This window comes from Helianthus annuus, chromosome 9 (assembly GCF_002127325.2).
Source record: "Helianthus annuus cultivar XRQ/B chromosome 9, HanXRQr2.0-SUNRISE, whole genome shotgun sequence".
Lineage (NCBI taxonomy): Eukaryota > Viridiplantae > Streptophyta > Magnoliopsida > Asterales > Asteraceae > Helianthus > Helianthus annuus.
The window spans coordinates 111,287,161-111,359,249 of NC_035441.2; the positions used below are offsets into that span (position 1 = coordinate 111,287,161).

General features: G+C 39.4%; 5 protein-coding genes across 5 annotated transcripts; 2 read left to right on the forward strand and 3 right to left on the reverse strand.

Moving 5' to 3' along the window:
• Positions 1-16,663: 16,663 nt before the first annotated feature.
• On the reverse strand, positions 16,664-17,966 carry LOC118482052 (putative septum site-determining protein minD homolog, chloroplastic). The gene has a single exon (XM_035977503.1). It carries the CDS (start codon positions 17,889-17,891, stop codon positions 16,923-16,925), a length of 969 nt encoding a protein of 322 aa, XP_035833396.1. The 5' UTR covers positions 17,892-17,966; the 3' UTR covers positions 16,664-16,922.
• Positions 17,967-18,151: 185 nt separating this feature from the next.
• Positions 18,152-20,295, forward strand: LOC118482053. The gene is made up of 2 exons (XM_035977504.1): positions 18,152-18,295; positions 19,175-20,295. The coding sequence occupies exon 2, from the start codon at positions 19,541-19,543 to the stop codon at positions 20,066-20,068; it is 528 nt and encodes a 175-aa protein (XP_035833397.1). The 5' UTR covers positions 18,152-18,295; positions 19,175-19,540; the 3' UTR covers positions 20,069-20,295.
• A 1,646-nt stretch (positions 20,296-21,941) lies between these two features.
• LOC110878123 (ferric reduction oxidase 2) lies at positions 21,942-26,306 on the forward strand. The gene is made up of 8 exons (XM_022126382.2): positions 21,942-22,098; positions 22,485-22,590; positions 23,249-23,440; positions 23,545-23,779; positions 24,385-24,712; positions 25,038-25,278; positions 25,355-26,082; positions 26,158-26,306. The coding sequence occupies exons 1-8, from the start codon at positions 21,942-21,944 to the stop codon at positions 26,295-26,297; spliced, it is 2,127 nt and encodes a 708-aa protein (XP_021982074.2). The 3' UTR covers positions 26,298-26,306.
• Positions 26,307-26,379: 73 nt separating this feature from the next.
• On the reverse strand, positions 26,380-30,318 carry LOC110878122. Its single transcript, XM_022126381.2, has 4 exons — positions 29,879-30,318; positions 28,864-29,021; positions 27,574-28,778; positions 26,380-27,499 (listed from the first exon to the last, which is right to left on the reverse strand). Exons 2-4 carry the CDS (start codon positions 29,005-29,007, stop codon positions 26,578-26,580), a joined length of 2,271 nt encoding a protein of 756 aa, XP_021982073.1. The 5' UTR covers positions 29,008-29,021; positions 29,879-30,318; the 3' UTR covers positions 26,380-26,577.
• A 10,808-nt stretch (positions 30,319-41,126) lies between these two features.
• LOC110876062 lies at positions 41,127-41,531 on the reverse strand. The gene has a single exon (XM_022124241.1). The coding sequence runs from the start codon at positions 41,529-41,531 to the stop codon at positions 41,127-41,129; it is 405 nt and encodes a 134-aa protein (XP_021979933.1).
• Positions 41,532-72,089: the final 30,558 nt, after the last annotated feature.

Here is a 72,089-nt window from a genome sequence, read left to right on the forward strand (position 1 = left end):
GGCCGTTAGAACAAGCCGGAATTGATGGAATTTCAGTTGTTCAAAACGTCACAGCAAAACGTCTCGACCAAAACCACTAGAAACACGTAAAATTTCCAAAATCAGCTGGACGGGCCAGCCGATCGAACAGCCCAACCGATCGGACAGGCTGGCCGATCGGGCGGCCCAACTGATCGGACAGGCTAGCCGATCGGATAGGCTGGCCGATCGGACAGCCCAACCGATCGGGCTGCCCATCCGATCGAACAGTCTATTCGATCGGGCAGCCCATCCGAACGGGCCAACTTTCGATCTGATTTTCGTCCAATTTCGTGTATTCCGATACCATTTAACGCGTAATCCAATACTCATGTAATCAGTCTGTAATCAGGGCATTCTCAGGCATTATCCCATCAATCCAACCAAATACGCACTGTGAGTATACTTGACCCCTTTTTATTGAATTTTGGGTGTAACATACGTTCCTTATAAATCGAACCTATCAAACGAATGATTCAATTAGTAAACTTTTCATTTGCGAATAACTGTTTGCATAGATATACGTGATGCTAGTTGCATGTATGCTAGGACTTATACTCGTGACGTCCCACCACGACTAGTATAGTACTATTTCGCCCGACGGGGTCTAGTTATGCCACCGAAGAATCGAGCATCGAGGACTTAGCTGGTAGTATCAGTTTTGTGAGTATATATGTCATGTATTACGTTTATGCATGTGGAAATTCGCAGCACTTTTAAATCTAATACGCTATTACATATCAAACCTGTATACTCGCCAATACTTTTGTATTGACAATGTTTTAACGTATGTTGCAGGTTTAGTCGAAGTCTACATCAAATCAAGTTAGGAAGTCTAGAAACTCACCTAAAATCTAGGTTGTCGGATTTGAATTGTTCGAGAGGACAAGAAATCTGTGATAACTTATGTGATTGTATTGTTTGTTAGTATGGGATAACAAATGTAATGAATATTATCGCAATATAGTCGTTATGGATTCTCTTGAGCAATCTGATTCTGTTGATGCATGGAATGTCTGTTGATGCATGGAATGTCTGTTGACTACGTCTACATGAAGTCTTAGGTCAAGATTGGTCAACATAGGATCTAGAAAGTCAAAATTAGTTTAGTTGTTGTAGTTTCGCTTATGAGTACATAGGTTGTTAAAGGTTCCGCTTATGTGTCAAGAGGTTTCGCTTATAAATCATCTTGAAGGTTCCGCTTATGTGTCATGCACTACAAGCGAAACCACTGTGACTATATATAGCATTCTTAAGCGAAACCATATGAGTAGTTGTTGTTGAACATTGAAGCGAAACTGTTGAAGAGCTTTAGGTGTGAAACTTTGTCAAATCATTATCAGAAAGCAATAAAAGGAAAGGAATTGAATAGGAAAGCTGTTGTTACTTCATTTACGTTGATTCCGCCTTCGTACGTGAAGATGAATGTTCTCTACTGACTATTCAGGGTCGGAACTCGGTCCAACAAGTGGTATCAGAGCTCAGGACGAGGAGTTCATACTACTACAGCTTGAATCTGCAGAAATCTCTCACTTCTACTCACTTTTTTTCATACTTTTTCAATTTGAATTGGTTCCTATGGTTGAAATGATCTGATTTTTTACTATAGTGTGTGAAATACAGTAATAACAAACCCTAGAAAGTTTCAAGTTAAAATTCGGACTAAAACATGGTGAAAACTGGTTAGAACTAGGTTCCGCTTATCCGGACATTGAGGTTCCGCTTGAAATAACCTAGTAGTTCCGCTTATAAGGACATTTCGCTTATAAGTTTCGCTTGAAACGACATAGGTTCCGCTTGAAATATCCACTTCCGTTTATTGGTTCGCTTGAAAGAACAAGTATTTTCGCTTTATTGGTTTCGCTTGAACAGACAAGTGTAGTTTCGCTTGAATAAACACTTACCTGGTTCGCTTATTTGGACGGTTCGCTTGAAGGTTTCGCTTAGTTGGTTTCGCTTATAAGGACAACTTGATAGTTTCGCTTATAAGATCACTGATATTTCGCTTGTTTGTCACATTTGTCAAAAACTTTAAAAATTTTTCTAAGTGTTGATTGATTTTGCAGGTACATTCACAATGGATGATATTTTCTTGAACCCATTCAGCGACATGTACGCATTCACGGGAAATTCCGGAAACGATGATACTTCATCAAGCAAAGAAAATGAGAATCCGCCGAAAGAGAAGAAAAAGGAAGCTTGGGAATCGGAAAGTGCCTTCAGAACATTCAATAGACCCCCAAAGCTTATGGCTATCGAGGAGTACAGTCGGTGGTCTAGGAAGTTTGAAGATTGGTTGATGGCATTCGCATTTCCCAGCTGGAAAAGTTTGAAGAACGGTTATGCCAATGGAAACAAAAATGGTGAAGCGTTAAGATCGGCTGAAGAGATTGATGCATTTGTTGCCGAGCAAAAGTGTGTGGCTTTGTTATTTCAATCGGTTCGGAAGGACATCATTTCTTTGATTGATTATTCAAACGCAAAAGATCTGTGGCAAAAGCTTGAAAAGAAATGTCTAGGAAGTACTGAAATTGTAAAAAGTAAAAAGAAACTTCTTAGGAAAGAGTTTGATATGTTTGGTTGTCTCAAGAATGAGTCAGTTTGTAAAACGATAGAAAGGTTCGGTCATCTGAAGCTAGAATTAGCAAGACATGAGATCAAGTATTCTGATGAAGAACTTGTTGACAAACTGTTCGATTCATTACCAGACGAGGTGGATTGGAGATACTATGCGCTTATGCTGAAAAACACTATTGAGCCTGAAAAGTTGACTCCAGATTTGGTGATTGAGAGACTTGAAAGTCACGAGTTAGAGCTGAAGAAGACGTACAAAGTCAATCACTCATCTTATCAGCAAAATTTGGATCTTTATTATCCGAAAAGCATGATGCCAAAAGCAACTTCTCCAAAAACTGCATTTTCTGCTGAGAATGTGTCGACGGCAAGTAAAGAAAGTCAAAGCAGTCAAAGCAGTGGAAGTCACAGTGGTTATCACAGTGGATCTTCATCATCTGCAAGTCATTCTGATGCAAAGTTTCAGTGCAACATCGCAATAGAATTGAAGAATGCTCAGAATTTTGACGAGGAGTCGGCTAAGCAACAAATGGTTTTCTTGGCGTCGGTGTTGGAATCATATGAAGGGTTGGTGGCTGGGAAGATCGGCAACACAAACTTAACGAAAAAGGACTATGACCAAATAGATCCTGAAGAAATGGAGCTAATCGATATTCGTTGGGCTATGGCAAGTGCTGTTCGTAGAGCACAACGTTTTATGAAAATTACTGGTAGGAAAACGATTGGTGGTCCATCTACTAAGCTGGGGTTCGACAAATCCAAGGTGACATGTTTCAAGTGTAAGCAGAAGGGTCACTTTAAACGAGAATGCAGAAATGCTTATGCTGATGAGTCGGAGAACCCTTTCAGAGATGATTACTACAAGAAGGCGATTTATCACCAGAATAAATCTGAGCCGCCTAGATTGAAGCAGTCTGAAGATAACAGAGAGAAATCTAGAGCTCTTGCGGTGATCTACGATGATGAGGGGTATGATTGGAGCAAAGAGGTTTTACCGGAAGAAGATGCGGTTGGTTACGCATTCATGGCGAAAAACGATGAACCTATTCCGTGGAAAGATGATCGTACTGAAGAGCAGAAGTATAGCTATCGGAAAATGATTGCTGAAAACAGAATCATCAGAATTTCTCGTATCTATCTGGAAGCTAGAAGAGCGAGAAGATGGGATCCGGACATGGAGTGTTATCTTGATGAGTATGGGAATATTGCGATTGATGACAAGACGTTTGATCTGGAAGCCATCATCAAGGAGATAAAAGAAGATGATGAGTATTGACAACACAAATGGTGGGGAACTCCAACCGAGAATGAAAGAAGAAGAGAAAGAGAAAGAAGAGATCGAGAAAGCAAAGCAGATTGATACCGGCATTATCGATACAACGCAGGAGTTGACGGCAAAGAACCTAGGAAAAATGGCTGACAAAGTGCTAGCTGCTAAAGCACTTGAGGTAGACTCTAACTCCGTGTCTGAGTCAAAAGGCCAGGTCAGTCCAAACTCGTCAACAAATGCGTCAGGTAAAAAGATCGAAGGAAATGCTGATTGCAAAAATTGCAACAAAGAATGCAAATTTAGTAACACTGTCACGTATCTTAACGGTGAGAAAGTTAAAGATCTGACAGCAAAGGTTAGAAGCGTTGAGAATCAGATTCTTGCGCGTGACAAAACAGTTAAAGCTTCAACTGAACGGATTAAAGAATTAACTGATCAAATTGAAACTGATAAAATTGAACATGAAAAAGTTACACAAGAAAATGAAAAGTTAATTCTTGAAAACCGTCAGATTTCTGAAAAATTTGAAAAACTCAAAAGCATAGTGAAAGATAGTGATGATCGAAATGGTAAAACTTTTAAAGAAAACGAACATCTAAAAGCTGTGCTGAGAGTAAAAGAAGAATCAATCAACAAACAACTGGATGAAATCGCTAAATTGAAATTAAAATTTCAAGAGGCTGAAATTGAAAACGAGCGAATCCAGTTGAAGCTTAACAGTTATAGCTCCGCAAGCTTTGTTTTGCAACATATTGTTCCAAAACCCATTGGCAAAAACAAAGCTGGCGAAGACGTGTATTCTGATGGAACCGGGGTGGGTTTTCACAAAGTTCCACCGCCGATTTTGGACAACTACACGAAAAAGCAACCTGTTTTGGGTGAACTTGAGGAAGGAAGTGAAATTAAACTTCCAGAAAACATTGATGTCACGTTCACATCTTCCAATGACGATAGTGTTCAAAATGGTATTGTAAAAGGTGTTGTTGAAAACGTGTTAAAACCAGATGGTGACACTACTGAGGAAGATGGGTGTTTCTTGGACAAATACATTCCGAAACGAAAGTCCAAGAACAACTTAAGTGAAGAATCAAATCTTGTCATGTACAAGATGTTGGGTTCAGATAAGTTGTTTTCGGATTCAGAGTTTCCGATCGAGAATGTAAACATGAACAAATTGACAAATGTTTTCAAACTGGTCGAAGTTGAGTTGTCAGCAGTGAACAATCTGAGTCAAAAGAAAAGTAAAATGAAGTTTGAGAAAGAAAAGGTTTACAACAAGAAATCTGTTAATCCACCGCGTTTTCACAATAACAACAGAAACAACTGGTCGGGTGGTTATCAGTGGGGTAAGTCTTATCAGAAAAGAAATGTTCCAAACAAGAGGTTTGTCGAGAAGAAACAGTTTGTGAATAGCTCGAGTTCACTTGCTGATAAAGAAAAAGAATTTTTTTCAAAATCAAACAAAGAGTTCTTTGAGAAAAGAGCTTCTCAGTCTCAGTCTGAAGGCACGAGTCGAGGTGTTGATACTCGAACTTGCTTTAGATGTAATCAAGTTGGTCACATTGCACGAAAGTGTACCAATGTGAAGCCTAAGACTGAAACTGTGAAGACTCAACAGAAGAAAGGTGATGTGAAGGGTAAAACACCAATCATTGTTGAGAAAAAGAGTGTGAAAAATGAACCCGTAAAGAAATTGGTAACTAAAAACGATAAATTTTACAATCTCAACAAGTTTGGAAGCCAAAAATTGAGAAGAAAATGTCAATTTCTGAGGTGAAAAAGGCTGAAGAATCAATTACGGTTGATTATGATGCAAATTTTCCACCTCTCAAGGCTGAAAATTTCAAAATTCAAATTGCGAGAGTCAAGGTTACACCTAAGGCTGATGAGGCCTGGGTGGACTCGATGTTTGACTAAGTAGTTTGAATTGCCGGAGCTTCCTGGATCGCGAAGCATGAATCGGCATCTTTCTTGAAGTTGTTTAAGTGATAATTTGTTATGTGCAGGATCTTCCAAAACTTGTATCCAGATGGATCATGGATAGTGGAGCTTCGAGACATATGACAGGGAAGACCGCATTGCTGTATGATGTGAGAAACATTAATGGTGGTTACGTAGGTTTTGCGGGTAATCAAGGAGGAAAGATTATAGGTGAAGGAACGTTATCCAACGGGATCGTAACGTTTGAGAGAGTTAATTACATCGCTGAGCTTGAGAATAATCTGCTGAGTATCTCGCAAATCTGTGACAGGCTGTATACTACTCATTTCACTGACAAAGAATGTTTGATCTTGAAACCGGGATTTGTGATACCTGAGGAATGGATCATCATGAGGGCACCAAGAGTCAATGATCTGTACGTGTTGGACATGAGGGTAGCTACTACAACCACGGGTCAAGCTCATTGTTTCGTGTCCAGAGCAACTGAAAAAGAATCAAGATTGTGGCACCGAAAGATGGGGCATATTCACCTAAGGAAGATGAATCACTTGGTGCATAATGATTTGGTGACAGGAGTGCATATCAAAGGTTTTCATCTGGAAGGGGAGTGCATAAGCTGTGTCAAAGGTAAACAGAAGAAAAAGTCACACCCTACAAAGCAAGTCAATTCAGTTTCAAGACCATTGGAAAGACTTCACATGGATTTGTTTGGTCCAGTGAACGTTAAGAGTATTACAGGAGATTACTACTGTTTGGTCGTGACTGATGATTATTCCATATTTTCGTGGGTTTCATTCTTGAAATCAAAAGACGAAACATTTGACAGTTTGATGGCGTTGTTTAAGAAAATTGAGAATCTGTACCAGAGGCCTATCAGTAGAATTAGAAGTGATAATGGTACTGAATTCAAAAACAGTAAGATGGAAGAATTTTGTGATGAACGAGGTATACTGCATGAGTTTAGTGCTCCGTACACTCTGCAGCAGAATGGAGTAGCAGAACGCAAAAACCGGACGCTAATCGAGACGGCTAGAACTATGCTCGCAGACTCTAAATTACCAATTAATTTCTGGGCTGAAGCTGTTTCTGCCGCATGCTATACGCTCAACAGGGTTCTTACTGTCAAGAAGTTCAACAAGACATGTTTTGAGCTAATCAATAATTGCAAACCGAATTTGAAGTATCTAGAATCGTTCGGGTCACCCTGTACAGTTATAGAGCCTCATGGAAAGTTTGGTCCGAAGAGCATCGAGGGAATATTTGTTGGTTATGCCAATCCATTGCGACGTGTCTTCGTTCCAAGTGAGAAGCGGATTATTGAAGCAGCGAATGTTGAATGTCAAGGTTATACCATGCCGCCACAGAATCTTGGTGATTCATGGCGTTATCATTATGACAAACTTTGGGATTTGTTTGACATGAGAGAAGAATCAGAGGAAGATGAAGATTTCTTTGATGAGCTGGATATTTTGCGAAAGTATGAGTCGCAGCTCAGATTCCCAGCGGAGTATTCTAGAAGACCTCGGGAAACTTCAAATGATGATGAAGCAGGTCCTAGCAATGCTGGTGAACATGATGATGAAGTTGCTCCTGGAAATCAATCGGAGGTGAATGATAATCAAGAAGTTGAAAACATGCCAGTTTTTTATCATGGTGATTCAGACTCTAAGGGGGAGCAGATCCAGTTATCAAGTCAAACAAACCAAGTTGGTGAACAAGATGCAGAACAGAATGTTACTAATCTGGAGGGAAATGTTGATGTTCCAAGCGAAGTGATGCCGCGAACTCTTTCTTATCATCCAGAGGAGTTGATCATAGGGGAATTGCATTCAGGCGTTCGTACAAGACGTCAAATAGACCAAGGCTTAACATGTTTTTATTCTACAGTAGCACCTTTACAAACTGAATTTTCATTAAGTTGTTTTATCTCGCAGGTCGAACCGAGAACTTACAAAGAGGCGCTTACTGAAGACTCTTGGGTCATAGCGATGCAAGAAGAGCTAAGTCAGTTTGAAAAGTTAGGAGTGTGGAAGTTAGTGGATTTGCCGGATGGTCAAAGGAAAATCAATACGAAATGGGTATTCAAGTGTAAGAGAGACGATAGAGGAGTGGTTATAAGGAACAAAGCTCGACTCGTTGTTCAGGGCTTTAGTCAACAGGAGGGGATTGATTTTACAGAAGTCTATGCTCCTGTAGCACGACTAGAGGCTATCAGAATTTTCCTAGCATTTGCGTCTTGGAAGAACTTTAAAGTTTATCAGTTGGATGTTAAATCGGCGTTTCTTTATGGGAAGGTCAAAGAGGAGGTTTATGTCGGTCAGCCGCCGGGCTTTACTGACCCAATCCACAAGAACAAAGTTTATCTGCTGGACAAAGCGTTGTATGGTCTACATCAGGCACCGAGAGCCTAGTACGAGACTTTGTCTCAACACCAACTCGCTAACAAGTTCATACGTGGAAAAGTTGATGCCACTCTCTTCACTAAAGAGGTCGACGGACATCTTCTGATCGTTCAGATTTATGTAGACGATATAATTTTTGGGTCAACGAATGAGAAATTGTGCAAAGATTTCGAACAGGTGATGAAGCAAAAATTCGAAATGTCATCAATGGGGGAGATGAAATTCTTTCTGGGACTACAAGTTGAACAACTACCTGAGGGAATTTTCATTCATCAGACGAAGTACGTGCAAGGTATTCTAGAGAAATTTGGAATGTCAAGTTCTACTCCAGCTGCTACCCCACTTGCGACTAATCATGGGATTCACCCAGATCTCACTGGAGACAGGGCTGATGAAACGTTCTACCGTTCCATGATAGGTTTTTGATGTATCTAACTGCTTCACGTCCTGATATCATGTACCCAACGTGCCTCGCAGCAAGATATCAATCTAACCCGAGAGCTTCGCACATGATCATTGTCAAGAGGATATTTCGTTACTTGAAAGGTACACCCACATTGGGGTTGTGGTATCCTAGAAAAGGCGATTTTACGCTCGAAGGGTATTCCGATTCGGATTTCGGATGCTGCAAAGTCAATACCAAATCAACAACTGCAGGATGCCAGTTCTTTGGACCTAGATTGGTTACCTGGCAGTGTAAGAAACAAACGTCTGTGGAGTTATCTACATGTGAGGCGGAGTACGTTTCTGCTAGCAGTTGCTGCTCTCAGATCCTGTGGATACAGCAACAGATGCGCGACTACGGTTTGCAGTTTCTTAACACACCTCTGTTTGTTGATAATGAGGCCGCAATAAATATAACTAAAATCCAGTACATCACACTAAAACTAAACATATAGAGATCCGTCATCACTTTATTCGCGATTTCTTCGAGAAAAAGTTGATACGAATTGAGAAAATCCACACTGACGAACAAAAAGCTGATTTACATACCAAAGCTTTTGATAAAAATCGGTTTCAATATTTGTTAAAACTTAACGGTAGGTAATTGCTTTCGGTGTTGGATGGAATTGTGAGCGTTGATGAGAGTACTGTTGCGGATGAAGACGAGAAACAATCTGCAATGGTTTGTCGATTTTTTACGTGTTTTGGTATTTAGGGGGAGTATATAGATATAGATAGTTGTAAATAGTATATTTTCAGAAAATACAAAAACAGTAAAAAATGCAAAAATACAAAAACATGATAAAATTGAAAAAGAGCTTGTGTATATAGGGAAAATGATAGTACATCGGCTAGACAATTACAGTATGCTAAAGATTTGTAAAGTCTAAATGAGTTAAACAATCTCACTGATGATGTGTCGATAGGTTTTCACACATTTAGTAGATTTATTCGGGATATAAACCTAAAATTTCAAACTTGTGAAATTTGTGGGGAACACTACTTGGATATATAGGTAACCCCTGAAATCTCGTTTGAAAGGTCTCGTATTCTGATATACTAGGTTTTTATACTCAATGATGTCTGGGGTATTATTCCGGGACTTCTGCTGAACGGAAGTTCTGACCTAGTCCTTGGATAATACTTTCACCCAATGCTTGAAAAATAGCATAAACCCTCAGCATGCAGATGAAACAATAAAATTGATAGTCGCTGCTGTTGTAATTACAAGATCCTCTAAAGGGGACATACTGAAAAGTCGAAGCTGATATCTCTCTGCGTATACGGAAGTATCGACCTGAGATCCCTCGGCCCTCGCATACCTAATTTATGAACAGATATCATTGTAGTATACTCACCTGTAAGACTGAATATTGGGATTCTGGATACGGGAGTATATTCAAGAGGTGGGACACATGAATAGAGCTAAGTTCATAAAACATATAAATCGTATCCTGAATAGATTGAAATCTGTGTGAGAATTTAAGATGGATCAGTATATCGACAATCGAGGTGAATTGTTTAAGTCTGAGCATGTAATTAAGCTTAACGGTACTAGTAATTTGTCTGAAAAGCTGATATGATTCCCTGACACGCTCGCCAAAAATAAGTTTGTATATAGCTCAATTTCTTTATTTTTCTGCAATTTAAGTTTTCTGTTATTTCATTTCTAAGTTTAGATCACTTTAAAAATCCAAAAAGATTTTTCAATTCTGCTTTAGTTTAGACAAACCAGAGTGGAAAGTTGATTGTCTAATTCTTGGAGATTGAAGCAGATGCAGGAGATTCTGAGCTGAAGAATGAGGAGAGCTTACTTTGTTGGAGTTTGAAAATGTTTTCAAAGTTGAAACAAGTTCATTAAATTGATGCTTGTTACATTATCTTAGAAAAAGTGAAAATGTTTTTTATAAAATCAGTTTGATTCGTCAAATGATCAACCAGGGTCATTAAGTTGAACTTGGTAGATTAATTGAGTATCAGGGTCATTAACTTGGACCTGAATACTTGAGTGGATTTCTGAAGCTGATTGAGTTTGTGATTTATTGTTAAAAAGATAGAATTGTAATGTTATTGGTTGAGTAACAGGTTTGGACTTCATTATTCCCAATGGAAGCTAATTGTCAAAGCTTGAACCAGAAACCTCAGATTCTAGCATATCGAGAGGGGGAGTCTGTGAAAGTGGGAGTCTGGATCAACAGCTAAAGGGGAGTCTGAAGATGGAGTCAGGTTGTGATTCGAAACCTGTGAAGAATGCTTTTGATGAGAAAACAGAGAGTTGGAGAAAAGACCAAGACTGAAGACTCGGGAGCTGAAGACTACGTCAACATCCAAGGGGGAGTTTGTTGATGCTTGGAATGTCTGTTGACTACGTCTACATGAAGTCTTTGGTCAAGATTGGTCAACATAGGATCTAGAAAGTCAAAATTAGTTTAGTTGTTGTAGTTTCGCTTATGAGTACATAGGCTGTTAAAGGTTCCGCTTATGTGTCAAGAGGTTTCGCTTATAAATCATCTTGAAGGTTCCGCTTATGTGTCATGCACTACAAGCGAAACCACTGTGACTATATATAGCATTCATAAGCGAAACCATATGAGTAGTTGTTGTTGAACATTGAAGCGAAACTGTTGAAGAGCTTTAGGTGTGAAACTTTGTCAAATCATTATCAGAAAGCAATAAAAGGAAAGGAATTGAATAGGAAAGCTGTTGTTACTTCATTTACGTTGATTCCGCCTTCGTACGTGAAGACGAACGTTCTCTACTGACTATTCAGGGTCGGAACTCGGTCCAACAGATTCGCCTAGTGCCGCGCCCCGATGATTCCGCCATCGGTTGGGGTGTGACAGTAAACTTAACTAGTACCCAGACATACCCGGTTCCAAACAGTACCCGTAACCGGTTACATCGGTTACACTTTTTTGACTTATACCTGGGTTCAACCCGGACCCGGTTCTTCAGTGTACCCAGTTCCGCTCACTAGTATCAGTACCCGAGTACGGGTAATACCTGATTCCAGGTATTAAAAATACCCGATTATGCCCATCTTTAGTTACTAATATAATTCATATAATTAAGCCCAATGTCCAAATGTTAACTCATAAGCCTAATGACCAACATATTAATGTTAAGCTTTTATGGACTTAAATCTTAGGCCCAATGTCTAAATGTCAACTCGTAGGCCCATGACCAACATCTCAATGTTAAGCTTTTATCATGGTGTAAAAGTCCCGACTAGACACTGATTAATCCCCGATTAATTACAATTAATCTTGGTTATATCCCATTAATCCCCGATTAACCGCTAGTGCCCACCCCACCGGCCGACTAGCGACTAGCGATTTCTACAACCATGGCTTTGATAAAATTAAATCTTAGGCCCAATGTCCAAATGTTAAGTCGTTAAGCCTTAGCCCATGATTTTAAACCTTAGAAAAACGAATAGAAAGAAACGACACACACAGAACAGAAGCAAAACCAAATTTGAGATTTTTTGCAATCGCCCCCTTAAATTTTGGAAACCGACTCCTAAGAAAAACCAAATTAGAAAATTTTGAGTTTTAAAATATAGATCATAATTCTCGATATAACACTAATTATATTATATTTACATACATACATTTTCAAGATGGGGGAATAGTGCCAGGCAGCTGCCTGGCACTCCCCCATTGGACCAACTGTTTATTTTTTTTTTTCATTTGAAAATTATCGTTTTGCCCCCAGCTCAAAATAAAATTACGTTTTTGTCCCCATATCAGAATTACGTTTACTACTTATACATTTAGAAGATGGGGGAATAGTGCCAGACACCTGCCTGACACTCCCCCATTGGACCAACCATTTACTATTGGACCAACCATTTTTTTATTTAATTTTATTCTCAGTTTAAAATTACGCTTTCGTCCTTCGTTTAAAAATATGTTTTTGCCTCAGCTCAAAATAAAATTATAATTTTGCCCCGAGCTCAAAATTACGCTTTTACCTTCGGTTCAAAAAGTCATTTTTAATTTTGTTCTCAGTTTAAAATTACAGTTTCGCCCTTCGTTTAAAATTAAGGTTTTGCCCCCAGTTCAAAATAAAATTTTGGTTTTCCCTCTACCTTGAAATTACGATCCCCCCCTCTCCCAAGCTCAAAATTATGATTTCGCCTCCAGCTCAAAATATAATTACGATTTTGCCCTCTATACAGACATACATGTTATGAGAGAAATATTCGGTTTATTGCCCCGCACTCCCCCATTGGACCAACACGTTTTTTATTTTATATCCATTTTAAAATTATGTTTTTGCCCTCAACTCAAAATAAAATTTACATTTTTGTCCCCATCTCAAAATTACGATCTTGCCTTCAATTCAAAATTACGACTTTGCCTGGCACTCTCCCATTGGACCAACCAGTTTATTATTTTATATCCATTCTAAAATAACGTTTTTGCCCCTCTTTAAAATTACGGTTTTGCCCCCAGCGCAAAACAAAATTCCGATTTTGTCCCCAACTCAAAATTACGATTTTTCCCTCCATTCAAAATAAAATTGTGGTTTTGCCCTCAACTCAAAATTACTTTTTTGCCCTCAGTTCAAAATAAAATTCTGTTTTTTTAGTTGGTTGACTTGATTTAATTGTTTTTTGTGTCAATGAGCTGCCTAACACTCGCTCATTATTCGGCCATCGCCCCGCAACGCGGGCGGGGTTATAACTAGTTTACCTACATTTACAAAGTGGATGTAAAGTAGAATTTTTTATTGGTCAATTTGCATACTTAGGATATTGTTGATTGTTCATATTCATCATTTTTTTAAAGAGAAAGAACCATATTTCTACATTTACTAAATTTCTTATAATTTTACTCACAGATAAAAACTTACAAAGCCAAAGTTTCACGAAGTAAAACTAAAACTACTTTTTATTCTTTATTTACTTATTGTATATTTCTTTATTGTATAGTTATTTATTTACATTTTAGATTATAACTATTTTTAGCTTAGTCTGTGTCTCTTATAACTTTTAAAATATGATATTTTATATTATTTGGAATGTGTTATCACGATGTGCTTATTTTTATTTACGTTTGTTATGAATTTACTCAAAACTGAGTTGTAAATAGTAATATATAAGTTATCGAAGCACAAACGTACATTTCATTAACCCTTTCCGTTATTTTAACAATTTAATATTAATCCTTTATTAAAATTCGAATACATATGTTTTGATAAATGTTTATTTTTTTCTTTACCTTGACGAACCGAGCCGACACTGTCCGAGGTTGTGCCGAATGGAAACAAATCTAACTGAATGACATTGGTACCAGTATTGGTATTATCTGAACCAGTACCAGTATTCTTTCCTATGGTTTTCGAACATTACAAAACACATGTCGCTATCCTCTTGGTCATATATCTTTCGATTGCTATACCGAATGACGGTACCGTACGGGTACTATAACGAACCAAACTGATACCAAGTTACCAACTGAATGCCCCGTCTCAACGCACGGAAATTCCCCTAGTTACTAATATAATTCATATAATTAAGCCCAATGTCGAAATGTTAACTCATAAGCCTAATGACCAACATCTTAATATTAAGCTTTTATGGACTTAAATATTAGGCCCAATGTCTAAATGTCAACTCATAGGCCCATGACCAACATCTCAATGTTATGCTTTTATCATGGTTGTAAAAGTCCCGACTAGACACTGATTAATCCCCGATTAATTACAATTAATCCCGATTATATCCAATTAATCCCGATTAATCACTAGTCCCCACCTAGCGACTAGCGATTTCTACAACCATGGCTTTGATAGAATTAAATCTTAGGCCCAATGTCCAAATGTTAAGGTGTTAAGCCTTGGCCCATGACTTTAAACCTTGGACAAACGAATAGAAAGAAACGACACACACAGAACAGAAGCAACGTTGTAGAAGACCGACCAGACGCCCTCCCATCACCGATCAACCCAAATCCGGCCAATATTTCGACTTGCGACCCCTAGTTAGATGATGTTATATATAAGAGTTTTACTTGTCTCGCTAGATGATGTCATGGCTAGATTTCAAAAAATGAAAATATGTAGAGAACAACTTTAAATATGTTAGTTTTTCATTATACATTTGTAATAATGTTTGACTAATTTTTATTGATTATATGTAATTTACTTTAAACGGCCCCTAAAAATTGGTTATGAAAGTGAACATAGAAAGTTGGTGACGATGTAGAAAGCTGAGTAGGATAGATGCATTATTTAGAAAAAAGCTAGTGGAGATTTTGGTGGGATGTAACATGTACCAGACATGTCCACTAGGCATATTTATATGCGTTTGGAGGTTTATGCATTGTAGATGCTATTGATTAGATCTACCAAGAATCTACTTCGTGTACAGAAGAATTGCACGTTTATATAATGCTTTGATAGGAGGCTGTATAAAGAAGATGAATTTAAGGCTAGGTTGTACCTTGTGATGATGCAAATGTTCACGCCGAATATAATGAATGATGTACAAAGAGTTCAATCTTCGGTCTATTCTCGTTACATGGGGATTAAAACCAAGTACATAACCAGATTTCGGATTCAATCATTTCATGAAATCGCAGCCATGTGTTACAAACACACACACAATGTTAACGGTATAGCAAATGAGATGTTTAGGTTGGCAACAATGCGTCTTATTCAAACATATAAACGACTAAGTTCAGATTAAATAATCAGCCTTGGATTATTGCGCTATGAAGCGGAACTTGAAATAAGAATCACTAAATAACCAACCAATTGTGCATCACATATTGATGAGAGCATCTGTGCAGGTGAATAAAAGCAAGACCAAACATATGATCACAATAAATAATAAATCCATTACAGAACCAAAGATATACAACTGATCACAAAAAGGTGCCTAGAACTCTAATTTTCTCCCTGAAAACTGAATTAAACTATCAGTCACACATAGAAATGCGAATTGAAGAAAAACAAACCTTTTACGACCTCAAGCGCACATCCAAGATTGGTTCCAAGCTCGGTGTTTGGATTTTCATGGTGCGTATTTGACACCTCTCTATTTGTTAACTGTAGAGAATATGTGACACGTTACATTCTGGTCTCTATGGATGGTATTATCATCATCTAGAGTTTCTCAGTAGTTGTTGCAGATTTGAATGGGTGGTTTCACTCTCAGTCAGTTTGCACTCAAAGACTCAAAAGTACTTTGAATTATTTCTTAGGCATTTAGGGCAATGTTTACTGGTTATATTATTCATCTATCACATCAAGGATATTTGTTTGATCTCTAAAGAAGTACTGACCTTAGTCAATGTCTACCTTTGTCTACTAAAGTATCAAGGAGATGTTAGCTATCACACTATTCTGGATGATCCCTTGTTATACTACAACATTGTTGGTGCACTTAAGCGTAGCCTTGACTCGTCTAAAGATTGCATATGACGATCGTAAGGTTTCTAAGTTTTTACATAAACCTACTAACTGACGCTTATAGTTGGATGTATTCTTCGGTATCTTTACAAGACCACTTCACATGGCTCTACTATTCAACAATCTTCTCTCCATGCTTATGTCGATGCTGACTAGGTAAGTTGATCGGCGCTCTACCACTGTACTCAATCTTATTAGTTAGAGTTCCAAGTTACAACACACCGTTGTTTAGTATGGTATCGAGCTCTTGCACTTACAACAAAGTTCGCAATGTGACTACAACTGTTCAAATCGTTGGTAATCTAACCGAATGTTTGTCTTTCATTCAGTTTGACACTCTTGGGTCCAAGCTTCACGTTGTTATGCATGTTTCACATAAAGGAACATTTTATTTTGTTACAGTTAGTTTCTTATGGCTAGTTTGCTATAATACAACTGCTGCCTACTTAACTTCTATACACAGATGTTCTATCCTTCAGCTTTCTTACTAAAGATGATATGGATTTTGCAATCAAAGCTAGTATAAAACCATTCAAACATGAACATATTTGTGTCAGACACAGAACAATAAGCTGAATAAAAGCAAGACCAAAACCAGATGAACCTGTCTACTTCTATTCAAACAACAAAACGGTTTTTGAGTAAAAGTTCATTACTGCAACAAAGAAATACATTTGATCACATAAAAAGAGCCTAGAATTCTAATTCTCTTCCTAGAAACCGAATTAAACTATTAATCAATCATAGAACAATTGCGCATCGAAGAAAAACAAACCTTACCAGCTCACTGTACACAAAACACTTCAACTGACATATAGCAGACACAATTCAAACGTCAAAGAACTCAATCATTAACCTCCGAAAAACGAGAAAAACCCCTTCTTTTTCGGCTCTTCCTCCACCATCACCGCCTTCATGCTATCCTGCTCAACCAACCTCCAAGCCGCTTGCTCAAACGCCAACCCTGCTAAAGTCGGAGGCTTATTCAAAACAAGCGGAAACCCTCTATTCGTACTCCTAATCACCTCCGAATCCTCCGGAATCACTCCCAACAACGCCAATCCCAACATCTCTTGAACATCAAGAACCGACATCATATCCTCCCCTCTAATCAAATCCGTCCGAACTCGATTCACAATCATCTTAATATCCCTAATTCCATCACACTCCAACAAACCAGTAACCCTATCCGCATCGCGCAACGCCGTAATATCCGGTGTCGTAACCAAAACCGCCTCGTTAGCCGGCGTAATCGCTGTTATAAATCCGGCATCTATTCCAGCCGGACAATCGATTAATATAAAGTCTGGGCAGCCTTCCTGCCGGTCCTTTAACGCATCCACAAGCCACACTAACGCTTTTCCACCAAACCCTAGGGGTAATTTCGACCTAGGTTTTGAAATACACAACAATTCAAAGTTTGACCAGCGTTTATCACGAACTAGGGCTTGATCTAGACGACAATCACCATTGAGAACCTCTACGACGGTGTAATTGACGCGGTTTTCGAGGCCGAGAAGGAGGTCGAGGTTACGTAAGCCGACGTCAGCGTCGATTGCGACGACGGAGAACCCTAATCTGGCTAGCGAGAGGCCTACGTTGGCGGTTGTGGTAGTTTTTCCGACGCCGCCTTTGCCGGAGGTGATAACAACGACTCTCGGTGTCTCGCCGGAGAGTTCCGGCTTCCGGTTGTATTGTAGAACCGATTGGATTCGTGCCGGTGGTTGTAGCGATTTTGCGTAGAGTTTTGTTGCCGGTCGAGTTAGGGTTGTGTGTAAGGGATTGGTAGGGAGAAAGGTGGAGGAGTACAGTGACGTCATCGCCGGCGGTGGCGTAGGCGGCGGCGGTGGTAGTTGCAGAGAGTAGAAGTTTCGTCGATAAAAGTTACCTCTAGAACTGATCCGATTGAATCGTGGCCGTTCATAATCAACGGTCCAGATCTGTTTCTTTCGTATCCGGTTACTTACACGTGGCACTTATCTAGCTGTCAGATCAGATAGCATCCTTCTGTGCAACAATCAAAAGTCTTGACATTATTCTAGATTGCGCTTTAATCGGCTGCCACGTGTCCCTGTGTATGTGAAATGACAATTATGCCCTTGCTTGTTGCCGTTTGGGCACTTTCTTATCATGTGATCTGATCAGTTATATTATCCTTTGTGTATATCATAGGTTTCATCTTCAGATCTAATTTTACAAACCCTAGGTGTGTTTTTCTCTCAAGGTATGATCGGTTTATTTAATCGTTTATATGCAATTAGTTCTATTTGAATTCAATTCTAATTGTGTGTTTAGTTTGTGTTCTTTGATCTGAGTGTAGATTTTGGTTTGAATTATGTTAATTGTTTTGGATTGAATGATTGTATGCTGGTCAATTTAGGGTTTATATGTGTAATATATTGAGCATCGATGATTGATTTAGTTAGTTGCTTCGATTTCACGGATTGTTAGGTAGATTTGGTTGGTAACAACTGGTTGAATTGAAATTAGGTCTTCTGATGAACCCTAATTTTCTATCTAGGTTGGTTGATCATGCTAGCAGTTGTATTAGTTGACTATTTGATGTGTATGGAGACCGAGACTCAATAGGTATTGCAGAGCCAATGATCTGAAGCAGTTAAATTGAGCACTAGGGTTTTTAAATTTCCTTTCGCTTCGGATTCATGTGTAATTGTGTATGTTTTAACATTTTTTGGTTATGATCATGTTCATATAATGATCCTTACTTGTATAGTTGTTTGGAGTTATGAAAATTGGATTTTATGTAATCATGCAACTAGAGGTTTTAGGAGGTAGCCGAAGTATGATATTATAATGTGTTGTTATTTGATATTCATATTTCATACTAAATCTGCACATGTGGATTGTACTTTTTGCGTCTTTCTCCTTCATCGCCATCTGCAATATGTTGGGTGATGAATTGTGATCACCCAAATAATTCAGTTCGAGTAGGTAGTGATCATCTTTATCTTTCAGTTGCTGTACTTGAATATGTACATATAACGTGTCTGTTTGTGAGGGCGCGTGTGCATATTTGTGGTGTTATTTGTACTAGTTGGTTTTACTTTCATTCTTACTATGGTGTTCTTTGATTTCTCTTCAGGTTGGAATGCCATGAGCGTTGTTTGAACTGGAGCAAGATTCGTGGTGTTTTCTGGCTACTAGATAAATTATTGGGTTGTTGCACGAAATGAGCAAATGTGTGGGCTGTGGAAAATTAGGAAGAATGGCGGTACCGAAAGACAAATTAACGAGTTCTTACCAAATTTCTCTTACGTTAGATCCTGCAATATCTGTCTGGGATTGTGCTGTTCGTAAGATTCGGTATTCCTTCACATCTGAGTGGGTGTAGAGGTCAAGAAGTAAACTTTAATTTACATTTTAGTATTACTTTTTGAGTTTTTAGTAGTAGAAAATAATCAACGTATACGTACTATAGAAAGTTTTAGTTTTTATATTTTGAAAAGACATGGAATGTGGTAAAGCACCATCTAGTGTTAGAAAGATGAAGAAAAAGCAAGTGAAAGACGAATCAGACCGAATCAAACAGGCCGAGAAGAAAAAAAGGCGATTAGAGAAAGCCCTTGCCACGTCAGCAGCTATTATTTCAGAGCTCGAGAAGAAGAAACAGAAGAAGAAAGAAGAACAACAGAGGTTGGATGAAGAGGGTGCTGCCATAGCTGAAGCAGTTGCGTTGCAGGTCCTAACCGGTGAGGACTCAGATGATACATTCAGTGGAGTCAACTATAGTCAACAGGTTTACAATAACCCAAAAGAAGAATTTGGTTGGATTATGAATGCAAATGGAGGGTCCATATGTCAATGGAATGGATATGAACGTGGTGAAAATGGGTCTTTTGCGAGGGGGGTTGAGAGGTCGTATGTTGGTGAGATGTCTGCAGCTGGACTAATTGCTGCACAGGCGGTTTCGTCCCTCCACATCGCCGATGATGAAGATATTAGCGCGTTCATGTTCAACAGAATGGTGAGAGGGTGATGAGTTGAGTTCAAGTTATATCTGTCTGTCTGATGTAATGGTGGTTTAATAAAGTGTGTTGTATATATTATTAGTTGGTGCTCTTTTGATCTTGTTTTAATCAAGTCATGGGACAGAATGTGAAGTTGATTTGGAGTCTTTTTTTATTGTAAGTGAGCTGCTCTACATTCCCAATAATTGATCATGATGTACTTATGACCATGAATACAAGTGCTGTTGGTTGATCCTTTTTTTTTTTTTTTTTTTTGTATAAAGGCTTGTAGTATAGGGAGGTTAAAATGAGTATATGCAAGAAATATTTTCCGTATATGGTTTCTTTACGCTACGAATCGGCTCTTCCATTCACTCCGGTAAGTATGGAGTGGTGCCCTCAGCCACATTGGAGCAATAGCAACCCGAGGCCCGAACACCGTTGCCTGGGTGTTGGGGTGGCTAACGAGTGTTAAAAGGATATTTAATTGGGATGGGGGCTAGAATATGACCGTTTGGCAACAGTCATTTGATTACAAATTTTAAAAGCTTGTATATAATTATATATACATATTTCATAAAACCAACCTACAACACACTTCAAATCTTCTAAATGTCTCAAAATCTCTCTAGTTTGCTTTATAGAGATGACCTCCCACTCCGACTCTTCGTAAATTGTTTTCAAAAAATGGCCTCCTACTCCGACTCTTAGACTCGAGAATGATTGCAAGTGTAGTGGTGGCGACGTGAGGGTGAAGTTGTCTTGATGGTGCTCTATTGTGGTGGTGGTGGTAGGTGGCAGCAACAACAACGAGGTGGTGGCGGTAGTTTGGCATGGCAATGGAACGGGTTTAGGACATGTATCGGGAATCCTAGTCTCATACCTCGATCAATACATGTCGGGTAAGTCAGTTATTGGGTATACTTGTTAAAAAGATACCTCTGAGATTTTTGAACACGTTTTTTTTACCAATTCTATTTTTTTATACAATTTTGTGTTAAGAGCTACAATAAATATACATACCATAAATCTCATACATATCATTATTATCACTATTAAATGCTTTCAATATCTAAAATATGTAAAATTCAAGATGATATAAATCCTAAAAGATAAGTTAATATTTCCTATCATACAAAATATAAATAATATTGTAAAATACATATTCCAAAAGAATAATTTTTAAATTTTCATATAATGAAACTACTGTATTTGTAAAATACATATTCCAAAAGAATAAATTTTATTTTTCACATAATGAAACTACTATAATGAACCGTTACTAGATTAAGGTTAGTCCTGGTAATAAGTGGTGGCGGGCCTGCGTCTTGTGGGTGTGAATTAGCCGTCTGTCTTATGTGAAGTTCATCTGTCAAAAAAAAAGATTAAGGTTAGTGAAAAACAAAACTAAAAGTTAAATTTTTTCGGGTATATAGTTTGGGTGACCAAATGTATGTTTTTAGGTAATCGAGTCGGTATATATACCATACATGTCCCGTACCCCCCGAAAGTATTGAAAATATAATCTCGTACTTAGTCTCATATTCCATATCCGTCCCAAATGTTTTGAGTTTCGGGTTTACCCACCTAGTAACTTCGGTTGCCATCCCTCAGCTGTTAAATATTTATATTTTATTTTTGTTGAAGTCAAGTACAAAGCTCCTGCCGAACTTTTATGGATGGAGTTCTTTACTTCTTTTTATTTAGATTTAAGTTAATTCGGAAAAAAAAATCTTTAAACTCATTTTTGAATAAAAACAAATTAAGGGATTGTTATTCCCGCCAGGGGTGAAAATTAGCTCCTAGTTTGTACTACTAATCCCTCTACAATGACTGCTAATCCATCAAGATTCCACACCAATTTCTATATAACCAGAATTCAACCTTTGAGGTTAATAGAAAATGAGCAACATGATTCAACCAGCAATAAGGCTGATAGCAATGCTAATATTCTTGGGATACATGATGATATGGGTCATGATGCCTACAAACACATTTTGGCTACATTGGTTACCACGTATCCATTCCGCCACCGATTCTACATTTCTTGGCCAACAAGGTTCGCGTCCTACGCCATGCCACTCGGCACTTTTCTCACGTTTTTTAAAATAGTCGACGAGCCTTGTATTTATGGACGGTTAAAAAGACATCTAGTGCACAAATCCAATAGAATATCATATGGTATAGGCTAAAGAGCTTGCAAAACTTTGCCCGAAAGTGTTAAAACTGTGCAACAGTCCAAAACCAGACCGAAACGGAACATATGTATGGTCTAGTTATTGGTCATGATAATAACAAACCCGGTTGTAGATCTGCTCCGTTCCAGATTTGGATCGTTGCACACCTACATTTTAGTCGGTTATCTGACTATTTTTTTTTACTCGTACGGTTGAAGTTAAGCACTAGATTTGATTTATTTTTTCGTATTATCTTCTATATGTGCAGGAGGGAATATTCTAGTTTACACGGCGCCAATCCTCTTGATTGCAACTTTAGGTTGTATATACCTTCACCTAGAAAACAAACCTTCCTACCATCCAAGTAATCAAAGGTAAAAAGAGTGAACACATAAACCATATTCGACAAGATGGACTCCAACTTGAGATATAAGTTATAACAGAAATAATTGATGATCAATGCTTCAACATGCTAAATGACTTTTGGTGTCATATTAAGAGTAAACTGCCAAAATGGTCCCTGAGGTTTGGTCGCTTTTGTCACTTTAGTTCAAAACTCAAACCTTTTGAATATGGGTCCCTGTGGTTTCAGTTTTGTTGCCATTTTCATCCAAAAGCAAAATCTGGTCAGATTTTTCAGTTAACATCCAACTTTTTGTCTTTTTCCTCCCTTTTAATAAAGGGCAAAATGGTCAGATTTTTTTAATTTGGTATAATAAAGTGTTAAAAGACCATTTTGCCCTTCATTAAAAGAGAGGAAAAATATAAAAAACCAGGATGTTAACTGAAAAATCTGACCAGATTTTGATTTTGGATGAAAATGGCAACAAAATTGAAACCACAGGGACCCAGATTCAAAAGGTTTGAGTTTTGGACTAAAGTGGCAAAAGCGACCAAACCTCAGAGACCATTTTTGCAGTTTACTCCATATTATATTTCAAAGATGTTAAATACAAAGATTTGTTTTGTTACTGTAATAATCATAAAACTTTATTTTTCTTTTACTAATGAAATTTTGATTATTTTTGTTAGATCCAATATTCATTTGATGGGCTTATTGGAGCGGCCCGTGATTGTAAGAGGTCCACTTGGTATTGTTACCTGGAAAGAATTACTATTTCTCTCCATGTTTATTGGGCTTTTGGTTTGGTCCACATCAGCTTACATACATGCCATGTTTGCCACCATCACTACACAGTCAGCATCAAAAATGAAAGTAAAAGTGTAAGCAAATCTCACTAGTCACTACAAAAACTTTACATGTATACAACAAACAAACAAAGTCTTAGATCAAAAAAAGGTAGCTAACATATGAAATATTTTGTTAGGTGGGAAGTGAAGTTAGACAGCATGGCATTAATGCTAGGACTTGTTGGTAACATATGTCTAGCCTTTTTGTTCTTCCCGGTGACCCGCGGGTCACCACTGCTCCGACTGATCGGTCTAACTTCCGAATCTAGCATCAAGTATCATATATGGGTTGGACATGTTACCATGGTTTTGTTCACTGCTCATGGTTTATGTTACACTCTTTTCTGGGCTAAAACACACCAAATTTCACAAGTATGTATGAGTTTGACCCAATTTCCATGTGATCATAGTTTAATATAGAGGTGCACAAATCAGGTTTTTCTAATACCCGGTTATGGAACCCATCCAGGTATGATCGGGTATTGAAAAAAGTCAAGAAAGGTTCGGGTACAGGTAAGGAGGAGAAAAACCATGCCTTATCTACTACCCGGGTAGAGTATGATCGGGTATGGGTCCGGTTATTAATACCCGGTTTTGAAAAATATTTTTTTTTATTATTTTACACAAAAGTAAATTCGTTAAAAAATAAATTTGGTTTGTAATTTGTAAAAAATAGTTAAAATAAATTATCATAACTTAAATATAAAAGTTGTAAACATAAAAATATACTTTAAAAATTCAGGTATCCTTTCGGATATTAAGAAAAACCGGTATCGGGTATAAGCTATATAACAGGTACTGAGTATTTTCGGGTATAAATCGGGTACGGTTTCGGGTATTGGGCTCAAATGTATACCTTATCCATACCCTACTGGTAGGTCTGGTTCGTGTACAAAAATAACCGGTTACAGGTTTTTTTGGGGTCCGGTTCTGGGCACAGCTAGTGTTACTAAAAACTGATTTGTTTTATGCTGCAGATGCTAAAATGGGAAAAAATTGGGATATCAAATGTAGCTGGAGAAGTGGGTTTGTTAACAGGATTGGGAATTTGGTTGACGAGTGTACCTTATATAAGAAGAAACGTGTTTGAGCTCTTTTATTACACGCATCATCTGTATATTCTGTTTGTGGTATTCTTTATACTGCATGTTGGATTCTCTTATTGTTGGATTACGCTACCGGGATTTTTCCTTTTTCTCATAAATCGAATGTTACGGTTCCTGCAATCACACCAAAAAGTTAGATTAGTTTCCGCACGAGTATTACCATGCCGAGCTCTTGAACTGAATTTCTCCAAAACCCCAGGTAGGTAATCTGCAAAACAAAACAAGTGTTTTTCTCCAAAATTTTTAGCGTTGGTGTTTGTTCGTTTAATAAATGAAATGACACGAACAAAACACGTGTTCATTTAATTAAATGAACGAACATGAACATGAACAGAGGTCACATTCGCTCATTTACGTTTGTTCATGAACTGTCGTGAACACATACATTTATTTCCTTAGCGAAGGAACATGAACAAGACATTTTCGAAATTGATCACAAAAGTAATACTATTTATATAAAATCCAACCTTTTAATAAAGCTGATTTTTTTTCTGTTTCCGTATCATTGGGCTTTTGTTTTGCAGGGGTGAATTACAATCCAACGAGCTCAATCTTTGTAAACGTGCCGAAAATATCAAAACTTCAATGGCATCCGTTCACTATAACCTCGAGCAGTAATTTAGAACCCGAAAAGTTAAGTGTCGTTATAAAATGTGAAGGAAATTGGTCGCAAAAGCTGTATGAAGAACTCTCTCTGCCTTCAACAAACCATCTTCAAGTTTCAGTAGAAGGCCCATATGGACCTGCAACAACCCATTTTCATAAGTACGCAAAATTAATTAAATCAATTAACAAGTTATACGCGTTCAAAAATGTTTATTTTTGGACTTACATACTGCAGGTATGAAACGCTTGTGATGTTCAGTGGCGGAAGTGGAATTACTCCGTTTATTTCCATTATTCGTGAGCTTGTACACATGGCAAACGACCCAAACAGCACCAACAAAACACCACAAGTTATTCTAGTTCCCGCCTTCAAGACGTCACTAGATCTCGGGATTTTAGACCTTTTACTTCCTGTTACAGGCACTAGCCACGATATATCTCGTTTACGATTAAAAATCCAAGCATATGTGACTCAAGAGAGTGGGCCTCCGAAGCCTGCAACAGAAAACCAGCAGGCTTACCGAACAGTATGGTTCAAGCCCAGTACTCTCGATGCGCCCATTTCTGCGATTTTAGGTAGAAATAGCTGGCTTTCGCTGGGGATGATAATCGTCTGGTTTTCGGTTACTTCCTTAACAGTCGTTGCTGTTGTTACACAGTTCTACATATACCCGAATGATCGTAACACAAATATGATATATTCATATACCGTAAGGTCGGTTCTTAACATGCTGATTATATGCATGTCTATAGCTATAACTGTAATTATAGCTTTCTTGTGGAACAAGAAAAGAAATTCTGCAGAAATGAGGCAGATTAGAGTGACGGATGGACCGACGCCACTGACATCTCCGGGAATGAGTTCGTGGTATTATAGTGCAGACCGAGAGTTAGAAAGCCTTCCTTATAAATCTTTTGCGGGTTGTATTACAGTTCATTGTGGAGAAAGGCCAGATTTTAAAAGTAAGCAAACTCACATTTACAATCTTTTACAGCATGTGAAGAAACTATGTCTTAAAATGTAATTCATAAATGCAGAAATACTTATGGAAATCGGAGGATCTAACATCGGAGTACTAGCAAGCGGACCGAAGAAGATGAGGCAAGATGTAGCAGCGATATGCTCATCTGGGATTTCGAAAAACTTCCGGTTCGAGTCCATCAGCTTCAGCTGGTGAGCCTCATAGAATGATTTGTTAAAGATGTTTCTATAAGCTAAAAGTTGTATTTAATTTCACATGAATTTGATGATACTAACCGTTTAAAAACAAAACCCTAACAAGTTATGTTGAAAGTTGTATTAAATAAAAAGTCTATAAATAAAATTTAAAAAAAAAAAAAAACAAAGGGATTACAGACTCAAAAATCTCCTATGTACCAACTAATAATCCCTTTGTCAAACTGACATAAACTAATGCAGACCTAACATAAAACCAAAAGAAGTCATAACTTCCTTTGCTAATTATCTTTACGAAAATGCCCTTCGCCGGTGTTGAACATCTTGTTAGTGGTGTATCTACAACCTTTCTCCTCACTTGTATACTTTGGATCTCTAAAACACTTATTGTCAGTACGTGTGTATCTGAAGCCGTTATCCTCATCGGCATACCTAAAACGCCTTCTCTCATTCATCATTCCATATTTTTCATCACGGATACCGCTATAATTACCATTGGGTGGAAGCCTTGGGCCAAAATGATCATCTGGCTTCAATTTTCCAACATATCCAGGCTGGTCATGCCTTTGGTAGGTTCGGTGACACATTCGGACAGGTGATGTTCTTCTCTCTCTATATTGCCCACCGATAACGTTCCGGTCATCAAACCTTCTGATAACGCGACCAGTTGTCTGAGAAACGAGGCCAGCTTCAGTTTCACTGGGCTTCCGAAACGGGAATCTTGTATCAGGCTTATAATCTGGGCTTTGCCGTTTTGTATCCACTTTTGTTTTTTTCTGAAAATGCCATGCTATAGGAGACCCGGATCGAGATCTTGACCGCGATTGTTTTTGAGATCGAGAAAGATTAGCACCACGATTAAAATTAGAAGAATTAGAAGCAAGAAACTGGGTTTTTCTTTCAGAATAGTATGGGTCGGGATTATTGTATTCTTCTTGAGGAGCTCTTCTTAATCCAACCCTAGATCTGTCACGGCTTATGTCCCTTGATGGTGGCGCTCCACTGTGAATACCGTATGATTCGTTTCTGTAAACGCCCCTTGGATTATAATTTATAGCTTCATCAGACCTTATATTTTTTGGCCTCGGGTATCCACCCGATCCATGCTTATTTCGTGAAAAAGAGTCAACCCATTGACCACCACGATGATAAGACGGTCCTTCGCGTCCCGTGAGCTTTTCTTGGTCAAAGTCCCTCTCAGATCTGTGCATGCAAAAAAAAATAGACAATATAAAAACACGAAATACTATATTGAAGCAAAAAAGTCAAATATTTACCTGCTACGACGTATGCAAGACGTTGACATTGGTATATCCATAGACGGTATGTTTTTCCTCTCGGGGATAAACGTTTTTGAGATAGAATCTTTTTCTACTAATGTAACAGGTTGAGAATGCTTAGGGCCTGAGGCATCTGCTTTATCACCTTGAACCTCAAGGTCGTTATTCTGTACTGAAACTGATGCTTCGATGGTTTCGGGATGTTCATCAATAACTTCGTTTGTAACTGATTCAATAGCATCAAAGTTATCTTCGTACATATTATCTGACTCGTAATCAACACATTCCAATTCTTCCGATTCTTCTTTCTCCCAGGAGTGTGTAGCGGGCTCTCTTAACTCGCCGTCTTCAACAGGTGAATCATAGCCTGATTTAACTTTATCTTGAGAAACATTTGATCCACAACAATCACTGAGATGATCTTCTGAAGTAAGTTTATCAACAGCCTGTTTATCATCAGATCCAACCTTTATTGTGATTTCCTCTAGTGAAACCGAAGCAGTTGAAGTAGAAACTTTTTCACATGCGGCAGGATTAACAAATGAATCGACTACATCTGATTTACTTATACAACTCTCGGCGTCATGTTTTTTCCCCGAAAAACCGGCATCACTGTTTACTTGAACGCCAACAATCTCTGTAACTTGAGATTTCGTAGTTTCAATCTGCAAACCATCATTACTAACGTCTTTTGAATAACTATTTTTGGAAAGAGGATCAACATGAATATCACAAGGTTCTTCCCACTCATCCATCACAGTATTCAAATCCCAATGCAGCCGAACAACCTTTGAAGGAACAGAGCTTTTATCACTCTCATCAATCCCATCATCACAAGACTTTGTGTTATCTTGAACTGAAGAAACGTTCGAGTCGACTGGACTAATATCCTGTTTTAGAGCATCAGAATACGACTCAACTCTTGGTATCGAGTGTTCTTCCACTGCAGAAGACTCCACTTGACCGGAGCTATGGCATGCAGCTGCAGCAAGAAGTTCGATACCAGAAAAGTCATTCAAATCTAAAACAGGTTTCTCCGACGCGTGTTCACTGCTTCTGGGCGGCTCATGATGGGGGGATGGAGTCTGGGGTTGAGGTGACCGATCCCCTTGACCAGGAGCCTGAAGTAGAAGTATTCTTTTCTTAATCGGGACATCGAGTATTTCCTCAGCAAAGTGTTGACCGAGAACGGCTACACCAGACTGCAACAAGAAAAACAAAGAGTAAACTTCATGCTGTTTTGATAATACAAATCACATATATAACCAACAAGTAGATAAATAATACCTTTTCATAATCAAAAACAACCGAGTCATGCGACTTTTTATCAGCCACAGTCCTCCTGGGGTGCCTCACCATACTCCTATGGCCCTTTTTAACAGCCTTCCATGTGAGGTCTGAGTTGATAAACTTAACGAGATCCAGGTCCATTCTATTATCACCTTCTGTAAATCAAGACCACTTATTATTAAACATCTTCAAAGCTTATTAGAATTCGCAATAATCATATCATGAAAAACCAATCTACCCTATCTTCACGCCAATTGTGGACATTCCCAACATCAAGGACCCACAAATGTTGAAATTGCTACTTTAGCTTTAATCATGATGTCTAAAGAACCGGTAGTGGTAACTTTAGACCAGATCCATAGTCATATGAGGATGTATGACAAACATATTGGAACTCCAGAAGATAAGTTAAAACTAAATCCTTCATTGAGTTCTTGAAACATCTGTCCATACTTCATATGGACAATATTATAGATCTAGAGAACCATATTTACAAGCCAAATCAGATTAATTAAAATATATTTAGTTAATAAATGATGAGATGTTTGATTCAACCCTCCAATTAGTTCTTTATAGATCAAAACAGATCTATAATTCTTCTTATCCCAGTCCGCAACACAAGATTCGATGAGTTGTTCTACAAACAAGTAGTGAAACATCACAGCTCGAATCAAAGTCAAGACGACGTTCGATTAAACGAGTCAAAATCAAAGGTTTATGCAGTTCTTCGTGAGTATACGCCCTATGTAGAAATAAGCGTTCCTTAATCCTTCAGGATCACGAGATTTAAACCATAATTAGGGTTTCCAAATCATCAAATCATTGTGTAAACGAAGAATCTTCAGTAAACACATCCAGAAACCATTAAATATCACCAGATCTGATCTCTGAAAACTTAGATCCATCAGATAGTTATATGCCGCAATCGAACAGCCTCAAATCCTCTTCTTCAATCAACAAAAAAACCTAAAAACACTAAAAAAATAGAAAAACGTATACGCTCGTTCAATACCTGTATTGAATCTTCAATCTTCCGATCAAAAAACCTAAAACACAACGCCTCCTTTATCCTGTAACTGATTCGAACAAATAACCGTCGTCAATCTTCAAGCAAAAGTTAACAAAAGCGACAGATCTATATGCTTTAACAAACGATCTATCTAGATCTCAGATCAAACAATCCTACGCGAAGATGATGAAGAATTCATAGTGATTTGAGGTTATATAATGATAATAATAATCGAATCGTTCGTTCGGTTTGCTTGAATGAAACGGCAATCGAACGTCGGTTTCTTCTTCAATCGGCGATTAAGATGAAGGAATCTTTAGGAGAATTGTGAAGAGTAATGATAATAATTGGGTGCTGAATGAGAAAACGATGTATTTATGGGCGGAATGAGGTCTTTGAATTTATCGCATGTATATATCGAGAAAATTGGGCAACCTTATGTAACGATAAGAAGAGCTAGTCTTGTGTTATATATCAACTATTTTTGGGCTTCATTTTATTTTATTTTATTTTATTTATTGAATTGATGATATACAAATTAATTTTTAAATCTTATTGTATCTTTTAAATTTAAATTACACGATAGGCTTAAATTTATGGGTGACTACTTTTAGTATGATACGGTTTGATACATATTTAACAATTGTGTTTGGATTGTATTAAAGTTTAAAGATCAACATGATAACCGGTATATTAGATTTGTCTTGTTATCTGTTTACAACTTGTTTATAACGTGTTTAACTCGTTTATAACTTGACTACATCACATTTAGAATTTGCCAATCGTTCATAATTTGTTTCGATTTGTCAGTCGATTTGATCTATTTAGATAAACGGGTCTCAAAGGTCACGCTCGAGCTACAGGGTTTTGAGTGTGTTTGTTTGAGGCTTGAGCTATGGTTAAGACGTTTTTATATGATATGCTTATTAATCATGTTCGGTTTTGTTAATTTTAGCTTGTCAAACTGCTAGTCTACCATCTCACGTAATGATATAGTCGTTTATTACGGAGATTATTATTTATAAAGTTTTATATTGGTTTGGAAACTATTTTATTCTATTTGCACAATATACATTATTATAAAGCTCTATATTGGTTTGGAAACTATTTACTATTCTTCTATTTGCACAATATACATTACCAAAAGAAATAAATATCTTAACTTAGAATAAATTTCAACAAAAATACCTATTATAATGCTTAAATAAATTATTACATATTACCAAAATATAGAAAAGAAATATGTCTCTCCTTGAATAGATATTTCAACAAAAATACCTATAATAGTACTAAAAATGAATTATTATTTTTGTGAATGAAATATGTGACTAATGTCATAAGGAGAGGAAAGTTAAATTGAACTTTTACCAAGTGAATTTAAAATTTAGTATGTTAATATACGAGATATGACCTAGTGGTCTATATTTGCCTTTTACAAATATAGATACGAGTTTATTATCTTTAGAGATTAAGATAGTCATTTTTCTTTAAAAGCTTGTAGCTTTTTCTAAACGATACTAGTAGAAGCGTTCAACCAAAGTTTCAAGCTCCTTCAACCAAACAAGACTTTTTATTGGGTAGGAGTTTTTTCTTAAAAACTTAAAGCTATAAGCTCCTAAAAGCTTCATGCCAAACATACCTATAGTGGTATGATATTTGGTAATTTAAAGTTTTTGGTGTTTTGAATTACACGACCATATGAGGTTTCTACATAGTTATGTAAGGTCCAAACATTCTAAATCTTTGTACGTGATTGACATGTTGTCAAAATAAAGGATCACTAAACCATCACTTAATAAAAATTAAGTGACTACAATTTAAATCTGGAACGGAATGTTGACTTAGTCAACGATGCAAAACAAAGTGTAAACTTTAACAACTTAATCTCTTTTACGTATGGTGAGAAAGAAGCTACAGTTTATATAAACCAAAACTGCACGTGGCATTATAGCATAGTGACATCTTGGGGTAGGATAAGGCTTTAGGACCATTAGGTCCTGGGTTCGATTCCTAAAGGGGTTTTTTTCCTAGATTTATTGGGTTTTCCTCCTGAATTGGTGTGTATGCATTATAGCCTAGTGGAGATGGATATGATCGGGTGGTTCCGCTGGTGGCACGATAGTACTCCAGTGGTCCGTCAGTGATCCTAATTTGCCGTTAAAAAAAATATAAACCAAAACTAGTTGATTTGTTTAAAACATCAATAAATGCGATTTCATGTATTAAAAATCATTAACCACTTGGTAAATGTTTATCTTGAAACTTATTATTAGAAGTGAGGTTTTGAATCAAACTATGGTGAAAATGATGCTCGACCCAATTTTATATTATGAACAATCTAAAAACGATGCAGATGATGTTTAGAAGTTGTTAGAAGTGTCTCATTTCATAGGCTAAAAACGATGCAATGATGTTTAGAAGTTGTTAGAAGTGTCTCATATAGTTAGCCGAGTTTATGCATATGGTTGAAATTGATGGTAATGGATCAAAAACAAACTAAAAAAATGTTATGTGAGTAAAGGGTGTAGAAAAAAACCAAGTTATGGGTTAGACTTGCTTAGTAATGATATTGATGAGAACTGAAAATTTTGTAAAGTGATAAAATGATCAATTCTAATCAATATTATCCTTTATTTTTGTGAACGGCTAATCAATATTATCCTATCCTATGCATGATCTTGACCCAATGTTCAATAATGATCAATGTTATTTTATTATATAAAGAGTAAAATGCACGGATAGTCTATGTGGTTTGGTAAAATTTCACCCTTAGTCCTCAACTTTTGGAAATTACAACCGTGCTCCTTGTGGTTTGACAGTTTGTTACTCGGATAGTCCCTGGAGTGGATGAGGGTTAGTTTTCTCCGTTAAGTCCATGTGAAATCACAAAATTACCCTTAATGATATAATACAAAAAAATGTAGAAATTATACTTCATCTTCGACCTCTATCCACCACCATCACCCTCCACCCACCATCGACAGCCTCCTCAAACCTGCACCATCACCGCCACCACCATCACCCTCCACCCACCACCGACAGCCTCCTCAAACCTGCACCATCACCGCCACCACCCTCTACCATTTAAGACTAAACAGTGTACAACTTTTTCAGCCTAAAATCTGCAACTGAAACAACTTTTTCAGCCTAAAACAGTAAACAACATAGGTTTACCTTGTCACCGGAAATTTTATCTGAACCACCACCTCCACCATGGCTACCAACCTCCACCCTGAAACAACTGGCCATATCTACCAACCTCCACCTTGAAACCCACCACCGTTGCACCACCTCCAACCTAAACCCTCCACCGTCGCACCACCTTCAACCTAAACCCACCATCGCCTTCACTCGACCACCAGAACCACCACCTCGTTCTTCTCCGTCATCTCCTTCATCTTCACCTGCAAACACCCTCACCACCACCACATTCATCTGCAAACACCCTCACCACCATCGCATTCATTCGACCACCACAACCAACGCTTTCACTCGCCCACCACAACCATCGTATCAAACCCCTAAATTTAAACCCACATCAAAGTAATTCCAATCGTTGTAATTCAAAATCAAAGTATCAAACCCCAAAATTCAAACCCAAAATTGAAGCCCTAAAACCCCCCATATTCAAACTTGGTTTCAGATCTCGACAAACCGGTGGTGCAGGGTTGCTATAGTTGTGTTGGTAGTGGTGTTGACTTCGGCAGAGCTGCTGATTGTCGGATTTGAAGCAGGCGGTCGTGGTGGTGTGGGGTAGGTGGTGGCTGGTGGTGTTGTGGGGGTGGGTGGTGGCAGGTAGTGGTGCTGGTGGCGGCAGGTGGTGATGGGGGTTTGCCAGAGAGAGAGAGAGAGAGAGCCATGGTGGAAAAAAATCTGGTCTATGTTTATATATATGTGTGTATGTGAATTATATTTTATATTTTAATAAAAGCAAGGGTAATTTTGTAATTTCACATGGACTTAACGGAGAAAACTAAACCCCATCCACTCTAGGGACTATCCGAGTAACAAACTGTCAAATCACAGGGAGCACGGGTGTAATTTTCAAAAGTTGGGGACTAAGGGTGAAATTTTACCAAACCACATGGACTATCCGCGCATTTTACTCTTATATAAATGATGCATTTAAACACTCGATCATACAAGTATATGTGAGAGTCTTTTTGAATCGTGTTTAACTTATCTAAACAGAATTGTTAGTTTATTACTGTGTTTATTGTTGATGCAACAAATAATAGACCAAGGATGGTAGCTGGGCTGGTTAGGCAAAAGGGTTGAAGGGTTCAACCTTGCCTAACGCAGGTCGCGGGGTCCCCCCACGTTTGCAAGACGTGGAAGGAGGTTCACTAGTTTGTTCTTGTTGTTTGCTATGGATCATCTTCTGAAATGTGTTCAGATTTGGATGAAGGAGCAAACAGAATGTATGTGTTGGAAGTGAAAGAAAGTATCTTGCAAGAAGCAAGTACTGATGATGTATGGCCAGAGATTTCGGGAAATCAAGACTGGCCTGGAATGTCTCCGGAAGTAAATGAAGTGTCACATATATAGGAGAAGGCATCTCCCAAAGAGTGATGCATTTGACTAGTGACCCTGCTTGCAGTGAGGGGCTTACCCTTTCGGGGGCTAAAGCCTTTTGACCCCTGGATAATAGAGTGTGCTCTGCAGACCTGCATTGTTTTTGCGGCTGGTGGGTTGGTGAAGTGATTTCGAGGATGTGACTATTTACTGTTCTCACACTGCTTTACTTCACCTCATCGATTTTTCAACCTTCGAACCCTTTAGCCCTTTGAGCACTCAAGTATTTTAGTCATTTTATTTTGTCTTGAGCTACCCCCGTCATCAGCCCCCCAAGTCAGAGGTTCACCTTTGAGACCAGTCAAGTTGATACTTGTTTAATTTCCTCCATGGTTTCTACACTTGGGGTCTGGAAGGACCGGTTTTTCTGGGTGTCAGAGGAGATTGTTCCTTTCAAACTTGTTTGGAGACACCCAGATGCCGTTCTGAACGAACCGGAGCCTGTTTCCTCTGACATAAACACTCGTTTTTTAGAAACTCTTAGGGAGTGCCCTTCGAGGCTTCGCCCCTTCCCTGAGCATTTGTTGGTGTTATTGGGTATAAGTAAATTGTGGGAAAAGGCCAACCGGGATCCGGTGCTTATTAGAGATGGGAAGGGTATGCGTTTATTCTTTTCTTGCTCTTTTTACTCCTTTGTTCGTTGTTTGCTTATGTGCTTTTTTATTTGTGTTGCAGTTATGTCTGCTCTTGATTTCATTAAAAGCGATGATACCTCTGATGTTGGCTTTGATGATGTTGCTACTACTCCCGGTGAGAATGTGGTTGTTAAGGGTTCTGATTATAGGTTTGAGGGTTCTGGGTATGTGAATGTTCCGAATGTCAAAGGCTTTACCAAGACAACTGCTTCCAAAGGTTCCACTCGTCACTCTCAACGCCATCTGAAAGGTGTTGAGCAGCCTTCTGGTTCAGAGCCTATCGATGTTAGTGATGATATTGAGGTATCAACGGATCAAGCTATGGATGTTGACAAGGGTAAGGAGAAGGAGTTGATTGTTTCAAGCAAGAAGAAGAAATTGATCAAGAAAGGTGCCACTCCTGCTATTCAAGGTTCGTCGGTCAAAAGCGTTGAGAGCTTCGAAGTTTCAGAGGGTCAAGACATTTATGTGCCTAACTGGGGGGTTAAGGTTGGTGATAATTTTAAGGATCCAGCTGTTTGTGCCGAAGCTCTGGCTCATTTTGCTCCTCCCGGCGTTCGAAGCGCCATATCTGAGATGGAAGCTGATCATCTTATTTCTAGGATGATGCTCAGTTCTTGCAACCTTTCTGCCTTTTTGGCTGAAGGTGTCACTCGTTTCGCTAAAGGGATGCAAGAATATGAAGAAGCTTCCAAGAAAAAGGATAAGATGAAAGCTTCAATTGCCGCGATGAAGAAGGAGATATCTTGTTTTGCTGAGAAGGAGGAAGCATGGTCGAAGAAGGTTGATGATTTGTCTAAGCAGCATGAGATTGAAATGAGTGATTTTAAGAAGAGCTTTGAGGCTGATCGAGAGAAGCTGAAGGCAAGCAAGGAAGCTTTGTTTGTTCAACAAAGGGCTTTTGATGCGGAGAATGAGGGTTTAAAGGCTGCAGTTGCTCGAACCACCAGTGATAATCAATGGTTGATTGAGCATGGCTCAACAGGTTGTTACCTACCTTCTCCACTCCAAGGAGTTTAATTCCGCACTTGGCGAGGTTTACACAAAATTACTTAACTTGGGGAAACATCAGGGCCTCATCGCCGAGTACAAGCTTCATGAGTCTGGACATCCTTTGGAGAAGTCTCCTTTATTTCGCCCTGAGGCTTCCTAAGTTTTCAAGGGCTCGGTGGAACAGATGGAGAGGCTGACCTACCCTTATATCCATCAAGTTTCCACTTGTTTTGGTAAGCCTCTCACTGTTTTGCAGGATTTGAAACCCGAAGGCCTTAATGAAAAAGTATGCTCTGAAGTCTTGGATTCTGTTTCGAGGAAGAGGTCCTATTCTGGGGATAGTGATGACACCCCTTCAGGCGAACCAGATGCTTCGATGGATGCAAGCTTGGAGGCTTCAGCAGTGGGTGGTGATGGTGGTGCAAAGGCGAAGAAGCTGAAGAAAGCAAAGAAAGCTAAGGGCGAAGGTTCCGGGGTCTCCAAGCCTTCTGCCGATGCTTAATTGATATTCGTAGCTTTCTTAGCACTTAAAAACAATTTATGGTTTATGATGTTATCTTTAAACGATATTAGGTTTTTAGGAACCTTTAAGGTTCCTGTTGGTTGTGTTAGGCCTGTGTGGCCATTTGAACAATATCTTTAACTTTCGAGTCTTGATTTAACTTGCTTTTGAATGGTTGAAAGTCCTTCAGGGCTTTCTTGGTTATGAAAATTATGCTTAACTTTTTTCTGTGTTGTGTTCTTATACCTGTGCTTATTTTATTAAGGTAGCTTGGTTGGTTGTAAGCTTTTAAGCCTTTTGGCTATCCATAGATAGATTGAAGCCTTTGAGGTTTCGAGCTGTTATCTCGCGGGCTTGAAGTCTTGAAGACTTCCTGGTGTTTTGGTTTGATTTTGTTTGTGTTTCTTAGGATTTTTGTTCAGGCTACATTATTTTTATGACTTTGTCTTTGTTGAGTTTGCATTGTCCTTATGTTTTTTATACCTTAAAGGGTTCAGTGCTGCAGTCACTTAGCCTTGGTATTTTTAACAAGAAGGCATAGCACCTATCCTATTTATTTTCTTGTTTTTGTAAGCCTGTTTGTGGATTATTTTTCAAAGGCTTAAGGAACATTTGGTGTAGGCTATCCAAACCTGTCTATGAGACTTTTTGTTATTGCTAATAAGTCTCATGGAGTTGTATTGATCTAGGAACTCACCCCTTATATAGGTCCATTCAACCCTTGAACCTATTGAGCGATGTGGCCTGGGAGCTCAACCTCTTACATGGCCCTTGCCATGGAGTTTCTTGCTAGGTTCTCAACCTGTTTTTAGGATAGAAAGACAAATTTGATAAAAACAACTTCATTCATTCAAGAGATATTTTTACAAAAGGTTTTCATAGTTCAACTCTTGAAATACAACTTTGCAAAATACAAACCAATCTTTCCAGTTTAGACATGAAACCTTTTCAAGGTTTTTCCATTCCAGTGCCGTGGAAGCCTTTTACCTTCTGGGTCAGCTAGCTTGTAGGATCCACTCTTGTGTGCTTCAAGGATGGTGTATGGACCCTCCCATTTTGGGCCAAGCTTTCCCTGATTTTCTTTCTTACTAGCTTCATTGTTTCTAAGGACCAGGTCCCCTGGCTTGAAACATTCATTCTTGACTCTCTTGTTGTAATAGGCTTCCATTCGTTGCTTGTACTTGGCTTCTTGGATTACGGCTTGATCTCGCGCTTCTTCTAGGAGCTGTAAGTTCAACATGGTCTCTTTTTGGTTTGTTTCGGGATCCATGTTGACAACTCGTTGTGTTACAACTCCTACCTCGGCTGGGATCACAGCATCACACTTTCTTAATTGCTCAGCGGTGTCACGATGCATTGAGGGCCAGAAATACCCAAGGTTCATGAGTTTTGCAACCACCGACCTAGCTCCAAAATGGGCTCCGCATATGCCTTCGTGGATTTCTTTGATCAAATATTGACTTTGCTCAGGACCAACACATCTTAGCAAGGGGGCAAGGTAACCCTTTTTGTAAAGAGTTTCTCCTTGTAACACGTACTGCCTTGCCTTGATTTTAACCCTTTCAGCTTCTACTTGATCATTGGGTAGTTCACCATTTTTAAGGAACTTCTTGATTGGAGTCATCCAATTTGGATCTTCATCAGTGACTACGTCTTGGATTTCCAATTCATCAATTGATGGAGCTTTTAACACTTCTACTAACACCTTCTTTGTTAGGTGAGCAAAAGTAAGAGAAGCAAGCTTGCTTAAGGCATCTGCCTTCTTGTTTTAGGACCTTGGAATCTGCTTGATTGTACACATTTGGAAGGTGTTCATCAATTCTTTGGATTTTTCTTTGTATCTTCTCATGTTGGGTTCTTTAGCGACATAGCTATCGTTTACTTGGCTTGAGACCAGTAATGAATCAGTGAACACTTCAAGCTTCTGGACCTTCATCTCTTTGGCCAGTCTTAAACCGGCGATCAGTGCCTCATATTCAACCTCGTTATTGGTGGTCTGAAAGTCAAAACGGAGAGTATATGTGAATTCCAACCCTTCTGGGTTGATCAAAATGAGTCCGGCCCCTGATCCTTCAACGCTTGAAGCCCCGTCAGTAAAGAGCTTCCAGGCTTCAAGGTCAGAGGGTTCAGAGGTTGCAGTGTTCACTTCAGAGATGGTTTGCTTAGGGACTTCTATAATGAAATCAGCCAAGACTTGGGCCTTGATGGCCTTTCTAGGAACATAGGTGATGTTATGTTCACCTAGTTCTATGGCTCATTTGGCTAATCGTCCCGAGTTTTCGGTTTTTCAAGCACACTCCTGATAGGTTGGTCTGTGACCACTTGTATAGGGTGTGCTTGGAAATACCTTCGAAGCCTCCTAGCAGTTTGAACTAGGGCTAGGGCAAGTTTTTCCAGGGGATGATATTTGGTTTCAGCTAATTTTAGAGTTTTGCTGAAGAAATAGACGGGTACCTGGATTTTTTCTCGCTCAATGGTGAGGACCGCGCTTATTGCTTCTTCGGCAACTTAGAGGTAGACTGAAATCAATTCGCCCGTTTCTAAGGCTGCCATGTCAGGTAGGGAAGCTAGGTGCTGTTTCATTTGGTTAAAGGCTTCATCAGAGTCTTCAGTCCATTTGAAGTCCTTCTTATCAGTGCAACCTTTGAGCGTTTTGAAAAAGGGGAGAGACCTTTCCGCTAACTTTGAGGTAAAACGCTTCAAGGCAGCAAGCTTCCCATTCAAGCTTTCAACCTCCTTCTTAGTCTTTGGTGGTTTGGCTTTAAGAACAGCTTTCACCATATTTGGGTTAGCCTTGATGCTTTGTTTTCCAACAATATGGCCCAAGAACTTTCCTTCCTCGAACCCAAATGAGCATTTTTCAGGGTTAAGTTTCATGTTAACCTTTCTTAGGTTCTTGAAAGTTTCTTGAATGTCATCGAGCATATGATGTTCCGTCTTGCTTTTGGTCACCAAGTCATCAACATATGCTTCCATGTTTTTACCGATTTGGCTTGCAAAGGCTTTGTCCACTAGACGTTGGTAGGTTGCTCCGGCATTTTTGAGGCCAAAAGGCATCTTTTGGTAACAAAAGATTCCCTTATCGGTGTGAATGCCGTCTTTTCCTCATCTTCTTCTTTCATGAGTATTTGATGATACCCTTTGTAAGCATCTAGAAAGCATTTCAAAGGATAGCCGGTGAGGGAGTCAACCTTGAGATCAATTTCTGGTAATGGATAGCAATCCTTGGGACAAGCTTTGTTGAGATCCTTGAAATCTATGCACATCCTCCAAGAGTTGCCTGGCTTCTTGACCATAACTGGGTTTGCAACCCATGACTGGTACTTGACCTCTCGGAGAATGCCGACTGACACAAGCTTCTCAACTTCCTGGCATGCGGCCAAACTTCTCTCTGGTGCCAAACTTCTTTTCTTTTGAACCACGGGCTTGACATCCGGTGGTATTCTTAACTCGTGCTCGGCAATGTTCCGAGGGATTCCTGTCATATCCTCCGGACACCAAGCAAAGACATCGCTGTAGTGTGTTAGCAACTTTTCGAGATATGAGAGGGTTTCTGGTGAAAGGCTTGGGTTGACCCTTTTTCTTTGCTCAGGGTACTTAGGATTTATGATTAGCCTTTGCTTGTCTTCTTCGCTTTTGGAATTTTCACCTTCAACCATGTAGGCTTCCTGGGAAGGTTGAAGGGTTGCTATTCCCCTTTCGGTGGGAAATTTGACAGTGCCATGGCCGATGGACACAACCATGTAAAACGCACACTGTCCTGGCCTCCCAATGATCACGTCATAGTTTGATGGAATATTGATAACCACAAAGGTAAGTGGTTGAGTTCTTTCTTTTTGGCCTTCGCTGAAACGAACATTAAGCGTCAGTTGCCCTAAAGGCTTAAGGGGTATATCGGCAATACCTTTTATGGAAGTTCCAGAGGGGTGAAGCCTTGAACGCTCTTCATTGCTCAGGCGGTTGAAGAACTTCTTGAACATGATTTCAGTAGCTGCCCCAGTGTCTATGTATGCCCTACTTGTTTGTAATGTTCCCACAGTTGCTTCTACTACGAGGGGATTCTAAAGAGGGTCTTTCTTCGTCGGGGGAAAACAAACACACTGAAGCTCCCAAGCTTCCAACCGTTGTCTCTTCTGTGGAACCCTTCCATCAAAATCCACCATATTGACTTCCTTGCCTTTCCTTTCAGCCATTTTGTCCCTTACTCCTTTTACCAAGTGAGCAAGTTCCCCGGACTTGACAGCCTCCTCAATTCTTTTCTTAAGTTGGAAGCAATCATTGGTGTAGTGGCCCTTTTCTTCATGGAATTCACAATATTGTGTGGAGTTCTCGTTTTTCTGCTTTTGGGGAAAGGCCTAGGAGGCCGAAAGTTTTGTTTGATTTCTTCTGTTGCTAGGATCTCTTGAGGAGTTTTGGTGAGAGGTGTGAAACTCATGCCTTTTTCTCTGCTAGAAGGGTTGCGACCTTCAGACCTTCGATAGTCTGAACCCCTTTGGCGTCTGTCATAGGAGTTAAAGTTTCCTCTCTTTCTGGCCGGGCTGCTACCTCACCAGCTGTTTCCTCTTTTTCTTTGTTCTTTGATATCTACTGCCTCTTCCCCTCGAATGTGGGCCTCAGCCCTTTCGAGAGCTTCTTCCAAGGTCTTGGGGAGAGATTTGTTAAAATCCATTGTGAGGTATTTAGATGTGATGGCATTCATAAAACCGGCCACCCTCATTTTCTCATCTGCTCCCACATAGGTTAGACCTTCCATCTTGTACCTTTCTATGAATTCTCGGAGGGTTTCATCATCTCTTTGCTTGATCTGGAAGATCACTGTAGCATCTTTGACATACCGCATTTGTTGGGAGAAATTGGCTAGGAACCCCTTGCTAAGATCGTCGAAGTTTCGAATGCTTCGAGCAGGTAAGTCATTAAACCAGATTCTTGCTGATCCCACAAGGGTTTGCATGAACATCAAGCAACATTCAGCGTTTGACCATTTCTCGATTCTTGCGGCACCGTAAAGATCTGAAGATGGTCTTTAGAATCTTCCGTCCCATCATATGTTCTGATGTGGGCCGGCATCTTGATTTTTGTCTGGAAGTCATAGTCGGCTATCTGCTGTGAAAAGCATGAAAGGTTACTTGGTTTATAAGGCTTGGCCAAATCTTCTTCAACCCTTGCACCCACATTGTTGTTACCATTGTTGTTCCCTTGAGTGGCTAGCACTTGATTAATGAAGTGTTGCCACAGGAAGCTGGCCATCATCTGGGTCATCATCTGAGGCATGAGGTTGAAGCCTTGAAGGCTTCCGGGTGCAACAGAACAGTTAACTCCCAAGGGAGTGCTCATAACGGCGCTTCGTGCTAAAGGGAGTACCGACAAGGCTTGTTCCCATGAAGTTGTCGTTGAAGGTGGAAGACTTGTTACTGGAGACTGCAGGAGCTGGTCAAGGGTCAGCTCATGGCCCAGTGGAGCACCACTTGGAGCAGGCTGGGACGAGAAGAGAGGGTACACAGTAGGGTTTGGCCTCGCGGACAGATACGGGTTAGAATTTGGAGGATTGTTGGGTCCTGCCTCATCCCTGGATGTAAAAGGAGGAATAGGAGGTCTAGGAGACAATGTTGGTTCAGGTTCATCATAGTCCAGACGGATCCTTACTCCCTTGTCCCTTTCTCTACTCACATATTGGTTAAGGAGAGACCTTAACTCAAGAAAATTGTTGGCGACCCCTTCAGGGGTAAGTTCGATATGCGACGGGGCACTAGTGACACCAACGTTAGGGGAAGGGACCCCTGATCTGGACGGAGTAGGTGTGCTGAAAGTTAGGAACTCAGGAGTACCTCCCGGTGTCGAGAAAGAAGCAGGTGTAGTTGCATGGGCTTGACTAGCACCTGGAGTAGAAGTGTTAGGAACTTGATTCACTTCTCCGGGAGATCCACTTTCTGACATGGCAATTTCAGGAGAATGGAGCTACACTACTAGGTCTTTTTTGGAGAAAAATAGTGGCGTAGCCCCACGGTGGGCGCCAACTTGTTGATGCAACAAATAATAGACCAAGGATGGTAGCTGGGCTGGTTAGGTAAAAGGGTTTAAGGGTTCAACCTTGCCTAACGCAGGTCGCGGGGTCCCCCCACGTTTGCAAGACGTGGAAGGAGGTTCACTAGTTTGTTCTTGTTGCTTGCTATGGATCCTCTTCTGAAATGTGTTCAGATTTGGATGAAGGAGCAAACAGAATGTATGTGTTGGAAGTGAAAGAAAGTATCTTGCAAGAAGCAAGTACTGATGATGTATGGCCAGAGATTTCGGGAAATCAAGACTGTGCCGGAATGTCTCCGGAAGTAAATGACGTGTCACATATATAGGAGAAGGCATCTCCCAAAGAGGGATGCATTTGACTAGTGACCCTGCTTGCAGTGAGGGGCTTACCCTTTCGGGGGTTAAAGCCTTTTGACCCCTGGATAATAGAGTGTGCTTTGCAGACCTGCATTGCTTTTGCGGCTGGTGGGTTGGTGAAGTGATTTCGAGGATGTGACTATTTACTGTTCTCACACTGCTTTACTTCACCTCATCGATTTTTCAACCTTCGAACCCTTTAGCCCTTTGAGCACTCAAGTATTTTAGTCATTTTATTTTGTCTTGAGCTACCCCCGTCGTCATTTATTATTATCATAATCTACAACTAATGTTGTTATTTTCATATTTAAACTATTGATTCACTAAACGAGAACACGAAAGTTGGATAATGAACTTCTTATAAAACACATAACAAAGTCATAGATTGGAATCTTTTTATTAAAAAATATGGTGTATAATTAGTTTAATTCAAAGTGGTTACTAATTATAAAATTAAAAAATTTGGTTTAGAAATAGGTGTAAAAAGCCGAGGGTAACAAAGTTTATATAAACAGGTCAAATGAGTTGACAATTGTGATTGAAGTTATAAACGGATCATAAGATGTGCTAAAGTAGTTTATTATATAACAACTAAATTAATCTAATCTAGACACGGAGTTATACTCTAGACTCTCTAAAACTTGACTAAACTACTAACCGGCAAGTGAACCGATCAACTCTAGAAAAGTAAAGTAAGTCCGGAAATCGAACCCACTAGACTCTTCAAATTACGAAATTAGACTCACTAAACTTTTTGACTGGCACGACTAATTGTTTTTATGTTTTAAGGGGGAAGTTTCTAAAACACTAAAATTGCAATTAAATATAATATACTAGCTAGACAAGCGAACTAAAGACGCAAATTGGACTTTAAAGTGTTACTCAGATGATGGTGAAACAACTACCTAGACTGAAATCCTAAGCAACTCGGAATGGATTTCTATTGCTGTAACTAACCTATGGAACCGGGATCTTGGAATACTAAACTCACTAAGTAACTAAACAGGATCCCCAACACTTCTCAAGAAGACACGTATGGGAACCTAGCGAGATGTTAAAATACCGCTTTTATATGGATATCCTAGCGGATTTCCAATTATGTTAACTAAGTACTCTAATATGACAATTACCCTCACGGTGCAACAATCTAAGGTAAATATGGTAAATTAGTTTGACTCGGTTAGCAAGAACTGCAAGGTTAACTAAATGGTCTTTTCTCAAAGATCCTAACTTTAGTGATTGAACAACCTAGACAAACCAATAATCCCTCACCTTACAGATGTTAAGATTAGCAAACAACCTAGACCTACTCGATTCACGGGTGTATTGGCCAATTAACCGCAAAGAATATGAACACTAATGAAAATAATCTAACACGAACCTATTACATAAAAGACATTCATGAAGATACGTACGGAAACGATAACATGAAATCAAACAAGTTAAGATAGTCAAACACACCAAAAATAGTTTTACCAAGTTCTTTACTTCGTTAACAAACCATATAAAATAGTCACGAACAATAAAAATCCAAACTTTGTCAATTATTCATCCTAATCTAGGTAGTATAAAGAAATTAGCCAACAATCGTCATGAAAACAAGAACAAGAATCAAGTAAGAAGTACAAAACATGATCGAAATCAAAGAAACTAGTAGAACGAGGAAACCCAGATGATATTCACGAGCCGACTTGATCCCCGACCTTCGAATCTTCAACTGATGCTTGAAAACCTTCAACTTTTTCTCCAGGTTCTCCAAATTTCGTCCAAAGTGCTCCTAGATTCATAGGCTTATGATTTTCCTAAGTTAATGATACTTTTATACTTATCCCCAGCTCAAAACCCATCTGATTGACGTATCTTTCTGCGAAAAGGGCTCCCCGCGTCGCGTGGGGAGCATGTGGGTGTTGTTACGCGCAACGCGATGCTATCATTCTATTGCCAACCAATTACATCTCCTCGCGTCGCACGGGGAGAAGGCCTTCCTTGAATGCACAACGCGACGCTATGATTTTTCTCGTTTTATGTTCCAGTTCAACTCTCGTACTCCTGAACTCGATCCGGTGCTCGATTTTTGACAAATATGACTCGTTTTCGACCTTCTGGGCTATTTTCACTCCTGAGTCCTGGAAATCACAATTCAATCATTAGTACGCATATTCTAACTAAAAACGAATCTAAAAGTAATAAAAATTGTACAAACTGTACACGGAAAACAGACGTATTTTGCAATACATCATTGACATTTTTCAAGTGAATTGTAATCAAATTTTAAACAAGTTAATTAGAGCATATGTTGATATTATATATATATATATATATATATATATATATATATATATATATATATATATATATATATATATATATATATATATATATATCGGGAAGGATTAGATAGAAAACCCTAAGTATTTGAGAAAACTTTGGAAACCCAATATCATCCATTGATTGTGTTTCATCTAATTAGATCAATGGCTATCATATTTTTGGGTAAATATTAAATCGAAATTAGTTCTTATAGTACATAAAGTACAAGTGGAGGGGCAATTTAGGTATTGGAAAAGAGTTTTTTGGGGGCTTTGGAATACACAGAGTACTGCACAATGCAGTACATGTCTAATCAAAATAGAAAATTTCCATTTATCAATATCTTCTAACTCACCTTATATATCATCCAAAACAAATTCATCTTCAAACCTATCTATGAGTCCCACTTTCTTTTTCTGATAATACCCAGGTTGAGTAGGATCACCATCTTGCATAAAAACACCACATCCGGGACAAACAAGCCCTAAAGCTTTGTCATCGTCTCTTCCCTCACTGAAAAGTGGTTGCTTTTATATCTTTATCTTGAACTTTTACCTGAATTATTGATTGTTTGTGTTGTTGATGAGCTAGAGTTTAGTGATGATGTAATATATGGGTTTTTGTTCTTGATGGGTTCATTGTTTAACTCAAATGCTTAAGGAAGATGAAGGGGTCGAGTAAAAGGTAAGTTGTTGTAATCAATTTCGAGTTCAATGTAGTTGTAATATTTGATTAGGGTTATAGTTCTTGTGTAATCGTCCCTGTAAAAGGGGGTTTTGGCTGCGAATATGGAAACTGGTTTTGTCTTGCTTTTTACAATATAGGAAGAGAAGAAATAAATTAGGGCAAAAAAGTACCAGACGACATAGTGTTGTTGTTATATCCAATGATAGGAACACGGATTGTGCCCAGGAAGGACCTTCAAAGCATCAACGTGGATTTGGGCCAACACAAAGAGCGTTGGGTAATTATTGATGTGTAATTGAGTCGTGAAGACAATTAAAGGTTATGGATGTATGTTTTATTTTTTTGTATCTTTTCCTTTTTTTTTGGTATTACACATATATAGTATTTGTATTCTTTTTGTCAAGTTATAACTATGATGAAAAGTACGGATGTGTAGACTACGATTGAATCTGCTCGGGCTGGTAATTATGAAAAGGGCTTTTTTTTGCTTGGTAATTACTTGGTTTTCGTTTTGGGTTTATGTAATCACTTGGTTTTCGTTTCATATTTAAGCGGTTTGTTTTGATGGAGACGTCAAAAGAACATCTACAAGCCCAAATGGATTGCTCAATGGACAATGATTGACCCTTGAATAGGTCACGTTGTATCGGGGGAGAGTTGTTAGTACATGTATTACATGTGTTAGTGGTGCACGCATCAGCAGAAACACCAAAGCTGTAAACTAACATGTGTTGATATATAAACATGTGTTACGCCCCTTTTCGAACGATATATAACGTGTGTTAACATGTGATCATGCAGAAACACCAAGCTGTAAACTGACATGTGTTGATACATAACATGTGTTAAGCGGCTGTTATAATTTTTTTGTAACCTGACATGTCATTTATTGTATACAGGCAGGTTACTATACAAAACCCCGTTTAGCAGATATGACATGTGTTGAGTGATGTGTGTGAGGTGTTATATAATTTAGATGTATATTTAAGCCCTTTTTACACTTTTAGCCAAGTTTTAAATTTATATAACACGATATTCACTAACACTAAACACACATATGGGCAAGTGCACCCATCGTGGACGTAGTATAGTGTTGGTAAGATACCGAGGTCGTCCAAGGACACAAGAGCTTTTAGTACCGGTTTATCCTCAACGTCTAATCAAATCAAAAAGTTGGAAAAGATTTTTAAACTAAGAAAATAAAAACTAACTAAATGCTGAAAAATAAAAATAAAATAAAAACAGATAGACAAGATGAATCACTTGGATCCGACTCGTGTATTAGTATAACCTTTGATTATTTTCGCACTTTTGCACTTATTTAAGAGATTATCTTAGTTATTGTAGTAGGCCCGGCCCCTCTTTTGAAGGCGACGTTACCCTCAACCCAGTAGTTTGAGTCAGCAAGGATACAATCCTAAAGGGTTGGATTATTGGAAGATAATGAATTAAGTTATTAATGCAAATTGTGGTAGGCCCCGCTTTTGGTGGTGACGTTACCCTCGGCTAAGTAGTCTGAGTCAGCAGGGATACAGTCCTAAATAGCCGGGTTATAGTATTAATAGTAGTTAACTTATGAGGGGGTCAAAGAGTTTGGATCCCCGCCATCCAATACCTATGGGTATTGAAGGAGATCCTACTAAATTTGACCCAGGTCCCTTGCAGGACCTCTAAACGCTGAACAAGGGCAAGACCCTTACCAAACCGTTCCCTTAACCCCCGACCAGGTAGCCAACATACCTCCATATAGACCGTTGAGATATGAATGGTGAAAATCTTTTATTTTATATAGACAGTAAAATAATGCCAAGACACCACGGACAAACGATAAGGAAAGATCACCTTCAACATAAGCAACTAGTTATTAAAGTCATTAATACAAAACCAAATAAAAAGTGCAAAAGATTAAAAATAAAAAGTATTATATTAACACTTGTCTTCACCAAGTGATGTAAGAGACTTAGGCAAACATGGCCTTGATTGTCAAGAACTCTTACGATCAATCTTGGATCCCGAGACGACTCACACACTCTACGATGGACAATGGATGATGGTGGTGGATGATGGTGTTATGGTGGTGGTGGGTGGTGGATGAAGTGTGAGAGAGGTGGTGTGCCAAGGGATGAGTTGAAATGAAACCAAGCACTCCTATTTATAGGCTGAACAGAAGGCTGGGCACGACCCCGTGTCCGCTGGACACGCCCCCGTGCCCGTCTGACACTCTCTCTCTTCATTAATTGTAATTCGCAATTACAATTAATGCGCCTGCTGTACTTTCGCCACGCCCCCGTGCTCACTGGACACGGCCCCGTGGTGGGCAATAGAAGCTTCTATAGGTTTGTCTTTTCTGCTGCTTCTTGGGCACGGCCCCGTGCTGGCTGAGCACGGGGCGTGTTCAGTCTTCTGTTTTCTCTTCTCTGCTTGGGAGGATGCCGTTGAGGGTTCGGGCAATCCACTTTTGTTCCTTTTCTTGTATTTATGTTAGAATTAGCTCTCTTTTTGCTTCTTTTGTGAATTTGAGCTCATTTCATCCTGAAAATACAAAAGGAAGACAAAAACACTCTTTTTTCCAACATTAGTACTCAAAAAGGGTTAGTTTTATGCCTTATTTGATGTAATTTATATGTTGCATTTTACACACATCAAATACCCCCACACTTGAACTTTTGCTTGTCCTCAAGCAAAACTCTTTAAATATGAGGCTTACACTCCCAAATGGAATGGGTAGAAGAGAAGGTTTTTGGCTTGTCATAGAGTGTCGGGAATCCAAGATCTTTTTGGGTTTTATTTTTATTTATTTACAATCCTATTCGTTATGATTTATTTAGAACGTTTCATAAGAGAAATTACTTATTTAGGCTTAGCATGCCTTTTTAAAATTTCATTTATATACAAGTTCACATACCTCACGGGAGAAATCACTCAACACTCAGCCGAAGGTGTAATTTTTTAGTGAATCACTCGAGAGCGGCATGGAACTTATTCCTACCATAAGCTTGCCAAGCAATCAATCCTCCTCCTTTTTAACTATATACCTTTGTAAATATCAAGAGGAATTTTTTGGGTGAAGGGTTAGGCTTGGGCTAAAGGTGGGTGGTTGGGTTAGTGGTTAGAAAAAAGGGCGAAAAGCGTAAAAAGCGTCGGTTTTCGTAAAACACTTTGTTTTTAGTGACTTTTTATTTTGAAGTATTTCTCCAAACAAGCTTTTGTTTTCATAGCTTTGTTTGTTTTTAACTTCATCATTCAATTTTTTTTTTTTGATCACAAAAAAAAAATGAGCTTACGAAAAACCGAGCTTGTTACTAAAATAAAGGGTGAAAATAAAAAGGGTTTTTGGTGGGTAAAAAGGGTTTTAGGGTAAAGAAATGAAAGGTTTAGGCTCAAAGGGGTTAACTAGGGGGATTTTGGGTAGGTGGTAAAAAAATGAAAAATAATGGTGTAGAAAGAAAAATGGTTAGTCCTAATGCCTCCATCATTTACTTACTTGGGTTTAAGTTGGTAAGGACCGGGAATGAATCGTCGTGGCAAGTTCTAGAGTTGTAAGAACCAAGCGGCTATTTCACACAAGAAACGAAAAATGAGCATTTAGTCTAAAGATGTGAATTTGTATGCTCAATAAAGGCTCAAAACTCACTTTTGTGGGAATGGGTTTTTATGTGATCGAGCATATATAATCAAATTTTAACTAAGTTTGTTATGCCGTTTCATAATTTTCTTATGTTGGTTCTTGTTATCACGACGCTCTCGGTTGTAAAATTTGTAAAAATATAACCTTATTAATCTTAGGATTCCTAACTTAAACTTTAGACAAGTAAAAAAAATGAAAATTTTTTGAAAAAATTTGGGGTGTTTAGTGGTTCCAATAGAGTTTTGTGTAAGGCTTGTTGTTAGGACTTGCAAAATTTCGAGGTGTTAGCTTCCCCCCCCCCACACTTAAATTACACATTGTCCTCAATGTGTCCCAAAAATAAATTTTTAGGTTGATTGGATGTGTAATGTGGTGTTAAAAAGCAAAGATTTATGTTACTGGCAGTCTGGGCACGGCCCCGTGTCCGCTGGACACGACCCCGTGGTGAACTGCCAGTAACGAAAACTTACAGAAGGTGAACACGGGGGCGTGTTGGGTAGACACGGCCCCGTGTCTGGCAAAAATTTTGCAGGACAGTAACCAAACAGCAGGTCTGGGAGTTGAACACGGGGGCGTGTCGGCTGGACACGTCCCCGTGTGGACAGTCTGTAAGCCTGAAAAACAGGTTTCTTCCCCCGGTTTCTCCATTTTGGGCCTATAAGTGCTAAGGTTTAGCACTCCAAGCCTTGGTTTGTACCTGTTTCATCACTTAATACCACACCAAGCAACATAAACATCCTACATTACCATAGTTAATTGTCTTCAAGCATAAAGTAAAAGAAAAATAGAACGGAAATTAAAAGTAGTCAAGGAAAGTAAATTGTTCAACATTTGGCACGCAGGCCATAAATTGTTCGATAGAAAAGGGTACTTAAACCTGTGGGCTCACCATAACCCGCTCCTTGTTCCTTCAAACCTCCTACTCCATGTCTTCATCGCTATCCTCACCTCCATCCCCATGCCCCGCCATATACTCCCGGATGCTGCTGATGTCGTCTTGTATATCATTGATGTTGCGTTCAACAGCTCCAACCCGGTGGTATGTGTTGTTGGCGAGGTTGTAGGTGTTCCTGGTACACATGAGGTTTTCCTGCAAAAGATCATGTAAGCTTTGAAAGTTAGGAAAACCGCCTCCTTGTGAGGAGGATTGACCCGGATCGCCATGGGGTTGATATTGGTAGTGGGGAGGTGGTGCGTGAAGAACTAGGGCCTCCTGTGGATTCCATGCATAGCCTTGTGCTCTTTGGAAACTCACCGTCCCGTCTACCGCCTCATAAAGTAAGTTCATGGCTTGGCAAATATGGTAATCAACTTGTTCCGACCATGGACTTCTTTCAAATGACCTTGGAATGCTCGTGAAATGCTTGAAAAGACGGTACACCCATCCCCCAAAGAAGATAGGCGTTGGAGCGCGAGCAAGGCGATTGAGATGCATGTTTCGTAACAGGAGATATGGAACATCGAGAGGCTTTCGGTTGTGGATGCAATGAAGGACAACCAAATCTTTCAACCCAATAACGCCACTACTGTCGTGACGCTGGTTTAGCGAGTAGGTGAGGAGCCTGTGAATGTAGCGGTATAGCGGGTCCCTCAGTTTGGTACTCTTGGTGCTGCTAGGGTTGTAGATTCCTTCACCGATTTGGGCCCATGCGGCTTGACGTTCATTCTCATCCAAGTCTCGTAATCCCCCGGTGTTTTCCTCATTTCCCGATTCTTCTTCACCGTACAGTCCTATTATAGCTCCAAACTGTGCCATGGAGATCGAGTACTTTGTTCCGCAACACCGAAATACGACCCCTTCATTGTCAAACGGGTCACACCTCGAATTGAAAGTGAAAGTACTGTAAAACTCCATGGTGCATTGATGCACCGACCGAAGCCGAGTGTTCAATGCAACTGCTAGTGGCCCTATCACGATGTTGTTGAATCGGTCTAGCTGGTTCACCATGGTTAACAGGTCTGTGCATGCTCGCCTAGGGTACTCCTCGGGTCTTGTTTGAAGTATTTCATATCTTGCCCTAGCATCGAGTTCGCTTGCATTGAACCTTGTGAACTTTGCCATCTGAAAGAATACACCAACAGTTAGTACGAAACAAAGAAATTCTTAAAGAAACTGCAAACAGTAGGCTGGACACGGCCCCGTGTTCAGCTGGCACGGCCCTGCGTCCAGGCGTCTGTAACCCAAAAACTTCATTTTTCGTCCCGGTTTAAGAAAACCTGAAAATTTTTAGCCAAGTAGTTGTGGTTTCCCCCGAAAATGAAACCCTAAGTGTCGTTTTTTTCCAAAACAAACCGTTTACCCTTCCAATTTCATCTTTTTCGGTTCAAAAACAAGGGTTTGAGGTTTTAGTCAGAAATCGGACGAATCTACCAACAATACCTGTATATTTACTCCCTACTACACTAATCTAAACTACTACTAACAGATTGCATCAAAAATTTGAAGTTCGATTCGGATGAACTTGAAAAACCCTAGATTTTTCCCCAAATTTTTGATGTTTAACTACATGCAAGTAACTAATCTAACTACTAATGATGATAGAATCATACCTTGATGTTGTTAAACGTGGGAGTGACGTCGAAAATCTGTGGAAAATCGCCTGGAACCAGAGCGTTTTCGGCAAAACGGGGCGTGTGGAATGAGGTAACTGTTATGAAAAGAGGGTTTTATCCCGACAGTTGCCTCGACACGGCCCCGTGTCCAGCGGACACGGCCTCGTGCCGAGCAAAAATCAAAAAAATTTTTTTTTTTGTGCTCGTGTGCATGCCCCTTTTTCCGAAAATTGGTTAGAAGACTTACCGGTTCTTGATGTATACTCACTCGTTCGTAACATGTCGGGTATGATATGGATGCTTTTCATTCGTCAACCATTTGAAGCGAGATCTCCTCTTCTTCATCCTCAATGGATCCTCGGTAGGGTTTCAGCCGTTGGCCATTGACTTTAAATGGTATCCCATTTCGAGCTTTAATTTCTACTGCACCGTGAGGAAAAACATGGGTGACGGAAGAAGGTCCTGACCACCTAGATTTTAGTTTTTCAGGAAATAATCGAAGTCGTGAATTAAACAATAGAACTTGATCTCCTACCCGAAATTCATTAGACTTAATGTATTTATCATGTAAAATTTTCATTCTTTCTTTATAAATTTCGGAGTTAGAATATGCATAGTTCCTTAATTCGTCTAATTCGTTCATTTGACAAAATCGATTTTTCCCGGCAGTTTCTAAGTCTAAGTTTACATTTTTTATTGCCCAGTAGGCTCGGTGAGCTATTTCTACTGGCAAGTGACAGCTTTTTCCATAGACGAGCTTATATGGGGTTGTGCCTATAGTGGTTTTATAAGCAGTTCGAAAGGCCCATAAAGCATCGTCTAATTTGTCGGCCCATTCCTTTTTATTTAGTCCTACGGTTTTTTCAAGTATTCGTTTTAAACCTCGGTTAGTCACTTCGGCTTGCCCATTTGTTTGAGGGTGATACGCCGTTGAGACCCGGTGATAGACCCCATACCTTGTCAATATTTTTTCGAGTTGATGATTGCAAAAATGGGTACCTCTATCACTGATCAAAGCTTTTGGTGTCCCAAAACGAGAAAATAATTTTTTCAGAAATTTTACCACTACTCTTCCATCATTTGTTGGAAGAGCTTCGGCCTCCGCCCATTTAGACAAATAATCGACTGCCACAAGTATATATTTGTTTCCTTTTGACGGTGGGAAAGGTCCCATAAAATCGAGTCCCCACACATCAAAAATTTCACAAACGAGAATGCCGTTTTGAGGCATTTCGTTTTTGGAAGAAATATTACCTGATCTTTGGCAAGCATCACATGTCTTTACAAGGTTTTGCGCATCCTTGTAAATGGTTGGCCAATAAAATCCTGAATCAAATACCTTTCGTGCGGTACTAGCGGCACCATGATGTCCTCCGTATGGACCTTCGTGATAGTGACGGAGAATTCTTCGTGCTTCATTACCATGGACGCACCTTCGGATGAGCTGGTCGGCACACATTTTGAAAAGATAAGGGTCTTCCCAAAAGTAATGCTTTACATCAGCAAAGAATTTCTTTCTTTGGTGATGCGGCCATCCTTTGGTGACTATACCGCTAGCTAGATAATTAGCATAGTCGGCATACCATGGTTCTTGTCTACTCTCCATCATCTCCAAGGACTCTGTGGGAAATTTTTCGTTGATTTGCTCATCCCTGGTCGCTTCCAAAGCTGGGTCTTCTAGGCGTGAAATATGATCTGCAGCAGTGTTTTCTGCTCCTCTTTTGTCCTTGATTTCGATGTCGAATTCTTGGAGGAGTAGAATCCATCTGATCAAACGGGGTTTTGCGTCTTGTTTCTTGAAGAGGTACCTGATAGCTGCATGGTCTGTATAGACTACAGTTTTAGAAAGAACAAGGTAAGAACGGAATTTATCAAAAGCAAACACCATGGCTAGTAATTCTTTTTCTGTAGTTGTGTAATTTTCTTGTGCATCGTTAAGCGTTTTACTAGCATAATAAATTGGGTGGAAATGCTTCTCTTTTCTTTGTCCCAAGACTGCTCCAACGGCAAAGTCACTTGCATCACACATGATTTCGAAAGGAAAATTCCAATCAGGCGCTATCATGATAGGTGCATTGACTAGCATTTCCTTGAGGGTTAGAAATGCTTGATTGCATTCCTTGTCAAAGATGAAAGGTGCATCTTTTTCAAGTAATTTCGTTAGAGGTCTCGAAATTTTTGAAAAGTCCTTGATAAACCTTCTATAAAATCCGGCATGCCCTAAGAAACTTCTGATTGCTCTAACGGAGGATGGTGGAGGTAATCGAGAAATAGTTTCTATTTTTGCTCGATCGACTTCCATTCCTTCGCTTGAGATTTTGTGACCGAGTACTATTCCCTCCATTACCATGAAATGGCATTTTTCCCAGTTAAGGGCGAGGTTAGTTTCCTCACATCGGGATAGCATTCGTTCAAGATTATCGAGGCATTGGTCATATGAGTCTCCAAAGATAGAAAAGTCGTCCATGAAGACTTCCATTGTCTTTTCTATCATATCATGGAAAATGGCTACCATACAACGTTGGAATGTTGCAGGTGCATTACATAGACCGAATGGCATGCGTCGATAGGCGAAAGTTCCGTAGGGGCATGTGAAAGTTGTTTTCTCTTGGTCTTCTGGTGCTATCGGTATTTGAAAGTAACCTGAAAAACCATCTAAGAAACAATAAAATTTATGACCGGATAATCGTTCTAACATTTGATCAATGAAGGGCAAAGGAAAGTGGTCTTTCCTTGTTGCTTTATTTAATCGTCTATAGTCTATACAAACTCTCCATCCTGTGACGGTCCTTGTTGGTATTAGTTCATTTTTCTCATTAGTTATTACCGTCATACCTCCTTTCTTTGGGACTACTTGGACGGGACTCACCCACGGACTATCGGAGATAGGATAGATTAGTCCAGCGTCAAGTAGCTTGATGACTTCATTTTTAACCACTTCTTGTACATTGGGATTTACTCTTCGTTGTGGTTGAATTACTGTTTTGTAGTCATCATTCATTAAAATATTGTGCGTGCACATGGAAGGACTTATTCCTTTAATATCTACAAGCTTCCAAGCGATCGCGTTTTTGTGTTTTCTAAGAAGATTAACTAATTTCTCTTTTTCTTTGTTACTTAATTTAGAAGAAATAATTACAGGTAAACTACCATCTTTGTCTAGAAAAGCATATTCCAAACCTTTAGGAAGTTCTTTGAGCTCAATGGGTGGGTCTTTAGAAGACACCTTATTTTGTGGCTCATCTAGATCAAGAACTTTAAAGGTTTGTTCTATGGCGATTTCTTCTTCAACAAAGTGGTCATCTTCTTTAGTTGTATCGGGTGGTTCAGCTTCATCTTCAGTTAGGGGGTCATTATTGCCAAAAGGATATTTCATTTGTCACACCCCTAATTTCCACGTGTCACCGGTGGGCCCGGTGGGGGATTATCGTGACGTAGTTGATACCGTCATAGTCAAACAACACAAATTATAATGCACAGCGGAAGCAAAGATAGATTTATTTCAACTTAATATTATTGTAATATCCAAGTATCACAAAATGTCGAAATAACATCCACAGGCAGAATCAAACGAAAAAGGAACTTCATTTCAACAGACTTCATGCATCCTAAGCTTGCGAGACTTCTATGGATGCTTAAGGAGTGACCAGCCTATTACGCGTAGTACCTGCACTTAGTCTTTTTGGAAAATACGTCAGTTTACACTGGTAAATACAATTTAACTGACTCATTTTGAAAATGTTTAAAAATTGATTTAAATGCACGTGGCATAAAACTTTTTATAACTTGGGATAATTATTTGCTTAATAATCTTGTAAAAGAATTACATGTTCATTCTGCGTTCAGTAGCCCGGGTTCGTTCCGGGTTAAGGATTAATAGACACACCACTTAATATAATTCCGCCGCGAGACTTCTCTCGTACCGACGATTATACATGTTATACAGCGCTACGGGTGTACGCCTACACCCGAGTGCTAAGGTCGTGGCCATTCTTTGAATGATGCCAAGGATATCCGGGACATGGTCATTAAGCCCCCAAAGGCGTTAAACAAACAAAACAGCATTTTCAAACGGGTTCATTTGACTGCACATAACCAAGACCGGTTATGGTCAATTTCCCGACCAAGCGGTATTTTATATACCGTACCCCAAGCCCGTATAGGGAAAATAAGTTAAACGTATTTACCTGAGCAAAGTATAACCAAATATAACGAGTGCAAGTAGCTTTTACTGGGCTCCTAGATCTGGAAATTAAGGTTTTAATAACCTATTAGAATCCTAACGGGTCTTAAGCTTAGACCGGTTAGTTTTATATAAAGATTACGGTTTTAAACGCACAATAAGGCGAAGACCGTTTTAGAATGTGGTTTTTGCCCCCAACAAGTTTGCACACTTGTTTTATATGGGTATCATAATCACATTCTGGATTTTCAGACCAAAAAGATATGGTTTGACCCGTTTCGGCTAAAATGGCCAAACTAGCCACATAAGCCGATCCGAACGCGTATAATGCGTAACGAGTAACCATAGGAGTCAATTACAAGTTTCTGAAGTTAATATACTTAAAATATGTTGTGATATCAGAATGATACCTTCCATTATGCCCCAAATGATTTTTAAACCAAAACTATGCCTCATAAGGGCGTTTTGGTCATTTTATAAGGTGTAAAAGAGTTAAATTAATAACCTGAGTTACAGGTCTGATTACATTAGTAAATATATTTAATTTACTAAGTTATAACAGTAGGGTATCAAAATTTGTGAAATTTATTGGCTTTAACCTTACTATGCACCGTAGGGGCATTTTGGTAATTTCACAAGTGCCTAAAAGGTCAATTCTGGAATTCTGAGTTCAAAACGTTTGCCTACTGTTTAAAATATAAAAGTATACTAATTACATCAGTAGGTTCAAACCCTTATGCTAAATAAGGTCCTAGTGCACACTTATGTGTTAAAAATGCCTAAAAAGGCGATTTGGAGCCATTTCCGGGTTTTCTGTAAAAAAGCTGATATTTTTAATATTCCAGAAGGCTCAAAATAATATATTTATCATAACAATCAGTAGAAATTGGTTTGAGGTCAAAAGGTTTTGTAAAACTCATTTTATGGCTAAAAAGGGCAAAACCAGCATAAACCGAATGAACCTTAGAATACTAAGTTATGCTCAGCCTAAAAATAAATAAAAATCTTCAAAATTCCCAAAATATTATTTTATAACAGTGGGTAAAAAGTTTGGTATAAAAATTTGGGTTTTAATAGGTTATACGTAATTTACGCCAATTAATTAGTGAAGAAGCTCTTAATTACGCTATTGAGCATAACTCTTAATCTAGACCTCAAACTGACTTCAAATTTTGGGTGCAAGTTTATAAATTAGCAACTAAGGTGCCTACTCTTTTACATTTTCAAAAATCATGTTTTAAGGTCAAATGGGCATAATGGTCAACATATAAGCAATTAACGGAAACATGCATGTGAACAGGATATCTATTGAACCGGGTTGTATAAACTCAGAGAGTTATACTAATATGAAAATAGGTTCAAAAGAAGCTCTAAGGCACTCCTAATCTTGGCTTAAACGGGTCAGAACTGAAAGTCAAATCAGAAGTCAAACTTTGCGACTTTCGGTTCCAAACCGAGCCTAAACTGAAAATTGTCGAGTTGAACATGTTGGAACATGTTCTTACATTAATTACCAAGTTATTTTAATGATCAAACAGATTGCATGTAACCTACATTGCTAATTATAAGTTAATTTGAAGTTAAGCGTTCTGTTGACTTTTTATAGTTAGCTTTGACTCGACAATTTGCATGCTTAAAGTGGAAATCTGGAAATACCCTTTTAAGGGTTTGATACCCACTTAATTACCTTCTCAAAGGTATCTTTAATTCGTGATTTGACAGAGCACATTATAAGTAATCACGAAGTCAAACCTTAATTACGATGGTTTGACTTTTGGCTAATTAACTAAGCTAAAAGTAATTAGAGGGGTTTAAGGACACTTACAAGAGTCCTAAGAATGCTTAAGATGCCTAAGAAGATTTGTTGTAGTCCAGGAAAGCTCCAGAGATGTCTTGAACCAAAGTCCCAAGTTAGCAAGTGACAATGGTTACCATTCAAGTCTTTATATAGTGAGCCAAGAGATCCAAGATTGTGACACACAAGTCTACAATGGTTGGGGGATCATCCCAGGTGTTCCTAGAGAGCTAAATACTGCCTAGCAAGCCCATGGTTTCAAAATTTTATGTTTTAAGTCGGTGCAACGGGCTGGACAGGCAGCTGTCCAAAATCTGCTGCCAACGCCCTCCTTACGGACCGTAAGCACATGGCCTTGCGGTCCGTATGCTTTTCTTACGGACCGTAAGCTTTAATCTTTATGGTCCGTAACCGACCTTGCTTTAAACTCCCAGGTACCCTCCTTACGGACCGTAAGCCTAAGGCTTTGCGGTCTGTAACCTATGGCCAGAGGACAAAATTTTGTGAGCTTTTAAGTCATAACCAAGCAATCAAACTAACTTCCGAAATCAGTCCCTCTTTTTCAGATGTGGGACCATCTTGATCAGCCATTGCATGCCTAGCATGCTCTTACATGTTTCCCATTCAATTTCATCTCTCGAGGGTCTTGCAAAGTGACGGAGATTACCAAGAATGAGTCTTGGATTCTCATAATAGTTGGCCAAGGAAAATAATTATATTGATTCCTTTTAACAAGGATTTTATTTAACATTTTCAGTAGTAACAGCCTATAATTCCAAAGTCCTTAATAAAGATACAACTTTATTTATTTGAGAGCAGCCGGTTATCATATAAGATGATTTTCAAAAGATTTAAGGATCTTGGGATTTATAAAAATTCGGGTCGCTCAGAGGTGTTTTAATAACATGCCGCCCTCGGGTCGTTCAGAGGTATTTTAAATACATGACGCCCTAAAAAAAATCCTACCAAACATCTTTTATTTAATCCGGCTTTTCTGACACGTCTGTCTCTCGTGACACGTGTCTTTATTTCAATGGACAGGAATTTCCGTGGTGTTACATCCTCACCCCCTTAAAAGAAATCTCGACCTCGAGATTTACTGAAACAGTTGAGGGTATTTTTCTTGCATTTTGGACTCTAACTCCCATGTATATTCAGGACCTCTACGAGCATCCCATTTTACCTTGACAATAGGCACAAGCTTTCTCCGAAGCTTCTTTACCTGTCGATCCTCAATCGACACAGGTTTTTCCACAAATTTTAAGCTCTCGTCTATATGCACATCCGTGTGTGGTATGACTAGCGACTCGTCAGCTAGACATTTCTTTAGATTGCAGACGTGGAATACATTATGAATACCATCGAGCTCCTCAGGTAAGTTCAACTTATAAGCCACTGATCCTACACATTCGATGATCTCGAAAGGTCCTATATACCTTGGGCTTAACTTACCTTTCTTGCCAAATCGCATCACCCCCTTCCAAGGTGATACTTTGAGCAAAACCTTATCGCCAACCCCAAACTTGAGAGGCTTTCGCCTTTCATCCGCATAGCTCTTCTGTCTATCTCGAGCAGCTTTCAGGCGGTCGCGAATTTGGACAATCTTGTCCGTTGTTTCGAAGACTAAGTCAGGACCTGATAATTGCGTATCTCCCACTTCTGCCCAGCAAATGGGCGTTCTGCACTTTCTACCATATAGTGCCTCGAAAGGCGCAGCCTTAATGCTAGTATGGTAGCTATTATTGTAGGAGAATTCGACTAACGGTATATGCCTGTCCCAACTTCCTCCTAAATCAATCACACATGCACGCAGCATGTCTTCCAACGTCTGAATGGTACGCTCACTCTGCCCATCCGTCTGGGGGTGGTAAGCCGTACTGAAATTCAATTGAGTGCCCAGAGACTGTTGGAAACTCTTCCAGAAATGAGATGTGTATCTAGTATCCCGGTCCGAGATAATAGATACTGGTACACCATGCAAGGCCACAATCTTATCTACGTACAATTGGGCTAGCATGTCAGAGCTGAAGGTCTCTCTAATGGGCAGGAAGTGTGCTAACTTAGTCAGTCTATCAACTATGACCCATATAGTATCATTTCCCTTCGGCGTCTTAGGAAATTTGGTGATGAAGTCCATCGTTACCATTTCCCATTTCCAAGTGGGAATTTCAGGCTGTTGCAGCAGACCTGACGGCTTCTGATATTCAGCTTTGACTTTAGCACATGTCAAGCATTTAGCTACATAAGCAGCTATAGACTTTTTCAAGCCTATCCACCAATAATTTGCCTTTAAATCCTGGTACATCTTATCAGCTCCAGGATGGACAGAATACTTGGAACTGTGGGCTTCCTTGAGGATAACATCACGAAGTCCTCCATATACAGGAACCCATATTCGTCCATTTAATCTCAACATTCCGTCTTTATCGTAGGACAACTGTTCTTCAGTTACTCCTAATTTCTCCTCGGAATAGTTAGCTTCCATCACAGCTTCCTTTTGTGCAGCTAACAACCTTTCATTCAAGCTGCTCTTAATTTCAATGCTCTTGGCATTGATCCTTATCGGTTTCACTCTTTCCTTCCTGCTCAAAGCATCTGCGACTACATTAGCCTTGCCTGGATGGTATCTTATTTCACAATCATAATCGTTCAAGGTTTCCATCCATCGTCGCTGCCTCATGTTCAAATCCTTCTGATTGAACAGGTGTTGAAGGCTCTTATGGTCGGAATAGATTACACACTTCGTTCCATACAGATAATGCCTCCAAAGCTTTAGTGCAAATACAACGGCACCCAACTCTAAGTCATGGGTGGTGTAATTCTTTTCGTGCACCTTTAATTGACGTGAAGCGTAGGCTATAACCTTGCCTTTTTGCATTAATACGCAACCCATTCCGGTGTGTGATGCATCACAATACACCACAAATTCTTCAATGCCTTCAGGTAGAGTCAGTACTGGAGCGTTACTCAACTTCTGCTTCAAGATATCAAAAGATTCTTGCTGCTTAGGCCCCCAATTAAACTTAATGTTCTTACGTGTTAATGACGTTAAGGGTGCAGTAATCCTTAAGAAGTTTTCAATAAAACGCCTGTAGTACCCAGCCAAGCCTAGGAAGCTACGAATCTCTGAAGGTGTCTTTAGCTCTTGCCAGTTCATAATAGCTTCTATCTTTGCGGGATCCACTTGAATTCCACGTTCGCTCACAACATGACCAAGGAACTGAACTTCGCGAAGCCAAAACTCACACTTTGAAAACTTGGCATAGAGTTTTTCTTGATGGAGTAGCTTGAGAATACACCGAAGATGCTCCTCATGGTCAGCTTGGTTCTTTGAGTAGATGAGGATGTCGTCAATGAAGACGATGACAAACTTATCTAGATAAGGCTTGCATACGCGATTCATGAGATCCATGAATGCGGCAGGCGCGTTAGTGAGCCCAAAAGGCATCACTAGGAACTCGTAATGACCATAACGAGTTCTAAACGCAGTCTTATGTACATCCTCCTCCTTGACTTTCAATTGATGATAGCCAGACCTGAGATCTATCTTGGAAAAGTAACTCGCTCCCTGTAGTTGGTCGAATAGATCATCGATTCTAGGCAAAGGATATCTGTTCTTGATAGTAACCTTGTTTAGCTCACGGTAATCAATGCGTAGACGCATTGATCCATCCTTCTTTTTGACAAACAGAATTGGCGCTCCCCATGGAGATGAACTAGGTCTAATAAAGCCTTTAGCTAGCAAATCATCTAGCTGTGTCCTTAATTCCTTCATCTCCGTTGGTGCTAGTCTATATGGTGCTCTGGCCACTGGTGCAGCTCCGGGGATGATGTCAATCCTAAATTCCACCTGCCTGTCTGGCGGCAAACCAGGTAGTTCCTCCGGAAAAACTTCGGGATAGTCAGAAATGACCGGTATGTCTTCGATCCTGGGCTTCTTCTCGTCAATGGTTACTCTTGCCATATAAATGACACAACCCCTACTCGTGCACCCGGATGCCTTAAGCATGGCCACACGCTCTGGCATTCCGTGTTGAATATCTCCCTGAATAGTGAGTGGCTCACCAGATGGGGTCTTGATTACTACCTGCTTCTTGTTGCACACTATCTGGGCTTGGTTACGTGATAACCAATCCATTCCTATCACTACATCAAAGCCTGCTAGCTTAAAGGGTAACAAGGACAATGGAAAAGAGTGGTTCCTAATGGATAAGACGCATCCATCTAACACAGTCGAAACTGTTTCTATTGTTCCATCAGCTAATTCCACTTCATATTTCATACTTAGAATTTTAACAGGTAATTTCAACAGTTCACAGAACTTATTATCTACAAAGGACCTATCCGCCCCAAAGTCAAATAATACCCTTGCGTAGACATCATTTATGAGAAAAGTACCTGTTATGACATTATCGTCCTGAATAGCTTCCTTTGCATCCATGCGGAAGACTCTTGCATTAGTCTTCTTTCCCTCCTCCGTTTTCTTGGTAAGCTTCGGGCAGTTGGGTCTAATATGTCCCTTCTCATTACAATTGTAGCAGGTGGCATCCTTAAGCTTCTTGCAGTCTAATGCCTTATGATCCGGGGACTTGCAGATCCCACATAGCTTCTGCTGAGATTGGGACCTAGACTCCTGCCTGCATTTCCCAAAATGGTGCTTCCTACAAACTTTGCACCTGGGTTTTTCACCTGTCTGATGATCTCCTTTCTTGGATCCCGACCCTTTCTTGTGGTCGTCATTGCCCTTACGCTTCTTTTCTGAGCGTCGCGAACCATCATCTTCGCGTTTTCGCTTCTCGGCATCTGCGGCTCTCAGTGATCTCTGTCTAACTGCGTCCTTTGTAAGGGACAGAGATATGTCAGCCACTGATCGAAAAGTAGTGGGCCGAGAGGCCTTGACGCTTGCTTTAATTTCTGGGGCCAAACCCCCAATGAAACGGGCTATCCTCTTCGGTTCAGGTGTTACAAGATAGGGAACTAGCCTTGACAAGGAATTGAAGGTTGTGAGGTAAGCCTGGCAGTCCAGGTTCTTCATCACCAGAGACAGAAAATCAGACTCTATTCCCTCGACTTCGTGCTGGGGACAGTAATTTTCCTTGATTAGGGCAACAAATTGTTCCCAAGACAAGTTGTATAGCGGTATCTTTCCGGTGGCTTGAATCAGCGACTTCCACCATTGCAGTGCATCACCTTTAAAGGATTGTGTCACGAACTTCACAATATCTCTCTCAGCACAGCCACTTATATCCACTACCGTCTCCATCTCATCAAGCCAAGTCATACAGTCTACTGCCCCCTTCTCCCCAGTGAAATCCCGGGGTTTACAAGATACAAAGTATTTATACGTGCAACCCTTGGCACGTGGGGCATCATAAAGCACAATCTTCTTGGAATGATTATCATTTTCATTCGAAGAATGTCTATCATCCTCCTTCTTGGAGTCCTCCTTCTTGGATTCCTCCTTTTTAGACTTGGGTTTGACAGAAGGTGGCTTGCTGTGAGCCTCTGAATGAGTCTTAGATTTATTATGCGGTGTAGACAGGGTTCTACTGTGGGTCCCGCTGTACTCACTGTACTGTCTTTCTAAAGCCTTAGTAACCGCATCATCTACCAGTGCTTTCAACTCCGCACCAGTTAACTGTATCTTTGCATTATCATGGTTCTCCACCGGACGACTATTCACTTCATCCGACCCCGCCATGTAGCTTCAATAGCTACATATAAACAATAATGGGCAAGGTTTTATTTAATAGTTAATACAGTATCTTATGTATTTTATTAACCATGGTTTTAAATAGCCATTGCAGGTTAAACTATTAATTAAACATAAATTCAGGGTCTGCATTATAACCCTATATTATAGTTAAGAATTAACATATAACTTAGTCACAAGGACAGTGTTAGCTTATAACCCGGATTCTTACAGAATCAAGGCATTAGGGTTTGAATCATAGTTCATTAGCCTATTCTAGACAGTGAGTTGCAGACTCAAACTGTCTTTTAGTCCCTAGGAATTTAATTACTACCCGTAGGTACTTCATTCTTAAGGAATGGTCATTTACTTGCAGGGAATCTTAAATTAACCCAATTTTCAATGATGGTCTATGTGACTTCTACTGGGTCACAATTTGCCCAATATGTCAACATACTTACAGATGTTAACTGAATTTGGAATCTTTTAGACAGGTTCTGCCATTTTGGCCATGTCTGCAACGACACGTGGCTAGGCTTTTACCCCTTAGATTCTCTTTATAACGCAGATCAATCCTAAGTTGAGACGTTAATTATGGACCTGAATCTAATTATGGAGATACCATTTTGGCCTTGTCTTAAAAATGACATGTGGCTAGGTCTTGTCCCTTTTTAGATTTTGCCATTTTACACAAATGGTAGGTCTTCTTTTATTTTAGGAAATGTTATTTTCATTTTATTTTAAGTTTATTCATATACTTATTTATAACAAAAATCATAAAATTTTAAATGCAACATTTCACTAAATCAAGATTTAACAGTACATCATTTGCCCAAAACGGGACTTCTACAACAACATGCCCACGCAGGGGCGAAATACAACAAATAAATCAACAAACAAACCCACGCAGGGGTCAACTGAAAGACATGCCCACGCAGGGGCAGAATACTAAAAGACAAGCTCACGCAGGAGCTGAATACAGAAACATAAAGTCCACGCAGGGACTGATTACAACTAAGCAGACAAACATCAAAGGTCCTTAATGACCCCTCCCCCTTTAGCAAGTCTGACAGGCCCTTGAAGAAGCCTTGCCGCTCCCTGCGGTCCTCTCGAACTTCCTGTTCGACTTGGTGCAACCTCTCAAGAACCTCCTGCTGATGTTCCGGCGGAATCAGCTGTGGCTGCGGCGGCTGGTACATAGGTTGAGGAAGTGGTGGATGCTGGTACCCATAAGTCGGGTAACCAGTGGTCCATGGTCCTCCGTATGGTCCTTCAGGATGAAGAGCGTTGTAGTCCCGAGCTACTTGATATGGATCGACCTCCGCATAGCCGAAGTTGTAGTGAGTATGCGCTGGCTGCTCAAAGGGGTTATACGCTGCCGAACCAGCGTATGCAGGGATTGGGTTGTCAAAACCCAACGGAGGTGCCATAGGTACTGAGTTGATTTCTGGAATGGGGCTTGATGGACCCCCCAATTGTGGTTCTTCCTCTTCCTCCTGAAGTGGCGGATAATGGCTGCCACTTGATGGTTGGGGTGTGCTAATGCGGACACCCCCTCGCACGGACATCCGTGCGTTCGATCTCCTCCGCCTCGGTGGCTCCGGAGGCGACTGCTGTTCCACTGGTGGTGGTGGTGGCGGAGTAACTGCCACGAAACGAGAATCCTGAGAAGGATCCTGTTGCTGTTGCTGCTGCTGCTGCTGTTGGTATGGGGACGAGTGGTGTGAGGGGGTAAAATACCAGTCGATGTTCTGAAACCTCTCCTCGTAGCTGTCTGGACCGCGATAAGGCGATCCGTGAAAAGATGATCCGTCAGAGATCTCTATCGGGTGGTTGGGCGTCCCTGTAGCAGGCTCCATAGGGTCAGTATCCTCGTCCATATCGTTATCCCCAGAGAGGTGGTCTTCCGGTCCAAGTGGGTTAAAACCCACGGGTTCTGGAAAAATGTTGGCCGGGTTGAACCGGCTCTGGAAGGTTGGGGTTGGGTCACCAAAGGAGTGGTGAGAGTTGGATCTATGCAGAGGTATGAAAGAGGGTGGTTGCTCGTTGGGCTCATTCTCTGACTGGGGCCCAAATGAGTGCTGGTAAGAAGGTGAAGAGCTGAGGGAAACTGATCGTCTCCCTGGTTCAACATAGAGCCTCCACGGCTCCTGTGGACTGGTGCTCATGGTAATGGACGGGGTACGCCGGTGCGAAGGCCCGGCTTCGTGGTCGTGACCCGTGACAGGGGCCTTGCCTCGTCCGCGAAGAAACCTTGGTGGCATATTGACCCGCATACAAGTTTTAGATAACCACAATATAATAATATAAGACCCAAAAATAAAACAAAACAAAGTTTGTCCTATGTTCTTTGTCTAGACACCGGAACTCGAAGAATGTGCAATTCGTGCACTGAGACTAAACACAAAAGGCTAGTGTTTAATTCACTCAGTGTTGGCTCTGATACCAACCTGTCACACCCCTAATTTCCACGTGTCACCGGTGGGCCCGGTGGGGGATTATCGTGACGTAGTTGATACCGTCATAGTCAAACAACACAAATTATAATGCACAGCGGAAGCAAAGATAGATTTATTTCAACTTAATATTATTGTAATATCCAAGTATCACAAAATGTCGAAATAACATCCACAGGCAGAATCAAACGAAAAAGGAACTTCATTTCAACAGACTTCATGCATCCTAAGCTTGCGAGACTTCTATGGATGCTTAAGGAGTGACCAGCCTATTACGCGTAGTACCTGCACTTAGTCTTTTTGGAAAATACGTCAGTTTACACTGGTAAATACAATTTAACTGACTCATTTTGAAAATGTTTAAAAATTGATTTAAATGCACGTGGCATAAAACTTTTTATAACTTGGGATAATTATTTGCTTAATAATCTTGTAAAAGAATTACATGTTCATTCTGCGTTCAGTAGCCCGGGTTCGTTCCGGGTTAAGGATTAATAGACACACCACTTAATATAATTCCGCCGCGAGACTTCTCTCGTACCGACGATTATACATGTTATACAGCGCTACGGGTGTACGCCTACACCCGAGTGCTAAGGTCGTGGCCATTCTTTGAATGATGCCAAGGATATCCGGGACATGGTCATTAAGCCCCCAAAGGCGTTAAACAAACAAAACAGCATTTTCAAACGGGTTCATTTGACTGCACATAACCAAGACCGGTTATGGTCAATTTCCCGACCAAGCGGTATTTTATATACCGTACCCCAAGCCCGTATAGGGAAAATAAGTTAAACGTATTTACCTGAGCAAAGTATAACCAAATATAACGAGTGCAAGTAGCTTTTACTGGGCTCCTAGATCTGGAAATTAAGGTTTTAATAACCTATTAGAATCCTAACGGGTCTTAAGCTTAGACCGGTTAGTTTTATATAAAGATTACGGTTTTAAACGCACAATAAGGCGAAGACCGTTTTAGAATGTGGTTTTTGCCCCAACAAGTTTGCACACTTGTTTTATATGGGTATCATAATCACATTCTGGATTTTGAGACCAAAAAGATATGGTTTGACCCGTTTCGGCTAAAATGGCCAAACTAGCCACATAAGCCGATCCGAACGCGTATAATGCGTAACGAGTAACCATAGGAGTCAATTACAAGTTTCTGAAGTTAATATACTTAAAATATGTTGTGATATCAGAATGATACCTTCCATTATGCCCCAAATGATTTTTAAGCCAAAACTATGCCTCATAAGGGCGTTTTGGTCATTTTATAAGGTGTAAAAGAGTTAAATTAATAACCTGAGTTACAGGTCTGATTACATTAGTAAATATATTTAATTTACTAAGTTATAACAGTAGGGTATCAAAATTTGTGAAATTTATTGGCTTTAACCTTACTATGCACCGTAGGGGCATTTTGGTAATTTCACAAGTGCCTAAAAGGTCAATTCTGGAATTCTGAGTTCAAAACATTTGCCTACTGTTTAAAATATAAAAGTATACTAATTATATCAGTAGGTTCAAACCCTTATGCTAAATAAGGTCCTAGTGCACACTTATGTGTTAAAAATGCCTAAAAAGGCGATTTGGAGCCATTTCCGGGTTTTCTGTAAAAAAGCTGATATTTTTAATATTCCAGAAGGCTCAAAATAATATATTTATCATAACAATCAGTAGAAATTGGTTTGAGGTCAAAAGGTTTTGTAAAACTCATTTTATGGCTAAAAAGGGCAAAACCGGCATAAACCGAATAAACCTTAGAATACTAAGTTATGCTCAGCCTAAAAATAAATAAAAATCTTCAAAATTCCCAAAATATTATTTTATAACAGTGGGTAAAAAGTTTGGTATAAAAATTTGGGTTTTAATAGGTTATACGTAATTTACGCCAATTAATTAGTGAAGAAGCTCTTAATTTACGCTATTGAGCATAACTCTTAATCTAAACCTCAAACTGACTTCAAATTTTGGGTGCAAGTTTATAAATTAGCAACTAAGGTGCCTACTCTTTTACATTTTCAAAAATCATGTTTTAAGGTCAAATGGGCATAATGGTCAACATATAAGCAATTAACGGAAACATGCATGTGAATAGGATATCTATTGAACCGGGTTGTATAAACTCAAGGAGTTATACTAATATGAAAATAGGTTCAAAAGAAGCTCTAAGGCAATCCTAATCTTGGCTTAAACGGGTCAGAACTGAAAGTCAAAGCAGAAGTCAAACTTTGCGACTTTCGGTTCCAAACCGAGCCTAAACTGAAAATTGTCGAGTTGAACATGTTGGAACATGTTCTTACATTAATTACCAAGTTATTTTAATGATCAAACAGATTGCATGTAACCTACATTGCTAATTATAAGTTAATTTGAAGTTAAGCGTTCTGTTGACTTTTTATAGTTAGCTTTGACTCGACAATTTGCATGCTTAAAGTGGAAATCTGGAAATACCCTTTTAAGGGTTTGATACCCACTTAATTACCTTCTCAAAGGTATCTTTAATTCGTGATTTGACAGAGCACATTATAAGTAATCACGAAGTCAAACCTTAATTACGATGGTTTGACTTTTGGCTAATTAACTAAGCTAAAAGTAATTAGAGGGGTTTAAGGACACTTACAAGAGTCCTAAGAATGCTTAAGATGCCTAAGAAGATTTGTTGTAGTCCAGGAAAGCTCCAGAGATGTCTTGAACCAAAGTCCCAAGTTAGCAAGTGACAATGGTTACCATTCAAGTCTTTATATAGTGAGCCAAGAGATCCAAGATTGTGACACACAAGTCTACAATGGTTGGGGGATCATCCCAGGTGTTCCTAGAGAGCTAAATACTGCCTAGCAAGCCCATGGTTTCAAAATTTTACGTTTTAAGTCGGTGCAACGGGCTGGACAGGCAGCTGTCCAAAATCTGCTACCAGCGACCTCCTTACGGACCGTAAGCACATGGCCTTGCGGTCCGTATGCTTTTCTTACGGACCGTAAGCTTTAATCTTTACGGTCAGTAACCGACCTTGCTGTAAACTCCCAGGTACCCTCCTTACGGACCGTAAGCCTAAGGCTTTGCGGTCCGTAACCGATGGCCAGAGGACAAAATTTTGTGAGCTTTTAAGTCATAACCAAGCAATCAAACTAACTTCCGAAATCAGTCCCTCTTTTTCAGATGTGGGACCATCTTGATCAGCCATTGCATGCCTAGCATGCTCTTACATGTTTCCCATTCAATTTCATCTCTCGAGGGTCTTGCAAAGTGACGGAGATTACCAAGAATGAGTCTTGGATTCTCATAATAGTTGGCCAAGGAAAATAATTATGTTGATTCCTTTTTACAAGGATTTTATTTAACATTTTCAGTAGTAACAACCTATAATTCCAAAGTCCTTAATAAAGATACAACTTTATTTATTTGAGAGCACCCGGTTATCATATAAGATGATTTTCAAAAGATTTAAGGATCTTGGGATTTATAAAAATTCGGGTCGCTCAGAGGTGTTTTAATAACATGCCGCCCCCGGGTCGTTCAGAGGTATTTTAAATACATGACGCCCTAAAAAAAATCCTACCAAACATCTTTTATTTAATCCGGCTTTTCTGACACGTCTGTCTCTCGTGACACGTGTCTTTATTTCAATGGACAGGAATTTCCGTGGTGTTACATCATTGAACGCTCAAGATCTATGCTCCTTTTGAATACCCCTAACTGAAGAGGTAGATTGTTGAATTTCCGGTTTTTCAAAGCTTTATGAGTTTGTACAAAAGGTTTTCCGAAGACTAAAGGAGCGTCATCGAGGATGACAAAGTCGGTTGGGATTACCATTTGATTTGTTTGAACCAAAACATCTTCAACTACACCGATTGATTTTAGCACTTTCCGATCGGATAGAAAAATGGGTATTTGAAGTGGAGCAAAATCACTAATACTTAATTTTTCAAAAATGTAGTTAGGCATTATGTTAACACAAAGATCTTTATCAATGGTGATATTACTAATAAATGAATTTTGAAAGAAACATGGAACCGGTGTAATGTTAATTTTAAAAGGATCTTCTTTTATTAGCGAGGTTTGATCATTAGTTAACTTAACACTTACCATTTCTTTGATTTTAGCACTAGTGTTTAACTCTTTTAAAAACTTGGCATGAGGGGTTACTAAACAACGATTTTCGAAAGTAGGTGACAAGAGGTTAATTTCTTCAAAATTAGACTCTTCTTGAATTTTAACATTATCGGACTCACCTTTTTCGTTGTTTAACTCATGTGTCGGTTTTTCACTTTCTTGTTCTTCCATTTTTACATTTTCAACTATCTCTACGTTATTATTACAATTTGATTCTTCTCTTGCGCGGGACTCCTCTTCCCTTGCGCGAGATTCTTTCATGCAACGTTCGATAGTTTTAATGTGTTCTAATATCCTATTGGTTACTTCGGTGAGAGAAAAAGAATTGGGATCCTCAAAGCTTGAATCCGGTTGTTCGATCCTTGGCCCCTCATAATACTCATATGAAGTAGATGGTTCACACCATTGTTCTTCATTGTAAGTATATGATGGATAAGGGTTGAAACTTTGTTCTTCATAGTACTCATATGAGGTGGGTTGTTCACGCCATGGTTCCTCATAATAAGAGTATGAAGGTGGTGGCTCATATCTTGAATCTTCAAAGTATGAGTATGAAGGTTCATACCTTGGTTCATCGAAATATGAGTATGAGGGAGGAGGTTCATACCTTTGGTCTTCATATGGTGTGTATGAAGTTGATGGTTCGTACCTGGGCTCCTCATAATGGCTGTATGAATTGGATGGTTGATATGAGTTATTATATTGAACCGAGCGTGTGTTACGACAATTAGTGCAATAATTACCCCTATAATCATCCTCATCATAGGTGTAGTTGTAACCTCCTGAGTATTGATCCATAAGAATCACTCAGCAGACCACAACTGAGTCTCGGGACCAGACAACAAAAATAATGACGGAAACAGAAGCTGGACACGGCCCCGTGTTCAGTGAGCACGGCCCCGTGTTCAGGGTCTGTATCTGGGCGTTTTAATTAAAGTTACTGGTCACGTTGAGCACGGGGGCGTGTTCAATGAGCACGACCCCGTGTTCAGACTCTGTATCGGGGTATCTAACTAAAAATATGCAGCACGGGGGCGTGTTCAGCGAGCACGGCCCCGTGTTCAGGCTACTGTAAATGCAAACTAAGCTAAAATGCAGAAAAATGTGCGCGCGTTTTAAAAAGGTTTTGAAAAACTGATTAGGCCGTCGATTTTAAGCTTTCTTAAAATCCTTGTGTCCCCGGCAGCGGCGCCAAAAACTTGATGTGTGTGAGGTGTTATATAATTTAGATGTATATTTAAGCCCTTTTTACACTTTTAGCCAAGTTTTAAATTTATAAAACACGATATTCACTAACACTAAACACACATATGGGCAAGTGCACCCATCGTGGACGTAGTATAGTGTTGGTAAGATACCGAGGTCGTCCAAGGACACAAGAGCTTTTAGTACCGGTTTATCCTCAACGTCTAATCAAATCAAAAAGTTAGAAAAGATTTTAAACTAAGAAAATAAAAACTAACTAAATGCTGAAAAATAAAAATAAAATAAAAACAGATAGACAAGATGAATCACTTGGATCCGACTCGTGTATTAGTATAACCTTTGATTATTTTCGCACTTTTGCACTTATTTAAGAGATTATCTTAGTTATTGTAGTAGGCCCGGCCCCTCTTTTGAAGGCGACGTTACCCTCAACCCAGTAGTTTGAGTCAGCAAAGATACAATCCTAAAGGGTTGGATTATTGGAAGATAATGAATTAAGTTATTA

Excerpts from the sequence above, each read along its gene's own strand:
- LOC118482052 (XM_035977503.1), bottom strand. The coding sequence starts at position 17,891 with ATGACGTCACTGTACTCCTCCACCTTTCTCCCTACCAATCCCTTACAC.
- LOC118482053 (XM_035977504.1), top strand. The coding sequence starts at position 19,541 with ATGGAATGTGGTAAAGCACCATCTAGTGTTAGAAAGATGAAGAAAAAG.
- LOC110878123 (XM_022126382.2), top strand. The coding sequence starts at position 21,942 with ATGAGCAACATGATTCAACCAGCAATAAGGCTGATAGCAATGCTAATA. Across the intron at positions 22,099-22,484 it reads TACATTTCTTGGCCAACAAG|GAGGGAATATTCTAGTTTAC; the intron begins GTTCGCGTCCTA and ends CTATATGTGCAG. Across the intron at positions 23,441-23,544 it reads TCAAAAATGAAAGTAAAAGT|GTGGGAAGTGAAGTTAGACA; the intron begins GTAAGCAAATCT and ends ATATTTTGTTAG.
- LOC110878122 (XM_022126381.2), bottom strand. The coding sequence starts at position 29,007 with ATGGACCTGGATCTCGTTAAGTTTATCAACTCAGACCTCACATGGAAG. Across the intron at positions 28,779-28,863 it reads TTGTTTTTGATTATGAAAAG|TCTGGTGTAGCCGTTCTCGG; the intron begins GTATTATTTATC and ends TTCTTGTTGCAG. Across the intron at positions 27,500-27,573 it reads TCTTGCATACGTCGTAGCAG|ATCTGAGAGGGACTTTGACC; the intron begins GTAAATATTTGA and ends TTGCATGCACAG.
- LOC110876062 (XM_022124241.1), bottom strand. The coding sequence starts at position 41,531 with ATGCAAACCCTTGTGGGATCAGCAAGAATCTGGTTTAATGACTTACCT.